The sequence below is a fragment of the Podarcis cretensis genome (assembly GCF_951804945.1).
Source record: "Podarcis cretensis genome assembly, chromosome: 10".
In the NCBI taxonomy this organism is placed as follows: Eukaryota; Metazoa; Chordata; class Lepidosauria; order Squamata; family Lacertidae; genus Podarcis; species Podarcis cretensis.
In genome coordinates, this window is record NC_137179.1 from 55,178,584 (window position 1) to 55,250,672 (window position 72,089).

At 42.1% G+C, this 72,089-nt stretch overlaps 1 long non-coding RNA gene across 1 annotated transcript; it reads left to right on the top strand.

Annotated features, from left to right (window-relative positions):
* Positions 1–27,555: 27,555 nt before the first annotated feature.
* Positions 27,556–36,948, top strand: LOC307224872. The gene is made up of 5 exons (XR_013842771.1): positions 27,556–27,650; positions 32,345–32,438; positions 34,514–34,614; positions 36,812–36,897; positions 36,945–36,948. It is a non-coding gene; the product is annotated as an uncharacterized lncRNA (long non-coding RNA).
* Positions 36,949–72,089: the final 35,141 nt, after the last annotated feature.

The window sequence follows — 72,089 nt, forward strand, 5'->3', positions numbered from 1 at the left end:
AATGTCAGGTAGTTGTTTATCGCTTTGACATCTCATGGGAGGGCGTTCCACAGGGCGGGCGCCACTACCGAGAAGGCCCTCTGCCTGGTTCCCTGTAGCTTTGCTTCTTGCAATGAGGGAACCGCCAGAAGGCCCTCGGTGCTGGACCTCATTGTCCGGGCAGAACGATGGGGGTGGAGACGCTCCTTCAGGTATACTGGACTGGGGCCGTTTAGGTTCGCGTCTCCGCTCCTCCACATGCAGCTGCTGGGTGACCTTGTGCCAGTCACACTTCTTTGAAGTCTCTCAGCCCCACTCACCTCACAGAGTGTTTGTTGTGGGGGAGGAAGGGAAAGGAGAATGTTAGCCGCTTTGAGACTCCTTAAAGGGAGTGAAAGGTGGGATATCAAATCCAAACTCTTCTTCTTCTTCTAGGGCTTTAAAGGTCAGCACCAACACTTTGAATTGTGCTCGGAAACATACTGGGAGACAATGTAGGTCTTTCAAGACTGGTGTTATATGGTCTCGGCGGCCGCCCCCAGTCACCAGTCTAGCTGCCGCATTCTGGATTAGTTGTAGTTTCCGAGTCACCTTCAAAGGTAGCCCCACGTAGAGCGCATTGCACTAGTCCAAGCGGGAGATAACCAGAGCATGCACCACTCTGGCGAGACAGTCCGCAGGCAGATAGGGTCTCAGCCTACGTACCAGATGGAGCTGGTAAACAGCTGCCCTGGACACAGATTTGACCTGTGCCTCCATGGACAGCTGTGAGTCCAAAATGACTCCCAGGCTGCGCACCTGATCCTTCAGGGGCACAGTTACCCCATTCAGGACCAGGGAATCCTCCACACCTGCCCACCTCCTGTCCCCCAAAAACAGTACTTCTGTCTTGTGTCAGGATTCAACCTCAATCTGTTAGCTGCCATCCATCCTCCAACCGCCTCCAGACACTCACACAGGACCTTCACCACCTTCACTGGTTCTGATTTAAAAGAGAGGTAGAGCTGGATATCATCTGCATACTGATGAACACCCAGCCCAAACCTCCTGATGATCTCTCCCAGCGGCTGCATGTAAATGTTGAAAAGTATGGGGGAGAGGACAGAACCCTGAGGCACCCCACAAGTGAGAGCCCAGGGGTCTGAACACTCATCCCCCACCACCACTTTCTGAACACGGCCCAGGAGGAAGGAGCGGAACCACTGTATGACAGTGCCCCCAGGTTCCAGCCCCTCAAGACAGTCCAGAAGGATGTTATGAGAGATCCAGCAGAACTAGGAAACAGCTCTCACCTTTGTCCCTAGCCTGCCGGAGATCATCAACCAGTGCGACCAAGGCAGTTTCAGTCCCATGATGAGGCCTGAATCCCGACTGGAAGGTATCCACAACCCCATAGTCGCCTTTGACTGGACTTAACCTTCCAGGAGTCTTTTATCTTTGCCTTCTTTTTTTACTCACATTTTATTTTTTTCTTATATTATATTATATATATTCTTATATTTATTTCCCACCTGACTCCCTTCCTTTCAATCCAGGAATTGGCAAGGCGTTCACATTTTATGTATTATTAAATTTATACTTTTCATCCAAGGAGCTCATTCTGCCCTTGTACATTTTATCCTCACAACAATCCTGTGTAGAAGGATAGGCTGAGAGATGGTGACTGGCCCAAGGTCACCCAGCAAATTTCATGGTCGGGGGAAAGGAAGAGTTGCCTGTCATCAGCATAAAGGTGACAGCACACTGCCGATATCTGGCTAATTTCACATGCATGTTAAATAGCATGGGACGAGATAGGCTTCTGTGGGACCTTGCAAATCAAAGACCATGGGGTAGAGCAGTAGTCTTTAAGCACTACCGTCTGAAATCCATCCTTCAGAAAGGACCAGAGCCACTGTAAAACAGAAAGGCAACCATGGTTGACCTTATCAAAAGGATACAATGGCAGGGGAAAGTGTGGTGCCCTTCAGATGCCACTGGAGTACAACTCCCATCAGCCCCAACTAGCATGGTTGGTCATCCAAAGCAGCAGAATGGGGCAAGGTGGGGGCAGGGGTAGGGTAGGGTAGGCTGTTTGCAGGCTTTTCCAATGGTGTTTCAAGTATTCACAATTTCACTGATGTGCGCAGTGCCTCAGAACGTAACCCCCACATAAATGGGGGGGGGGGTTTGCCTGCATCATGTCTATTTTCAAGCATTGGTCATCCACTAGATTAGGGATGGGGAACCTATGGCCTTCCTAATGATGTTGGACTCCAATTCCCATCAGCCTCGAACAGCATGGTCAATGGTCAAAGGTGATGAGAGTTTTGGACTAACAGCATCTGGTAGGCCATACAGGTGAAACTCGAAAAATTAGAATATCGTGGAAAAGTTCCTTTATTTCAGTAATTCAACTTGAAAGGTGAAACTAATACATGAGATAGACTCATGACATGCAAAGTGAGATATGTCAAGCCTTTCTTTGTTATAATTGTGATGATCATGGCGTACAGCTGATGAAAACTCCAAATTAGCAATCTCAGAAAATTAGAATATTCAGGGAAATCATCAAAACAAGGATTGCAAATAGAGCAAGACTGGACCTCTGCGAAGTAGAAGCAGATCTCACTTTGCATGTCATGAGTCGATGTCATATATTAGTTTCACCTTTTAAGTTGAATGACTGAAATAAATGAACTTTTCCATGATATTCTAATTTTTTTGAGTTTCACCTGTAGGTTAGGTTCTCCATCACTGCACTAAGGTGATGGAGGTAGCATTTTCCCCAAATCTAGATCGGAAGAAGCCACACTGAAAAGCTCATAGTTCAGTGTGCATGACAATAGCAAACTAGCATTTTTAGGCTGTGGCCATTCCACTCATTTACATCACCCATGTGCTTCCAGAAGACAACTATTAACCACGTGGAAACTAATTTTGAAAAGTCATCTCATCAACCAGCTCCGTCAATTCAAAAGATATCAAAAGAAAAAACCAATCCCCTCTCTATGTGATTCAGCCCTTCAAACTGTCCACAAATATATAATTTTTCAAGGGTAAGGGATATTATTGTCGTGGAAAAAAATGGTTTTATAAATAGATTACTTGAATAATGACTTTGGGGCACTGAAGTGCAAGAGGACAGAGAGGACTTCTCCCCCTTCTTCTTTTCCAAAGGTGACTTGTTTTTAACACTGAAGTTCTTTTGAAGTTATCAGCAAACTGTTTCTCAAGAGATGTTCCTTTATTTTTGTTCTGCACCTTCCCTGCAGTGAGACAGGGAGGGTCATAAAGAACAGAATTAAGCAAAGGGGCCTCTTATATAACCTCCCTGTTCTCTAAAAAAATGAGGACACTCAAGCTTTCATTTGACTCACTAGGTGTCTGCAATAGTGAAAGGACAGAGCAGAGGATGTTACCTAATGACACACACAGTTTCTTGTAGAACCAACAAAGTTATGACCAATGGGGGCTGGTAGGGCAGAAGGCTGGGAGGCCAACAGTAGGTGGCGCCAGAGAGTCAATGACATGGGGCAGGGGCCGTGGAGCGAGACACGTGGCTGCCGTTTACATGGTTGTCATGTCTAGTTTGACCCTGACTTCCACATACCTTTCTTATGGACCAGATGTAAAAGTAAAAAATAAAATAAATGTAACTGTGCCTCTTGTAAATCAAGTTTCTCTGGCTATCTGGCTACCAAACCTTACAGCTTGTATACTTGCGAGCCACACACATCTGTGCCAATATCTTGACATAATATTGTGTCAGGTGGGCAAATAAGAGGCAAGCATTCACTGATCAGAAAAGTAGCTCACCTGTTCTAATGCATATCTTTCTCCCTTTGCCTTCAGGTTATTATTGAAATGTGTCTGTGTGTGTATTAGGAATGTAAGAAGGCATCATTTTCCATTCTGCTCTGTATTCGTCGTAAGCAGTACTGTTTCCATTCCACTGCTCTTTGTTTTCTCCTGTTGCAGAATTATGTAAATTACATAATTGCATAAGTGAATATTGTCATTAGGTTATTCCACTCCATTTGCATCTTTGCAAAGGAGATGCAGTACAATTTTTTTTGGGGGGGGGGCATAATCACTTATGTATCACTTGTGGACTGAAAGCCACAACAACAGCAAACACCACTATATGCTTTTTGGTGCCTGCTTAAATTTTTTTTTTTGTTTAGGCAAGTCTATCCAAACACATAGAAGCTGCATTATTTATTTATTTTTAGTTACTATGGACTTTAACAATCTTTTGAATATTTTTAAATACTTCTTTTTAACTGTTTTATCCCTTAATGATAATGTTTTATTTTATATCATTTGTAGGGTGGTTAGAAGTTTTCTTAAAATCAGGTGGTATGCACATTTTATTAAATAAAACAAAATAAATAAATACTAATTGCTTTCACTCGATGGGCTTCTGTTCTAGACATGGGACAAATAAGCAAAGATTAGCAATTTTGCTACCATTTCTGTTTTCTTCAGAATTCGCCATCATCACACACGCACACAGATACGCACACACACACACACAGAGAGAGAGAGAGAGAGGGAGGAAACAATTCGTTGAGCAAGTTACCCCTTTCCGTTCAAATCCTCTTGTATTACTAAAAGGTTGGGGGAAAGACCTCTGGGAAGCGAGGGCAATTTTTGACATGGGTCTCAACAGATTAAACTATGCAGGGACAATACAGAATACATTGGAGCAATAACATTATCACATCATAGGCTGATTGAGAGCCATTTCCTTGCATTTCTGTCCTTTTACCATAAGCCAATAGTAGCCACAGGCATTTGACTGGAGAGCCCGGAGGACTGACAGGCCTGGCAGTCATTACACGCTGGATTGAATACTAGATTACTCCAAAGTGGCTCAGGGTCAAGGATCAGTGTGTTCCCTTTTGGCACTAAATGACTTTAATATCCTTACTGTATTAGTCAATTACTTTAAAGCTGCTGCTCTCCGAGCTCCCTCTGCCCCCACCCCCCCTGCAGTTTACTATGGACATTTGAATTGCTCCCATACTTAACCCACACATCTGCTTTCCCCTGTCAAAATAATAGTGCGATCACCGGCCTTCTTGTAGGGATAAGCAACTTCTCCATAACGTTGTTTACCTGAAGCCAGCGTGTTCAGAACCTGGGAGGCAAAAACGTGCCCTTCATTCCAGCAAAGAGCAAATAGTTTATTCTTTTTAAGAGTGACTTGGAGTCCTTTCAGATGTGGTACAAACACAGCAGCTACAGGAAATGTTTCACTATTCAGCCTCCCCAGCAGGACCAATTTCACTATAATAGGGGTAGTGAAATTATCTCTACCACTTGGTTGGATGATACAGATGACCAACCCACCCAGGTCAGGTCCCTCATCCTAAGGTGGTTGGGTTCTCAGAATGTGTTCACCGATATATTCAAAATAGGGTTATTGTTGGGGGGGGGGGTGTTGCACCAGCAGATCAGCAAGTTTGTGATATGGGTGCATATCACAAGTTTGTGATACGGCCTCGGTCCAGTATACCTGAAGAAGCGTCTCCACCTCCATCGTTCTGCCTGGACACTGAGGTCCAGCGCCGAGGGCTTTCTGGCGGTTCCCTCACTGCGAGAAGCCAAGCCAAGGCAGAGGGCCTTCTCGGTAGTGGCGCCCGCCCTGTGGAACGCCCTCCCACCAGATGTCAAAGAGAAAAATAACTACCAAACTTTTAGAAGACATCTAAAGGCAGCCCTGTTTAAGGAAGCTTTTAATGTTTAATAGGTTATTGTATTTTAGTGTTTTGTTGAAAGCCGCCCAGAGTGGCTGGGGGGACCCAGCCAGATGGGTGGGGTATAAATAAATTATTATTATTATTATTATTATTATTATTATTATTATTATTATGCACACCTAAACATTCTAGTTTAGATGAGAAGAAGTGCTAAAGAACAGGAAGTACAAGGAAACTCAAGCTTCTTGTTCTTTCTGCACACACATCACATGAGTTTTATATGCGGCTACCCTTGTATCTGGTCCAGAAGCTGCAGCGGGTGCAGAATGCAGCAGTCAAACTGCTCCTAGAACCTCTTGATAGGACACTTCTTGTGGTTCTCTACACCCCTGAAGTTCAGCTGGCCTTTACCAGCCATCATGCCTTTAGCATGTCAGGCCCTGCTCTGTGGAACTCCTTGCTTTCATAGGTTCAGCAGGAGCCATTCCTGCTTGGTTTTAGACACTGAATTGTTCAGGCAAATAAATCTCAGATTCTTGGCCAACCAGCTCTCACTGATGCATACTCTACAACTGCCCTGTTTTAAGCGGGACATCAGATTGATAGAAGCTTCTGATCCTAATCCCAGATGTCCTGTTTGGCCCATTGTGCTCTGAACGCACCAGAGTGTGGGGCCAAAAGACACCAGAGTGCAGGACCAAAAAAAGGAAGAAAACTTACCTTGCCCCCACACGACTCCACCCTTCTTCTTCCTTCTGTCATGGCACTTCCAGAAGCTGGCTTCAGGAAGTATGGCTGTGGCACCAGTGGAGGAGAAGGCCATACCTGTGGCAGCGGCTTTAGTGGGGGCTGTGCTGTCAGAAATAGGAAAACAAGACATTCTTACCAAGGTATTTTACTCAATATTCACAGAGAGAGACGTAGGATGTCCCTTCTTGGATAATGGTGTTGCTCCGAATAAAGTCCCACCCCCTTCGTCTCTCCTATTATACGTCATTCCTACATCGGCTAATCTGTGCTTTCTGCCTCTGAGCTTTCTGTTCTCTTATTCTCAAAGCTGGGAGGCAGGTCAGGAATGCTTTGCAAAGACACCGAGTCTGTCAGCTGTCTCTCCTCTGGTGCTTCTTCTTCTTCCTCCTGCTCCTCTCCCAATATTTCCCAGCTTCTCCGCTCTGCAGCCTCTGAACTGTGACCTTCTGCAAACCACTGTTCTAAATCTATATTGTCTCCATCTTCTCTGGGAAGTGCAGGAGGAGGGGGGGCGGTCTCCACCATTCCTCCTCAGTCCCGTCCCTGACAGGCAATGTGTTTTATGTTTTATCGTAATACTGTGTTTTTAGTCAATATACCACCTTGTGATATTGTTTATGAAAGTGTGGTTGATAAATTATTGAATAAAAAAGAACCACTGATTTGCCAGCCTTCTTGTGGAGAAAATCTGGCCTACATTGAGTAAGCTATGCTTGTTTTAAAATGTCCATGCTGTCAGGTGCTTGAGTTGCCTCTGTATTCTGAATGTGCATGCTTCTGCATTAAGAGCATCCAAATAGTGATTCCCTAGTTGTATGGATCCCTGTTGGGACCCTATAGAGTGCCTCAGATCATGGCCAACTCCCAACGAGATGGGGAGTGAGGAGAGAGAGAAGAAGGACATTAGTGTTTGGAGAAACTATACTCTACTAACTGTTTCTTAATTTCACAACCTTCACTGTGACTGCAGAGAATCACACTGCTCTGAATTTATTGGTGCAACCTGGCGAAGAATTTTATATCATGGCTACTGAACATTAAAAGGTCTGGCTTGGCTTGGTGTTAAACTAACATGTCTAAGATTAAATATGGCCAGAACTGATTTGAATTTTAAAGCCGCTTGAAAGTCAAGCTTTTAAGAGTCTTTAGTGGAAGTGAGGCCTCTGCACATGAAAGCACAGCTGTGCATTGGGGCTTGATGCTGATGTCATTGGGCTATTATGCATACATACACACACACACACAAATCAGCCATCCAGGGTGTTGCAGTCAGACGATCCTCAGAGTCCCTTCCAACTCTACAATTCTATGATTCTAAGAATATTCTCAACATTTTGTATGATAATAAAATGCTTCTTCTCTGCCTACGCTCTCCAAAAGGTTCGATTTTGCAATCTGATTTTTCAATGGTCTGTTTTGGTATTAGATATTACCAAAACATATAGGTCAGGGGTGTGGTGTCCTCCAGATGTTGCTGGACTCCAGATGTTGCATCAACCCCAGCCATCATGGCCAATGGTCAGGGATGATGGGGTGACAGTCCAACAACCGCATGGGCTACGCCTGCTATAGGATTTCATGATGACAGCTGTACAATGCCCACATGATCAGAATGTTCACGGTGCACACAAAATCTCTTCCACCACCATTTTTATCCAGAATCATAACCTTGATCAATATAGGAAGACTCTTGATACCAGAATTGCTGATAGATAAAAGCGCCTTCACCTTTTGACTCTTGAGCTTTCTTGCAACAGCACAGGTAGATTCAAGGAGCTGGGGGAATGAGTGATGCAAGTAGCTTGGGAACAACTTTCCTTTCCTCCCAAATTAGATTGCCCAGGGCCAGCATGTTATAAAAAGACTAAGATGATCCTGAAAGTGAAGGCAGAAACTTTTCTTTCCCCATGCTATGTCAGAATGGGCCTCTCCAGATTGGTTGCCTTTTTGCATGTATATTCTGCAACATGTCTCTGATACAATAATAGTGCATTAGAGGTGGATCTATAGTCTGCCTTCCGTACATCATTCTGCTTTATTAGATGCTCTGTTCTGGTTTTTAAGTGTCACTGAATTGCAAGAGGGGTGTTCTTGCACTATAGAGCAGCAAAAGGAAAGGGAAGTAATGAGTTAAAAGGATTTTTGAATAACCTGCTTAACATCTACAGGCAAACAGTGTAGGTGTTATCTCCTGGAAGAGTGTTACACAATAAAACACAACAAACAAGGAATTTAAAAGCTGCTCAAATGGAGGATGGTACCTTGCCTGAGGCCCCTATTGGCATAAAGCTGGCCTTGGAGATGACTGGGTCCTTAAAAAGGTAAAGGGACCCCTGACCATTAGGTCCAGTCGTGGTTGACTCTGGGGTTGCGGTGCTCATCTCGCTTTATTGACTGAGGGAGCTGGTGTACAGCTTCTGGGTCATGTGGCCAGCATGACTAAGCCGCTTCTGGCAAACCAGAGCAGCGCACGGAAACACCGTTTACCTTCCCGCCAGAGCGGTATCTATTTATCTACTTGCACTTTGACGTGCTTTCAAACTGCTAGGTTGGCAGGAGCAGGGACTGAGGAACGGGAGCTCACCCCATCACAGGGATTCGAACCGCCGACCTTCTGATCGGCAAGTCCTGGGCTCTGTGGTTTAACCCACAGCACCATTTGCATCCCAACTGGGACCTTACTGACCTTTTTTAAAAAAAACTTAAGTTGATTATGGTCCCATTGACAAAATTGTGAGCGTCTCTTGGAACGCAGGCAAGCCAACTCTATGTTAGCTGTAGGCTTTTTTGTTTTGTTTTTTGCATGATCTTAGCCAAGTCTCTCTCAAGTCACAGTTTTCCATTGGCAAAATTGGATTTGTCACAATATCATGAGGGAGGCTTGCAAATATGCCCATTGTGAGTTCTGTCGGCTTAAGCAACCTTCACTGTGTGCCTAGCTATAAGCTAGTTTGCTCATGAAAAGCACCATATGACTGATGTCCCCTTTCCACCCACCACCAAGCTCAAAATAGCATTCCACGGATCTAAGAAAAGGTGTCCCACAATGGTTGTTGCAAAATCGGTGCAATCCATGCTGCCAAATGCTCTCTGCAAAGTCTCCTCTTAGAGGATTTTTTGAGGACCAAATTTCACATCTCCAACAGAAAATAAAGTCAGGATGAAATTCAGCCTATGTAATAAAAAGTAGAAATCAACCCGAGAACTTCAAGGTTATGCTACTAGTATTGCTTCAGATATCAGACTTTAGAAGCTAGGTTTTCTTTTTCTTTTTTTAAAGACCTTCTGCTGCCATTATTAATTTGCTTCTTTATGTTCTTTTTATAGGATGAATTTTCCAGCTGAAGGTTGTGAAAGCATCTGCATTGTGTTGTTACTGTAGGACACCCGACTTGCACTATATATTTTCTTTGCTCGGTGTCTCTCTGTACAGCAGCTAAGCATAATCAACGATGCCTCCGGGAATGCACTGAATAATTGTGCTAATTTAAAATTTAGTCAGCAAAGGACCTTAAAAAACTGGATACCTCTTGGTAATGATGCATCATTAGCACTTTTCATTCATTTATATTTTGTTGTGTTTAGGGACTTGGGTATTCAGGAGAAGAAAGGTAGCCTGACAAGACTGTGATTGAATCAGGCCCCCTGATATTTGGGAGTGACAGAAGGTGATGTGCTGTAGCTGCAACTGACAACTACTTTAATCTGAACCACTTATAAATATTTACAACCCAGAAGTCATTGATGAATCTGTGCAGAACCCCGAAACGATACCAAGTTGCGCCAATGTTTATTTGGGAGCAACTCTTCCTGTCCCCAGTATTAAAGTTTGGGGTGACTTTTTTCTAGGTCTGTCTTGCATGCTCTGTGCTAAATAATTTTTTTATTTCCTTTTCCTCCCATATGAGAAATTTTGATTCCAGCAGATGACAGTGGATATTAGGATTTGTGCTTCATGTTCCACAAACACCACCAAATTGTATGAAGGTTTTGTCTATAATAAATGAACAATACAAAGCATAGGGATCACATTTATACAGGGAAACCTCAGTTGTCAAACATAATCAGTTCTGGAAGACCATTCGACTTCCAAAGCATTCAGCAACCAAGGCTCAATGGGCTGTCAGCAAATTCCATTGAGAAAATGGAGGAAAGCACCTCTGAAGACATTTGACTTCCGAGGCGCGTTCGAAAACAGAAGCATTCACTTCCAGGTTTTTGGAGTTCAGATTCTGAATCGTTCGGCTTCCGAAACCAAGAATTCCACTATACTCCTCAGAAACCAAGATTCCACTGTACTCCTAATTCTAAAGCTTGGGGGGGGGCAGGGGATGGGGAACTTGAGAAATTGTTGTACTTTTGCTGGTGTTTTTTTTTTTTTTTAAAAAAAAGGAGACTTGATTCTGTCTATGGGCAAGTCTTCATGCAGGGGTAGCAAATGTGCTGCCCTGCAGATGTTGTTGAACTCTAGCTCCCATTAAACATAACCAACATGGCAAACGTTTGAAATGGCACTACGTTGGCTACTCTTCTAACAGTGTCTCCAGCACCAGTATCTAAAATATATGGGACCAAGTGTTCTTCAGTCCATGCTAATCCCCCACAAGGCTTACAAGAATGATTAGAAGGTGAGACCGGGCTACAGCAGCAATGGGAACAGGTGGTGCTCCAGTTGTTGCTAAACTGCAGTGCCCAGCATCCCTGACCCTTGGCCATGCTGGCTGGAGATGACACATGTTGAAGTTCTGGAAGTCCACAAGTTCACTATCCCCAGTGTGTTACAGGACTGGCTTCTTGCATTAAGCACAGCAGTGTTCAATGGGATGGGAGCTACTTTCCCCAGGTGTTCTTCATGCTTTATAAAAAATCTATTTGGGACCTGGGACTTACAGAACTGGTAAAGCTAATCAGGAGTGGATCTTGCCAGTCACTTGGATGGAAGACCAAACCCATGAAAAAGTAAAATCAGGCTTCATTTTCTAAAAAAAACCTCTTTTCAGCACATGCTACACTCAAAGTGGTTTATAATCAATGACACATACATTGGCAACAATTTCACTCCCAACCACATTGACTAACACTCAAGGGCATTACAAAACCCCCAATACTTAATCAGAAACAACAAAACAATAGTCTCAAAACAATCATTTTCAATAACTGGTGCAATATCACCATATTCAATTCTTAACCATTTATTTTACCTGAGTAGAGAACAACATTCCAATGAAAGCATTAAAGCATTAAAGTTGAAGGATTATTCAACAAGCACTGAGAGAAAATAGCCCCGGAGAACTATTTTAACAGTGCAGTGTCTTCTCAGAAGTTCAGTGGGACATGCTGTCAGGTAAGTATGTATAGGAATGCAGCCTAAGAGATGTAAATTGAAAGCTGATAATTATGAAAATGGATTAAGCCTGTTGTGTCATTTTGAAAGGGGTTGGAGTGGCCAGCTCGTTGGCATTGCCATTCTCATGTTGATTGTTACAAAAGTAACTCTAAAGGTGCTTAATGAGCACCTAGACTTTGGAGGTAAGAAAAAGAAGGAAGGAGAAGAAGATTATTTTACAATAAAATAAAATAAAAACCCTGTACCATTTCAACTTGTAGGTGTATGTTGCAGGGCAAAGGTGAGGGCTTGTTACTTGCTTGAATTCTTCCTCTAGGGATGGGCAAATCTGTCAATTTTAGTTTCTTTCAGTTTTTTATTTAAGTTGCATTCCCCACATTTCCACATCAGTTGGTAATTCTTCTTCTTCTTCTTCTTCTTCTTCTTCTTCTTCTTCTTCTTCTTCTTCTTCTTCTTCTTAAAAAAGAAGTTATCATGAGAATCTACCAGTCTGAACTTTGGTGTGCATTTCTCCTTTTTTATTTTTATTTTAAAAATAATTTTTATTGATATTCTTTCTTACAACAAATATCCATCATCATTACTAAACATTCATTTTCCAATTTCCCCCCTCCCTGCTGACTTCCCTCAGCTTCCATTTCTGGTTTGTTACATCAAATGGTACAATCTGCTGTTTGTATTTAACACTACGTTGTCCCATTGTTATACTTCTTGTTCTCTTTAAATAAAGTTGTAAATGTTTATTTAAATCCTGCCAATGAGTTCAAATTTTTTTTTGTTTCTGCAAATACGTTATAAAAGGTTCCCACTCTTTTTCAAAGTCACTATTGTCCTTTTCACGCAGCTTGTCTGTTAATTTTGCTAACTCTGCATAATTCATCAACTTTTCTTGCCATTGTTCTTTGGATGGTACTTCTCCAGTCTTCCAATTTTGTGCTATTAAAATTCTTGCTGCTGTTGTAGCATACATAAACAATGTCCGTTTTTCTTTCAGCAGCTCTTGTCCTAAAATACCCAACAAAAAAGCTTCTGGTTTTTTACCAAATGTTATTTTAAACATTTTGTTCAATTCATTGTATATCATCCTCCCCTTTTTAAAAATAATCTTGCAATCCCACCACATATGGTAAAATGTACCTTCTGTATTTCTCCTAATATATACATTTTTTCTCTGCCATTTTGCCTAACATACACTTTTCTGTGAGCAATTTTCCCCAATACATGGTTGTGGGGTGCTGTTGTTGTTTTGAACACTTTACCACAACATATGCATTTTTGCACACACTACCGGGCTGGAGAAATGCATTGCAAAATTCGGAGGAGTGCGAATTTTGAAGGCTCGTTGTGTTTCAATTTGCTCATTGTTTCAGAAAGTGAGGATTAGGTGGGTGAGCCTTTAACTGCAGTCTGAATGGAATTTCTACCCTATCTAAATCTCCCTCTATGTGGAAAGACAGCATGTCAGGGAAAGGATGAGACAAAATCCCCGCGACGTGTTAACTCTCCATGTGCAGGGGGCTTTTGATATACAAAGGAAGCATTCAAACATACAATCACACCCACACACCCTGCAGTTGGAAGTGGCAAAGTCCCAGGGGTGCTGAATTAATGCACAGATCAGCACAAAGCTGCGAGCATGGGAAGCCGTCGTGCAGATGTGCATTTAAACACTAGTGCGCAGCTCCACATATTACAGAAACAAGAAATGGAAATGAAAAATGGGTTGAAAAGTTCTCTCTCCCCCCACACCCTCCAAATCCTGGAGGTACTCAGCGGCACATTTTCTATGTGCCTGCGCTGATAAAGTGCATAATAACCTGTTAGCTTTGTGTGCCTAATTTTCCTGTTTCCCTCGATTTCTTCACTGTTTCTTTAATGTAACAATGAGAATTTAAATGACCACTGGGGCCGGATACTCCTTTCTTTCCTGACCTGGTGGGTAATGAGATAGACAACACCCCAAGCCATTATCCCTTCGTGCGCTGAGTGGGAGTGCAGTTAACTTTGATAGCATAGAACTAAGTACATTTTTAATTGCAAGGGAAAAAAATGAGAATAACCTATTCCGTTTAACATTTTTACGGAGTAATTACACATAAAATTAGCTAACTATCAAAGTTCTCCGTTGCTCTCCACCCCCACGCCGCATGCACATCACGTTAGCTCAATATGTAGATGTTTCCGTTTTAATGGGATTCTAAACAAGCCGAGTCAAGAAACCCCACACTCTTGTCATTTTGTTGGTGTCAATCAGTGTATATGTTTTGTCTATCAGTTTTGTAGTGCTAATTTATGAAATCGGCCCCGTAAGATTCTCCTTTGTTTGTGCATATTAGAGAAGCTACGTCAGATGATAATATCTTATCTGTTTCCCCCCTCTTTCATTTGCATTTCATTTTTGTCACAGCACCGTCTCTGCCACCGTCTTCCTGCCATGTGCATCACATCCCAGTATGTAAACAATTTTACTGACTTAGATCGGAGTGATAGCCTCGTAATTTTTTAATCATAAGCCGCATATACAAATAAGAGAGCTAAAGCATGCAAGGAATCATATTTGGGTCTTGTGACTAATGGTAACCCGGTGCTATTGAATTACTGAACTGTGTCTGAGAGCTAATGAGAAAAAAAATCCCACGGGAATCTTTAACCAATGCACTTGGAGAGCACCTTAGGGACTCATTCTGTGTCTGTCACCTTTCCCGTCTCATTGACACAAGACTCCTTTGCCACCATTACACTGTGCAACCATTTCACTTTGCACCTCACGATTAGAATATTAAAAGGAGAGAATACTACACGACTTGCTTCAGATAGCCGAGTTGTTTTTGACACTTAAAATAGAAATTGTCACCAAGCTATCACAAGGACCTGGGTGTCTTCACCTTCTGTGGAACCTTCTAAACCTGATGCCTTATTTTGCAACTAATGAGCTACTTTGTGGGGGGCTTTATCCCCCCCCCCCTTTAATGGCAAAACTTTGTTAGCAGGGAGGCATCGGGGAACATGCTTTTGTTTTCTATGGAGATTTGATTACTGCATTTGCAAGACAGAATTGTCTTCTATAGGACTGCTGTCGTCCAAAGTGCAGGGAGCTATTCAATGACCAGTTATACACCCAAGGGACAGTTGAATTAAAAGTGGCCCAGCTGTTTATTGAAGCATGTTCTGGGGAGGAGTGTCCTCCCTAAAGGGATTACTTATACAGTCTCACAAAGCTGGTTTTGAGTAGATTTCCATGGAAAATCTGTTGTGACAAGCTGTGCTGGGGCCAAGAGAGTGTCAGGGACTGTGCTGAGGAGGGCTACAATGAGGAGCCATGGTGGGTGCTGCCTCCTTCCCCTGACCCTGAATCTCACCAGGAGCAGGAGGGCAGTATAGATTTAGAACAGTGGTTTGCAGAGGGGCATAGCTCAGAAGGGAAAAGCTGGGAAATACAGTGGTACCTCGGGTTACATACGCTTCAGGTTACATATGCTTCAGGTTACAGACTCCGCTAACCCAGAAATAGTACCTCGGATTAAGAACTTTGCTTCAGGATAAGAACAGAAATCGTGCTCTGGCGGTGCGGCGGCAGCAGGAGGCCCCATTAGCTAAAGTGGTGCTTCAGGTTAAGAACAGTTTCAGGTTAAGAACGGACCTCCGGAACGAAGTAAGTACTTAACCCGAGGTACCACTGTACTGGATGAAGAGCAGCTAGGAGAAGAAACACATTGGACGAGAGAGGGTTAACAGATTCACAGTCATTGGACAGCATCCCCCTTCCCCCCTCCCATGTTCTAGGAGAGCTGAAAAAGTTGCTGAATAGAAAGCAAAGCTGAGTGGAGGTGATGTGGATTGAGAGAGGGACGGGTGTAGCCTTAATTGGAAGGGAGACGTTCATTATCCCTTGCTGTGATTATTAAAGAATTCCAACTGGTTCACTTTGTTCTGCTTATCTACTGCCGGGGGGGGGGGGGGAGGGGGGAGAGGAAGCCAATTCCTTGAAGCCTAACAGCCAGGCAGGTTATTGATGGAGCCCCCTTGCTCCAGCAAGTGAATGAGGGGATAATGGGGCTTTCCACTTTTCCTATTGTTTGTGACAAAAAGACCACTTACCCATTTTCCAGGTGACGGCATTTGGTGTGGCTGCCGGAGAGCTGGCTTGGTTAGCCGGACCTGCCTGCACAGTCAGCTGACATCACAGTCAGCCTCACTCAGTTGCAGGGGCTGATGGGATTGCCTGCCAAAAATTTAAATATTAAAAGGACAGTCATGGCCCTATAGGGCTGGTGGGTACTTCAGCAATGGACCTGATGGAGCCGGTCTTCAGTCAGGTCCACTTCTGGGGCATACAAGCTGACTGGGCTGTGAATAGCCACCACAGCCAGGAACTGGACGTCTCACCCACCCTGTATGTTGTGGTGATTCCCAGAGGTAAGCAGGCAGTGCATGTGTGTGGCCTTGCTGTTGAATTACTCAGCTGCTGTATTCAGGGCCAGGAAGGGATTTGCCCTGCAGACAAATTGAGCCTTTCTGGGGTTTTTGCCTTCCTCATAGCAACTGTCACAACTTGGGGGGGAATAATAATAATAATGATGATGATGATAATAATAATAATTTATTATTTGTACCCCGCCCATCTGGCTGGATTTCCCCAGCCACTCTGGGCGGCTTCCACAAAGACCAAAAATACACTAAGATGTCAGGGGGCCACTAGGGTGCGCATTGGAAGATGGCTGACAATACCATCTCACCGACCCACACGGGGTAATTAAGAGGCTGTTATGGGAGTAGGCAGCCTCCCTTGTTGCCCCAAGGAAATGGGGAACACTGCCCTTGCCTGCTGTGCCCATACATCACCCCCTAATTCGAAAGAAGGGGGTGAGGGCCCTAGGCAGAATTCCCCATGTGGACCTCGGCTCTCCTGGACGCTGTCTCTGATCACGCACTAGTTGCAGCAATTTGGAATAATTAATTACAAAAGAAGCAAATGCACATATTTCAAGTGAAGAAGGGGAGTGAAGTCTGCTAATTTAAGTGACCTCTGTGAAAGAAGACGACGGGTTGGAGAAACAGGAATATTTTACGATGAAGATACACCAAAGGCTGGGTATGTTGACAACGGGACTGAATGGGGGACGGACGGACCTTTTTTACTTTCCTTCTATGTGATTTACAAGAACCCCTCCTCATTAGAATCGTAGATTGAACTGACCCAAGCAGGATGATTAAGGTCTGTGTGGAGATAAACTTTAACCAAAAGTATGCTTTATGGAGATCGAGAAGCAATAAGAGCTTTGGGGAATGGCGCAGCAATTAATTCGGAGTCGCCATCTTGCCAAAGGATTTATAGCCGGGAGGAAGAATGGACTTGTTTTCAGACTGCATTCCTAGTGAATCTCCTCAGAGGTTTTGAGAAAGGAGGCAGATTGGTGAAGATTAATGACGCTAAGACTGTTTTGATGTATGGAAGTGATGTTATATGGAAAACGTCTGGATATGGCTACTGGATAAAAAAAATAATATCCACGCAGGATTAGAAACTGTTCTAACCAGCTTGCGGAGATTATCAGAGGTCACAAAGAGAAAGGAAAAATATATGAAAATAACAACAAGAGATGTGGAAAAACAATAAGAAAGGACTGGATAGTACTGTGAACATCATAAGGTTAGATTTGTGGACATTAAAACAGCAGTAAGAAGCAAGAAGTTGATTGGATCCCCTTTGGAACTTGAAATATGGGTACCCCCAACAAAAATTTAAAATTCGGCTGTGTAATTTGGAATTTATGTAATTTGATGTGATTGGTCGGTTAATAAAAAATTATTCTTAAAAAAAAAATACACTAAGATGTCACATATTAAAAACTTCCCTGAACAGAGCTGCCTTCAGATGTCTTCTGAATGTCAGGTAGTTGTTTATCTCTTTGACATCTGATGGGAGGGCGTTCCACAGGGCGGGCGCCACTACCGAGAAGGCCCTCTGCCTGGTTCCCTGTAGCTTTGCTTCTTGCAATGAGGGAACTTCCCAAAAGCCCTTGGCGCTGGACCTCGGCGCTGCTCAGAAACGTACTCAGAAATATCATGATGAACTCATGAAGTTCATCTTTTCTCATTACTTTGGAACCCTGTTTCTTCACAGAGAGCATTAGAAGCTACTGCACAAGCATGACCCTCCTCCCTTGTGATTATTAATCCCCATGGTGGTTCCCCCTGCCCACTGTATAGAAGGCTCCAGATTAGGGTAGCCAACATAGTGCCCTCTAGATGTTGCTGGACCAACTTCCATCAACTTCAGCCTGCATGGCCAATGGTCAGGGATGATTAATTATGGAAAGTGCTATATATATTTCAAAGCAATAAGTGAAATAAATAGGGTCATAAATAGGGTCCAGTGTGGCCTGATAATATAGTCCATTTGTATTTGCATCTAGGTGTCTCTTCACAGGTTTTGGCTGCGTGCCACGGATTGGGTTTTGCCATGACTAAATAGTCATCCACGAACTCTTTGGAAGTATCCAGTCCATACCACACGGGTGGAATTCCATGCAGAGGCCACAGATGACCTTGCTCATGCAAAGTTAGTTATGGTCATACAGCATTGTGTCATGGGTCCTGTCCATGGAAAACACACCATCACCTTCTCAAAAACAGTGATGTGCAACTGATGGTGTCAGGGGGCTGGTCTGGATCGGAAGATTGGGGAATGCAATCGCAGGAAGATCGGATCCTAGCAGAAGAGGAGGGGAAATATTCACACCTCCCTCCTTTGCTTCCTACGCTTCCAGAAGCAGGGAGACAGGCAGACACAGAATCTGCACAGTTGAGAGAGGACCTAGCTAGCTTTGAGATAGTAGCTAAGCAACCAGAAGGGAGGAAGCAACTGGGTGATACATCAGTTGAGAGTGTGTGTGTGGGGGGGAACCCCCTCCCTCCCCCCGAACTAGGAGGTCTGAGCATGTCAGAGAACAAAGGAGACGCGGGGGGGGGGGGAACTCCCCATTGGCACACTTCTTGCTGCGGAAGTGGGGAGGAGTCATAATAGGCAACTGATATCCTTGCGGAGAGTTGCTGTAATAAAAAGAATATAAAGCTACCAAATGCTCATTAATTCTTATCAGTGAGCCACCGGAAGGGAGAGGGGAACTCCTGTACATGACAGATGGAGTGGGTGGTCCACTGCAATTTCATTCCAGAAAAAGCAGCTATAGCACTATAGATGGTATATCTGGGATGATCCAAAATGTGATCTATCACAAAATACTTGGGATATGTAACTGGACTGCTAGAATTTTGGCAGAATTCACAGTAAGTTAGATGCTAGAGGACCTCGTTTCAGTGAAATTTCCCAGAGTTCTTCATCAGAAGGAATGGGGGGAGGAGAGAAGAGTCAGTACTGAATAAGGTTAGTGACTTAAATCACTTCAGGAGGCTTGTGTTCCAATAACAAGCCCTTAACACATCAAACATTTGTTGACAGTAGCTTAACCAGCAGGGGATCACAGATTACTGTCAATAAGAAGCCAAAGTCTCTATTCCAATCATTGATTTTGGCATCCAGCACCGCAATGCATTTTAGTTCCCAGGAACATCTTTCAAAGGAGCTACACAAGTTCCATTTGAAAGAGAGCCTGGGAAGTCAGAGTTCATATTGAGAGAAGTATTATTCACCCCACAAATGACAGAGATGAATCCCAAGGACAACATGAAAACATTGGTTCGAAGAAGACACAGTTGCCAATATTATGATTTTATTCTGTTGTTTCTTTGAGTTTGTGTTTAAACTAATGGCCTTCACCAATTTTCTTGTCTTCAGCATTGGCTACAGTCCAATTTCAAGTTACGTGTGCTTAAACTTGTTCGTTCTGGTGCCTGATTGTAGTCACAGAGTTTGCTCCGATTCAGAGTACTGTTTATTTGTATTTTATTTCTATCATGGGAATTGTAAAAATGTAAGATGGCCAGTTCCTAATAGTGTAAATCCACAGAGCTTTGAAAGCAGTGAGCAGTCATGTGTCTTTCTGAACTTTCCCAAGGCTCAATGAAAAGGAGGGTGATTTCTTGCTCTCAACCTCAGAAAGCAGTACAACCCCTCACTGTTTTCAAAGCTCTGTGGCTCAGTGTTCCTAGGGGAGTACTAAGTGCTGCTCTATAGACACAAGATCCTGGTCTCCTAATGACACTCAGGAGTCATTGTATTTCAGCCTGATCAATTCATGCTCACTCCAACATGAACACACATTGGCTACATTCCACTGGTACTTTATTCTGTTTTCCTGACATTTTCATACCTCTTAATTTTCAGATTTTATGTGATCTTTCTATTGGAAATCTAGTGCAATCTAGCAGAAGGTTACCACTAATTTCCAGGTTAATTGTTTCCAGAAAAAAGATTTGCTTAACTCAAAAAATCACAAGAATTTTCAGTTTTAAGTTCCCCACCACTCATGTGGCAAAAATTGGGGCGATATCCCAGCATGCAGTCCTTCCCTGCTGTTTAAAAGTTAGTGCAAGGAATGTTAGAAATCAGGGCAGGAAGAGCTAACATTACAACCTAGCACAATAAATCCCATGTTGGAATACAGCCATTGCTTAGAATAGCCCATTGGATGATATGTTCTCAAATCTGTCCCTACAGATGGAGGAACCTTGAAGGGGTTTATTCACATGTGGGGTTTATTGCATTAGTTTTACTTATTATAATGGTAAAGGTAAAGGACCCCTGACAGTTAAGTCCAGTCGCAGATGACTCTGAGGTTGCGGCGCTCATCTTGCTTTACAGGCTGAGGGAGCCGAAATTTGTCTGCAGACAGTTTTTCCGGGTCATGTGGCCAGCATGACTAAGCCGCTTCTGGGGCAATGGAACACCGAAACCAGAGCAGCACATGGAAACACCATTTACCTTCCTGCTGGAGTGATACCTATTTATCTACTTGCACTGGCGTGTTTTCGAAGTGCTAGGTTATCAGGAGCTGGGACCAAGCAACGGGAGCTCACCCTGTGATGATAGCCAGGGCTATTTTTCTATAAAAAGAGGTGCCAGAACTCACTAGGAACCTTGTTCTCTTATAATGTCATTGGCGCCCACCTCAGAGGTGCCAGAAGTCAGTTCTGGCAAATTCCAGCTGAAAAAAAGCACCTCTGCTTCTTTTTCAATTTCTTATGTAACTTTCACACAGCATTATCTGCTCCCCCCCCCCACTATACCGCCATGCCATGCTAAATATCATTTGCACCACAGTCACAGGGCTTTTGAGTTCCTGTTTGTCTCTTTTCTTCAGTTTTTCCCTTAGTTTGTTTTCCTCTTCTTACAATTTCCAGCTGCCTCTTCTTTCCTCTTTCCTTGTTCTCTTCCCCTCAGCTACCCCTCTCCAAATGCTTTCCTGCTCTCATTGTGTTTTCCCACTGCCTGGATCTCTCTCCCTCTCAGCTACTTCCCACATTTCGTTGCTTGCTTCCCCACTCTTAAAGAAAAATCTCATTTGCCTTACCTTTTCCCTCTCACCTCACCAGTGGCAGAAAGTGGTGTTGGCTCTCTTGCTAGTACAATGATTCACCTTCGCTGGTTTCTCCTCAACTGCCCAGGTCCACCATGCCTTCTTGTCAAGCACATGTGCTGCTGCTGCTGCTTCGGTGATCACTTGTAGCCAAGTAAGATTGTCTTCCATAAACATGGTCTTAACAGTGAGTCCGTAAGTGACTGTGGAGGCCAATTCTGGATCCACACGTCCTTCCACAGTGGAGACATAGGTTTCCAGACAGAAGTTGATCATGGTGAGGGTTTGCCAACCCTCACCGTGACATGTGCTGCACACACACTTCAGCACCCTTGGCTGGCCTGGAATGATGGTCAGCAAACCCTCAGCTGTGACCTCTGGTGGCAACAGCCATATAACAGCCCACAAGGTGAAGGAAAAACTTGCCCCATATTGGGGTGCGGCGGTAGGAAAACTGCAGGACCAAACCAGAGAAGAAATACTGTACCTGTTGAAGGGCACTCCGACCACAGACTGCTTCAGAGTTACATCACTTATCACACAAAACTTCTGTGATTTCCTAGGTTTCTAGACTTCAAAAAAGATTTTCTCTGGAAGTAATTAACATGGAAATGAGCACCAACCTTGCATTATATTCCCCTAGATTTCCGGAAGTGTCTTTGACATCAAGCTGAAATGTAATGCAGAAATTATCTGTTATGGAAATGTCAGGAGACTGGAATAAAGCACCATTTTGAATGCAGCCACCACCAGTACTTTCCACCCTGTCTACGAGGCATATGTACCTCATTTCCAACACTACATGACTGTGGGTGGAAAAGCTCTTCACACATGCCCCTTTGTATGTGCAGAGATGTCCCTTCTATTGAATGGAGCCAGCCTGAAACAAGAAGCTTTTAAGAATGCAGAACAAGAGAGTCATGGATGGTCTCTGTCTAGGTTTTTCCACACACAGAGCTTATTGGAAAACAACTGCTTTGGGTATTATAAAAAATCAAGTTTCTCAAGCAATCAAACATTTACAGATTTCCAACAGGAAAATACTGTTATTTGCTCTTGTGCCTGAGTTACTGATGTCCAGACTTCACTGGCATGGACAACTTTCAAAAGATCTAAATGATTTTAATGGTGTCACTTGGAGCCACAGCCAAAATAAACCAAGAGTATATGTTTATAGTCTGTGTTTTAGACATGTCTGGGGCAGAGGAGCTTTGGAAGCAAATTACTTCTCACTCCTGCATAAGGGTAGTCCTTCAATGTCACTTTTTTTAAAAAAACAGGTCACTGGCAGGTCAAGAAAGGACAGCAGCCAGGAGAGCTGGGGTAAGTTTTGCACACTGTTCATCTTGGATCTTGAAACAGTCACAAGATGAAAATAGAATATTAGATGCACCATTGAGCTTTATAGCTACAGATGTATCAACACATATGACCATCTTCATATGTGAATATCTGTTATATATACCGACAAAAAATGCAGTATATCTATCGGCATACACCCATATGCAATTATTACACAGAGCATCCATTGAATTAAAACTCTCTGCCATGTGTACAGGGCCGCAGATGGTATGTGTGCTGATTGTATGCAAAAAGCCCTAATACATGGCACTGATAATTAAATTACGACAGCCATGAAAAAAAATAGGACACCATCTAGTCAAAGTTAAGCAATTTTGACACCCATTGATTTCAATGGGAGAGAGCTAAGCTCTTAACACACCCACTGATGTCTATAAGTGCTCATGTCTGAGTGGTTTGCAACTAATAATTATTGCTAAATAATTAAAGCTCTGCGGATGTCTGCATCCTTTTCTCTGAGTATATTAAAAAGGACTTCAAGACGAAAGGGAGAGGTGCCTCTTTAAAACATTTAACATGTGTGATGCATAACATGTATGATAGATGTGGGCTTTACGGAACTGCAGCAAACATATTGCAACAGTGTGCGATCCTTTGAGTGGCCAGCGTAATAAATGTTAGAATCTGTAGTTTTAAAATAAGTGTTCAGGGCTGCCGGTAATATATTGTGCCTATATAATTCCTTGTTGATGTTGCTATACTGACCTCTTCAGGATATGAAAATTTGGAGCCTTGTTTATTGTTCCCATGCATCTCTCACTCAGGGTACAATGCACAATGTCTAACACTTTCTGTCTGAAAGTTTTCCAGGCACTTTGGTTTCTTTTTGTAATTTCTGGTGCTAGTAGCCCATATAAAATAGCTTGGGGATAATGATTTCAAAGCTAATCAGAAGAAAGAGAAAGTTCTGAGCACACTGAACTCCTCCAATAAAACCTCTTAAAATCAGGTGGGGAAAGAGAAAATTCCCTCTGTAGTTTAAATGTGAGTACTTTCCCATCTTTTGGATTTTCCCCTTTATCTTTTTGGAAATCTCACCTAATTATTAATTTGTGCACTAAGATACATAGCAGTTTCAGATGAAAAATGTTATTCTCATAAATGAGTGGACCACAGCTAACCTCCTTTAAAATAATCTGTATATTTAATCCCAGTTATTACTGTACTGCAGCCTGCGACCAGCTGTAGTTAAATTAAAAGTTCATTTGTTCAGTGTCGATTTTATGAGTCTAACCTTTCTCAACTAGGACAGACAAGCTCCTCAAAGGATAATGATACACCCAATGATATAAACTAAACTTGCTCCTTTTCTGCAGTTTTATATGAGGAATTAAATTAATTTCATAAATACAGGACAGCACCTCTCAAGGTTTAGTCTAGGTCGTTTTTCTGCTAAATACAAACGGCTCTCCAGAGCTCGGACAATTTCCTATATTTGTCTGTGACCAACTACAGTTTCTCAATTAGAGTCTGACGCGTCTTTTATACATATATATCATTTTGTAACTTACAGTCCTCCTTGGCCGGCATTCAAAGCTATGCCCTGTGCCTTGTTTATGTTAGAAACAACGGCTCTCTGAACTGCAGCTCTGTTTGTAACTATTTATGGTTTAACAAATGACAAAATACAGAAGACCGAAAAATTTTGGCATGGAAAAAAGGTCTCAGTCTGGTTTATGTTTTCATCTCCTCTCCTCCACGTTTATTGATTGTGTTAACAACGGCAGCGTATTCTGTTTTTACACTTTATTGCGTGACACGAGGCAGGTAACTTAGATTTGAAGACAGGAAATGCTTTAAGAGAAAAGTGATTCCATTCACAACACTTTGTACCAATTATTGTGTTTTTCAGGCATGTCCAGGGCTATTTAGACACATGTCCCTCAGGGATCCTACTAGTTTACCCCTTAGCTAAGGTGCAAAGGATTGCAACCTTACAGCCGAGACTCAAAATTCTGCTACAGGTCAACTGACTGGTACACAATGACCAGCAGACCAAATATTATTTCATTTCTCACTCATTAAGGTTGCTGCCAGAATTATCCAAGATAAGATAGGTAGAACTTTCCTTATACCTCACAGTAGTCCCTAAAAACCTTCCACAACAGTGGACTAGAATGTTATCCTCTTCACTTGACCATCCCTTCTCTAACTCACAGCTAGGGATGTAAGAAGGAATCATTTTCTGTTCTGCTCTGGATTCCTCATATGCAGCACTGCGTAGTTCATCTACTTGTCTCACTGTCTGTGGTGGCCAGCTCTATTTTTCTAGAAAAAGAGGTGCCAGAACTCACCATGAACCCCTGCCTTGCTCTCTTGCAATGGCAATGGTGCCTACCTCAGAGGTGTCAGAACTCAGTTCCGTTGAGTTCTGGATGAAAAAAAGCCCTGGTTGTGGCAAAATTCTGTAATTTATGTAATTTACAGAGAGATGTTTGAGCGACATACGTTATTAGGTCTGGCTTCCATACTAAAGCTAACAATAGGTCATTTTCCTGTGTTCCCATTCCCTCATCCCATTATCTTATTTTTACTGACATTTACTGGACCATTTTCACATAGTGAATCTTTATTTTGAATCTTTATTTCTAAGGATCTAAACAACTATGCTTCTGACATGAAAGTAGGAGGTTAGCTGAAAAATAAAGAGTTTTCCCAGACATGTTAAATAATGGGACTTGCCACACAAAGGTGCATTCTTGCAAAGTACACTATGCAATTGTATAATAATAATAATAATAATAATAATAATAATAATAATAATAATAATTTATTTATACCTTGCCCATCTGGCTGGGTTTCCCCAGCCACTCTGGGCGGCTTCCAACAAATGATTAAAAATACATTAAAACATCAGTCATTAAAAACTTCCCTAAACAGGGCTGCCTTCAGATGTCTTCTAAATGTCAGCTAGTTATGCTAAAGTTATCTCATGAAAAACAAAGGTAAAAAGAAGTGTGATTTAGATAAGAAATTTCTCAGATTTCTGAAGAGAGCTGACTTGAGGTTCCAAACTGCAGACATTATGGAATTAGAATGTTCTTCTGTTCCCAAAATATTCCCATTTTTAAAGGTTCTGCTGTAGTTGATTTCAGGCTTTATCTATAAAAAAGGAATGTTCTAAGAATAAGCTCTCCGACTTTGGAGCCCTGTTGCTTCCTATTCTAATTCCAGGTTAAGTAGAGGCTGGTTGCTGAGCAGATAGGAAAAGGCAGAGATAGGAAAAGACACAAACATACAAAAGCACAATTCTGTATTCACAGTCCGTATTAACTGAAAACAACTCCTGAGCCCTAAGCCCTGGTTGGCCTTCATTCAGGATAAACCATTCACATAGAGCTTCCCAACTCCATCATTTGCAAAGTGGGTTTAGATATAAAAGTATTTCCGAAGTTTTTTTTATCTTTTCTGCCATGACTCCAGATAGTAGGCATGGGAGTCTAATGTGCATTGTTCAAAGTAAACATAAACAGGAGTGGCAGCCAGTGGCATAGCGTGGGGGGTGCAGGGGGGGCCGGCCGCACCGGGCGCAACATCTGGGGGTTAGGGTTAGGGGTAGGGTTAGGGGGCGCAAATCCACGGGTTAGGGGGCGCAAATTACTTGCCTTGCCCCGGGTGCTGACAACCCACACTACACCACTGGTGGCAGCAAGATAATGCTTTCTGGAAGGGACGTGCGGGGGAAGATTTCTGGAAGTAATGGGACATGGGTTACTTCCACGTTCGTATCCAAAGATTGCAAGAGCTTGTTTAATAATAATAATAATAATAATAAATTTTATTTATATCCCGCCCTCCCCAGCCGAAGCCAGGCCCAGGGCGGCTAACAACAATCAAACAATCAAACAATCATATAATCGCACATTCTAAAAATATTTCATTATAAAAATCAATTAAAATCAAATTAATGGCAACTGATTAAGCAAGATTCTGTGCAGGTTGCCAGAGGAGGGAGTCAGGCTGCGCCCTGACCAAAGGCCTGGTGGAACAACTCTGTCTTGCAGGCCCTGCGGAAGGATGTCAGGTCCCGCAGGGCCCTAGTCTCTTGTGACAGAGCGTTCCACCAGATTGGAGCCGCAGCCGAGAAGGCCCTGGCTCTAGTTGAGGCCCGTATTCTAGTTAGAATGCTTTCCTCTGTCCACAAAACTTCCCTGTAACTTACAGTATAAAATCTGTGTTATAATATTTTAGGACACCTCTGGACATTGTTTTTTATTGTCCATTTATGGTGACTAGTGCTCATGGTGGTGTTGGGGCAGTTATCGGCAATCCTGCTTTCAAAACTGCGCCTGCAAAAGTTTCAAGGATTGATATGCCGCTCTACTTCCGGTTGATACATATCCCATAGTTTCCTGCAGCAATCCTGTAACTTTCTATCACAGACATTCCAGGGTTTGGTTTTGCCCCACTTTTCTTGCACTACGTTGCAAGACAGACCCTCCAGTCAGCATTAACACAATATCATTGGGGAAGTGTTACGAAACAACTTATAGAGCAGAATGGTGTGTGGACAGCCCAATATATATCCACCAGTAACAAACATTACTCTGTCAATGACATGTTGCAAAATGAACATTTTTTATTACAAAAATTACATCTAGTCTGGTGGGAACCCAGTAGATATTTAAGTCTCACTGTTGTTGCTCAGAATGAATCTAAGGAGCAGCGTGGACCTCACCCAAGTGGTGACTGTAACAGAAAAAAAGGGAGGGACATGTACTAGCTGCCTGCCACTGCCAGGAAGGAAAGAATGATGTACTTAGTGTGTGCAGTTGATGTGTAGCCACACTTCTCTTGTTCTGGAAACCACTGGAGGTTATGATAATCTGCTGACAATGTTCCTGGTTTCATTCCAATGGTCATATATGGTCAAGAACTAAGTCTCTGCATTCTTCACCGCAGTGCATTATGATGTCAAGATGATTTCCTGAATCTTCCCAAATGTGTAGGTTTGGATCTAGACTTGGTAAGTTGGGCTTAGTTCCAGGTGAAAGCAGATGTAAGCTGCCCAAAGAATTTTGTTGTACGGGGCAGCAGGCAAATGCTGTAAGTAAATAAATACACGAGACTTATGTCGTGACTAACTTGCCAATGGGGACCAAGTTTAATGAACATTCTGGATCCAATCCATTGAAAAGTCAGAGTTGAGGTGTGACGACTAAGGGACGGTCTTTGCATGTCCTCTCAAGTCACTGTTCATTCTTGATGCAGGCATGGAATGATGAAGAGAAACCAGTTGACTGACTGTGGATCGTACCTGCTGAAATACAATGTTTGAAAACGAGATATTTTAAAAAATAATTTAAGTGGATTCAGACTTATGAAGACCTTCTAATTCACAAATCATCAATAAAGCAGCATGTTAAACTTACGCTGTGATATCTTTCACTCTGGGTAAGAGCCAGCAACATGCCAGGGGATGCAATGGGACTCCCCTGCAGCCCTTGTGCCCCCAATCTGCTTCAGAGGGTCCCGCAACTCTGCAGAGGTGATAATAATAATAATAATAATAATAATAATAATAATAATAATAATAATTTATTTATTTATACCCCGCCAATCTGGCTGGGTTTCCCCAGCCACTCTGGGCGGCTCCCAAAAGAATATTAAAAATGTGATAAAAGATCAAACATTAAAAACTTCCCTAAACAGGGCTGCCTTCAGATGTCTTCTAAAAGTCAGATAGTTGTTTATTTCCTTGACATCTGATGGGAGGGCGTTCCACAGGGCAGGCGCCACTACCGAGAAGGCCCTCTGCCTGGCTCCCTGTAATTCACTTCTTGCAGTGAGGGAACTGCCAGAAGGCCCTAGGAAATTTGAGCAGGGGGCTGCAGGCAAGGAGAGGAAGCCCTATTTGCACAAGTAGGGTGCCAAAAATATTGGTTATCACCCCACGTCTTTATTTAACAGGTGGCAGCTTCCTTATCACCCCTGATTTCAGGGCATAATGAAAGAAAGAGAGCCGAGATAAAGTGAAAGACAAGGCAGCTAATGGCAGTATCATGTAAATAAACTGTCCATTTCAGAAGGGAGCAAAACCACACAAGGTTGCTGTTACTTTTGTGCATCTTTATGGGGGTCGTGCCCAATTTATTCCGCATGTCAGCACTTGTGTGTGTGATATAGATATACACACATACACACAACACCATCCTAGTTTTGGTCACTCATTAAATACCGTGCTCCTCTTGCTTTATCAGTGATATATTAAACTGTCTGCTTTTCACTTCAGCAATGTATTGTCTCTTCACAATTGATATAAATGTTACTGATGGACCTTGACTTTCCAGCTCCTGAGATGGATGTCATATAAATGAGAATGCTTGGGAAATTTGGTGCTGACACAGAATGGTATGATTAGGTGCATAATGTGGGCATCACAATTTGCAATGCATCCTACAGAGAAATAGCAGAGTTCCATGATTTAACAAGGATTGTGGAAATATGCAGCCCTCAACACCATTTATGAATTAATCAGGTGCACAAGCACCTCTTATGAGGACTTCATGCTGAGTAAGGAAGTCGCCTAGGGACATAATACTAAAAGACCCCTACAAAACTCATTAATAGAAACTACATCTCCTTATTTTTAATTTAAATATATAATAGAAAAAGAAACAAGTTATCACTGGTTATCGCTGGATTGGAATTAGAAAATCATATAATGCAAAAATTACAAAAGTTTTAAGGGGGGGAACCTTGAATAAATACATATTTTAAGGGTACACCACACCAATTCCACCATGGAAATGTCAAAAAGTTATATTTGTTCAATGATGAAAATATCGTTGCTGTGCTGGGCACTTATTTTGATTATAAAAGCCTTCAATTTATTGCCATCGTAGGTGCAGGCATTTTGTAGTAGGCACAATTCACCTAGGTGAAATTTAAATAACCATTAAATACAATAAATGGCTGTGCCCAAGTATTACTGTCTTTGGAAACTGGAGGTGAGAGAGGGGAAGAGGTAAAATGTTTAGTATAACCTTTTGGTGCTAGCCTCAAAGCAGCGAAAGTTGTGTGAAGTCACTATATTTTTACGTAGCTATTAAGGAAGTACGTTTAAATGCTACCAGGCAGTTCAGATAATATAAAATTTCCAATACTGCCTTCGACTCGAGTCAAGGGTACACTTTAAGAGTTATTAGCACCCAGCAAAGTGTGTTAAGTCTGACATTCATGATGTCTCAGTTATTAAATAGATACCAGTACACGTACTGATTTTCTTATAAAACTTAATAATGATAATGACCTTTCCGTTTAGAATCAGGCTTTCAGCGCGGAAAACACTGACAGATTTATAGAATTTAATGCTAGACACAAACTGCAGATCATTGTCAGGTTTTCCCATATAGAGAATTTGAAATGTATTTTTCACTCTTGGTCTTGAACATTTCATGTGTCATAATGACCATCAAATGTATATATTTCTATGCATAGCTAGCATAATCGACGTTACACTCAATTTATCATTTGATTTATTGCCCCTCTGCACCACTGCATTATTCCACTGAGATTATCCGCACACTATAATGCCTCTTAATAGAAAAGATGAGGTGATTCTGTCAGAGAATCGACTGCCATTACTAAACAATTAGAGATGTTTTGGTTTATGTCCTGTGCTCCTCAGATAAATTTGCTGTAATACATACCATAGCAATGGGGGACATAGGAGATGTCCCTGTAACACTCATTTCCCCTCCACCACAAGAACCTGGTGTGGAGAATTTTTCTCTCAAGGCCTAAATTGAGAGATTGTTGTGACTCAGCACATGAGCTAATATACTGGCACATAAGTATGTGCCATCAGATTCTAGCTATCTAATAAGCCAGGATGGTGCTCTATTTTTTTTTATTTGTTTAAACAATTTATATACCACTTAACTACAATGGTCTTTGAACAGTGTATAAGACATAAAATAGAGAAATGATAAAAATTGGATAAAATGGGGAAAAAACAAAACACCAAACAGATTTCAATTAAAATGCCTGCTGGAATAACAACAACAACAACAACAAAAAAAAGGTCTTCAGTAGGCGCCAAAAGTTCAAGGGGTTTGTCTAACCTCAGCCATGAGGCGTTCTATAGAATTTGACTCACAATACTGAATGCATGGGTCTTAGTGGATATGAGCCACGTATCTGACTTATGGTGGACCACTAAGTGTGACTCCCCCAAAAATCTCAGTGACTGAGCAGGGATATAAGGATTATATAATTCTATAGACCAATTTATCATATAAACGAAACATATTATGAGAAATTAAAGTCCAGCAGGTTGTCCTTGTTGTTAAAGGCCTTGTAAAATAAAACAAGAACATTGGACTAGGCATGATATCATATGGGTAGCTGGTGTGAGCTTTTGAGAACTGGAGTTATGTGCTAGGCAGTGATGGATTAATGCCCATTGACATCAGTTCCGCAAAGGATACCAGGCAGAAATGATCTGGACCAGTTAGACTCCACTGCTTATTCAATTGGCACAAAAGAAATATGGTGCAAACCTATGCACTGCTTTCTTAGTAATATACACCTGTGTAGTGATAAATTCTGCTGTGTGGAAGCTCATTGTGACAACACTCACAGTCACGTCCAACCTGGAAGAGTCCATAGTCATACCTCTAAGAAGAGTCTAAAATGTACAGAGCTGTGATTATTTATATATATTTCTCACCCAAGGAGCAACAATGCATAATGCCAATCTTATGAGGTCAGCAGAAATTAATAAAATATTATTTTAACAACAACAACAATCACCACCACCAACATCGTACACCACCAATCTGACTGGGTTGCCACAGCCACTCTGGGTGGCTTCCAACATACCGTATTTTTCGCTCTATAAGACGCACCAGACCACAAGACGCACCTAGTTTTTGGAGGAGGAAAACAAGAAAAAAAAATATTCTGAATCTCAGAAGCCAGAACAGCAAGAGGGATTGCTGCACAGTGAAAACAGCAATCCCTCTTGCTGTTCTGGCTTCTGTGATAGCTGCGCAGCCTGCATTCGCTCCATAAGACGCACACACATTTCCCCTTACTTTTTAGGAGGGAAAAAGTGAGTTTTATAGAGCAAAAAATACGGTATACAAAAAGTTAATAAAACATTGGACATTCAAAACTTCCCTATAGAGTGTCTTCTAAAGGTTGCTTACCTCCTTGACATCTGATGGGAGGGCATTCCACATGCTAATCTGCACAAACAACAGTCAACCCCCAAAGCCCTTTAATCATCTCATTCACTTCCCAGAGCAAGAAGGGCCCATCAATCACCTTGATGCTCCAACAGATCAAAGTGGGGTAAAGGGGAAGGGGGGCAGCAGCATCAGTGGGAGATGCCAGTGAGTGGGGTCCTGAGTCATACACATTTACTGCCCCTGACCCTCCACTTCCTGGGGCCTTCACTGAAGTTTGCCTACTGGGTGAATCAGCTCTGGCAACACTATGCCAATCCTCAAAAGCACATTTAGCAACATGCTTAAATTCACAGATAGAGTGATATACTGAAACGAGTCCATGCATAACCTTTGCCATGTTCTCTGGCAAATGTACAGGCTTGGACTACAATGTCTCTCTGGAGGAGAACTGAGATGAGTGGGCTTATTGGTTCGCCTTCACAGTGACCGTCAAACTATATTTGTGGTAACAAAAGATTACTGTTTTTCTTTAGGAAAAAGAAACCCCGGTTAAGAAATAAGAAGTGTGCTATGAAATGTATTGCTTAAATTTTACTTTCCCAGAGCAAAGTCTTCGTGTTACTAATGAGCCAGTATGCAGGAGATCATGAAATAACACTGTGCTGCTATTGGCTGCTGATGCCCCCAAAGGCTCGAAGTGAGTATGTTTCTCTGTTATGGTTTGGCCCAGGAAATGTTATGTGTCCACAAGTCTCCTTTCAAAATGGCCACATCAGCTCAAAACCTTTCAAAAAACTCCTTGATGGGCTATGTTTACATAATTACATAAAACAATGTAGTGCTGAAGATCTGGAGGCACAACCTTTTATACTAACATCATGACTGTAAGAAGCAAAGAACAGTAAATACTTGGGTTTCAACGAACTGGAGAATGTAAAAATAGTGAACATATTATGTTTGAGAGGAGCCAGTTTTTCTTGGGCTTTGCAGAGAACTTATGAGTTCTCTTGTTACAGACACTCGGAACTGCTAACTACCAAGAGGCAATGTGGTTTTCACTGTGTTGCATACTATCGAAAAATGAACCCTCTCCTTTAACTATTCTTACTTTTATATTCCTGTGGCTGAAAGTCAAACATAAGAAATACCAGATCAGGATTAACTGTGCCTTGAAATTAATGAGTGAACCTATTTACAGTGTGGATATTCAGGCAGAAGATGTACCTTAGCCTAGCTGGTAAATATCCAGCACCCTAGACAGCGGAAACTATAGGAGGTCGAAATGCAGCTGGGCTGGCTTAACACATTCAGAAGTACATGGAGTTATGAATGTTGCCATCCAGATAATATTCCCTTCCCATAAGACCATTGAGCCTGGAGACTAAAATTATCTAATTGCACCTTTGACCCGGATTCAGCAAGAGCAATCTGCACACTGAAGTAGACCTCCGATAATAGATCTCAGGGATGGGTCATTCTATATGCAAACAGTTGCCTCAGGTTGTTCTCCGTTCCACATGCAGCCCCCAAAAGAATTGCTGAGGGAGAGCCCTACCTATGGGCCTCCCCTCTGCCTGTGTCTGTCAAACAATTGGATGGGCACTATCAAAGATGGCAGCATCAATATCTCTTTAGCTGTGAGCAACTTGTGTGTAACAGTATATCACAGGTCGACAAATTTCTTTATATGTATTTTTAGGCTATCTAAATGGCGTATACACACACACACACACACACAGAGAGAGAGAGAGAGAGAGAGAGAGAGAGAGAGAGAGAACTTTCCCCCCGCTGGAACTCGCCAGAACTCAGTTCCAGCACCTCTCAGTTGGGCGCCATTGCCATTATAAGGGAGGCATTCATGGTGAGTTCCGGCACCTCTTTTTCTAGAAAAATACTACACGTGTGTGTGTGTGTGTGTGTGTGTGTGTGTGTGTCTAATTGCATAAAATAGGAAAGAAAAGACAAACATATCACAATATGTGTGTTAAAATAACGAAACAAATAATGACACACAAACAAGTAATGGCATTTGTTTAGGACAACATCATGTCCCCACTGGAGATTATCCTTGGGAAAGCTCTAGAGCTCAGTGGCAGAGCATGCAGCAGGCTGCAGGTTCAACTCCCATCATCTCCAGGTAGGGCTGAGAGAGACCCCTTTCTGAAATCCTGGAGAGCAACCACCAATCAGCATAGCCAGAACTGAACTAGATGGACCAATGGTCTGGCTCAGTACAGTGGTACCTCAGGTTACATATGCTTCAGGTTACATATGCTTCAGGTTACAGACTCCGCTAACCCAGAAATAGTGCTTCAGGTTAAGAACTTTGCTTTAGGATGAGAACAGAAATCGTGCTCCGGCGGTGCGGCGGCAGCAGGAAACCCCATTAGCTAAAGTGGTGCTTCAGGTTAAGAACAGTTTCAGGTTAAGAATGGACCTCCGGAATGAATTAAGTACTTAACCCGAGGTACCACTGTATGAGGTAATTTCCTGTGACAATCTGTCAATCCAGGATGCATCAGATGTGCTAACCTTGAAATTCAAGTGCCCTGTTTATCTTTGCAGCAACGCTTACTGGTGTTCACATGTATCATGTGACAACTCACTACAAATTTCATGGATGGGGAAGGTGTGTAACACCAAGGAGAATGAATAATCAAAGCACCAACTTATAATTATATTTGTTAAAATAAATTAAAGTGACAGAAAACAGTTTAGTAGTTTAAGAGTTAGAGGAATAACTGAACACCTGTAAATTTCTTCAAATTAAAGGGAACTATTGTACTTTCAAGTCATCCCCTCGTGCTCAGTCATTGAAGAACACAGAGTTGCGCATAGATCAGAGGACCACAGTTCTAGCTCAGCACAACAAGGTGAGCGAAACGCTACCTGCCTGCCTTTTGTTAGTTCATGTCACAACCTTAAGATTACTTTCTGATGATGAACTGCTGCCGGGGCATTGAAGCTGCTGTTTGAAAGAGCTTTAAGATTGTGAAAGCCCAGAGCCCAATTGCCTTATCCAGCATTAACAAACTATTTTGAAGGGTGGGTGGAAAGGCACGAACCTGTTCACATGAGATCTCATAGCTGATCAAATCCAAATGTATTGGGCAGCTAATTTAATTTCCAGAGGGCATGACAGAATGCCCCATTGACAAGAGAGCCTCTCGCCTCCTACTGACTCTGTCTTTCATGGATGTTTCATTTATCAGCATCCTCAAGCAGCTAAAAATGAGAAGAAACTGAAAGACAAAATTGAAGAGAGTTGCCCTACTATGTGACTGGTTTCTTGAAGTCATTCTCCAAAGCCACCACCTGGCTGCTTCCAAGTCTGCCTACCCATTGCCCTTGACAATGTGCTCTTGATGCTTTCAGCTGCATCGATACCCTGAAAGCCAAACTAGATGCGATGTTAATTGTGAGAATGCAAGACATTTTTTTTCTGTTATGAAAACAAAAAGCACTGGCAAAGCCTGATCGGAGTCAATGGGAGGTTCCCTTGAAATATAAACAGTAGCTTTGAAGAGGTGATTTTTATCAAGGCTATGAAAGGGAGACAGAGTTAAATTTCTCTCCCCTTCCCTAGCCAATAGTCCCAAGACTGCTCAGGCTTACCCACAAAGGCCATTTACACAGATAGTTCGGGAGCTGGATAATTCCATACCCTCCACATTTCTCCAGTGAAAATAGGGACATCCTAAGGAAAAGCGTGACATTCCATGATCAAAACAGAAACTGGAATGGCTTCTCTAAATCAGGGACGTCCCTGGAAAATAGGAACATTTGGAGGGTATGAAATGGGCCACAAAGAGAGCTCAGAGCAGGCCTTGCAAGAACCATCCCCTTCTAGGGCAATATTTTCCTGACAAAAGTTGCTCCAGCTGGTCATCCCCATTTTTAAAAAAATTCTCTTCTCTTAAATTCAAGCAATCAAATGTAATGTTTCGATCACAAAATTCATTATTTCCCCCTTCTATTTAGGTTCAAATAAACTGAACTCTGGGATATTTGTTTATATCCCATGTAATGGAGCATTTTAGTTCATGGCCTAGGATGCAATGAACTGCTATTAAATATGTAAGAGAGGGGAGGGAAACACTGCTAAATATTGAAACTTTTAATTGAAACTGATAGCTGATATTTTTACAGTCTCACAATCCCACTGTCATAAATGCAGTTTCAGTGCGGGATCCATTCCCTGATTTAATTGGCATTATCTGCTAATGCCAAGGCAGAGCAGCATATTTTAAAATGTTGAGATGGATCGACAAGGAGACAGATATATACAGAGGTGGACAAGATGAAAAGAGAAAACAGGATACTGATTGCACAGACTAAAGTCTGATTTCCAGTTATTTCCCAGAGCCAGGCTGTGCATAATCTGAAACAGTTGCCCTTAAAATTACAGGAGACAACTGCTAAATAAATAAAGGGCCATAAAATAACATAAAATAGAGCATCACTGTTGGATGGAATAAAATATCAATTTGCCATGTGTTATTAATGCCGACATTTGAATAGATTCCATATGATAATTCCTTCAGTTTAGTTTAACAAGAGCAAAGATTAGAGGCTTTTCTAAAATCATCATGAAGTTCATGCTGTTTTTTTAGGAGCCAAAATATAGCGCTGAGTTGTGAGCCAATTTAGCTCTGTACTTGAGAACAAAGAGTAATTTTTTTCCGCTCAGCGCTTCTCAGTGGATATGTAGATGAGCTGTGAGATGCTGCCTGCCTGAAATATTCAGAAGTGGATTCCCAAACAGAATAAAAACTGTAATGTAGAACATATCATAGCTTCCCACCCCCCTTTGACTAATTTCTAGCTCTGGGCTTTATTCTTTACAACATTGCTTCTATGACTGCTGGCTTGTGGAACCTTTCTGGGCCCGGTTGGCTTCTCAGCTGCATAAGGCATACTCCAGTCTCTTAACCATAAGAAGAAAGAATTGCCTGCAGCTCAGCCTAGTCTGAGTGGCACATATGGCAATTGATTAACTACATGCGCTATCAGAGAATTTCAGCTACATTTGCCTGTTCGTTAATTATCTTTTCTCTTAACTTCCGATAGTCAAATGCTCAAATGGAGTTCCGGATCTACTTCGGTGTCGAAACTGGTGTTGGAATGCATGCCCTTTTTAAGCTAAAGGGAATACAGTGGTGCCCCGCAAGACGAACGCCTCGCAAGACGGAAAACCCGCTAGATGAAAGGGTTTTCCGTTTTGGAGGTGCTTCGCAAAACGAATTTCCCTATGGGCTTGCTTCGCAAGACGAAAATGTCTTGTGAGTTCCTGCGGGTTTCCCCCCCTCCCCCCCCTTTTCCTAAGGCACTAAGCCGCTTATTAGCTGATCTGCTGATAAGCCGCTTAACAGCTGATCGCTAAAAGCCGCTAAACCGCTAATAGCGCTAATCCGCTAAGCTGTCAATGGGCTTGCTTCGCAAGACAAAAAAAAAAACGCTATACGAAGAGCCTCACGGAACGGATTAATTTCGTCTTGCGAGGCACCACTGTACACAAAGGGTTGGAAGGCCACCCTACTAGCATCCTCATGTCAAGGTACTTTTCTTGGGTTCCCCCCCCCAAGTATAGATTGTGGCAACCTATTACATGGGCAGAAGAGTGTAGACTTTATGCAGTAATGTGGCTAATCCATGCACAACTGTTAATTGTCAAATCATTTATTCAGGTACTCAGAGAAGTCTAGGACACTCAGTAAGGACTTGTTCCTCCTCTCCTTCCTTTAATGTAACTTAATGTACAATCATTGTGTTTTAATAATCTGTTGGAAGCCGCACAGAGTGGCTGGGGAAACCCAGCCAGATGGGCGGGGTATAAATAATAAATTGCTATTATTATTATTATTATTAGTAGTAGTAGTAGTAAGGTAAAGGTGAAGGGACTCCTGACCTTTAGGTCCAGTTGTGACCGACTCTGGGGTTGTGGCGCTCATCTAGCTTTATTGGCTGAGGGAGCCGGCGTACAGCTTCTGGCCAGCATGTGGCCAGCATGACTAAACTGCTTCTGGCGAACCAGAGCACCACACGGAAACATTGTTTACCTTCCTGCTGGAGCGGTACCTATTTATCTACTTGCACTTTGATGTGCTTTCAAACTGCTAGGTTGGCAGGAGCAGGGACCGAGCAATGGGAGCTCACCCCGTTGCGGGGATTCGAACCACTGTCCTTCTGTTTTTTGTTTTTTTATATAAATATTTTTATTAATTTTCATTTGCCACATACATAACAAAAACATAGATCTCGACATAAACATTAAAAAAAGTGAATTAGAAAAAAAAGGTACACTTACACATAAAACACGAAAAAAAGAATTAATAAAGGGCAGAAAAGAGAAACAAAAGGAAAAACATTGAACATTTACATTACAGTATACATTTCAGATACACATACTGACTTCCTTCCCTTCTGGTTTCGGGTTTCTTAGATTAAAGGCTTCACTTTCTGCAGCTGGTATTGGTTACTAGTTTATACATCGTAAGTTTTATAACATACCTACTATAGTTGGTAAGTTTCTATAGTTTCCATCAATATAGACCATAAATTTATTCCAATCTCCAATAAACTTTGTATTTTTTTGATTTCTGACCCTTTGCGTCATTCTTGCCAATTCAACAAATTCAAATAATTTTGACTGCCAATCCCTCACTGTTGGTAATTTTGTGCTTTTCCAGTTTTGTGCGATTAATATTCTGGCCGCTGCTGTCGAATATTGGAATAGAATTCTATCTTCTTTCTTAATTTCTTCTCCAATGATTCCTAATAGAAAAGCCTCTGGCTTTTTAAGGAATGTGTACTTAAATATTTTTTTTAATTCATTATAAATCAGATTCCAAAATTTCTTCACTTCCTCACATGTCCACCACATATGTAGGAAGCTACCTTCTTCTATTTTGCATTTCCAGCAGGCCTTATTTCCTGTCTTATACATCTTATTTAATTTTACTCTTGGGAGTACATTCATTTTTATTGCCTCCATCCTACCTATCCACGACAGTTTAATTCTGTTCCAAATATCAAAATCTTTTTTTATCTCCTTCCACGTTGTCGAGTAATTATCTTGAATTAAATTTATGTTTTTTGATGTGAGCCATATTCCCAGATACTTTATTTTCTTAGCCACCTTGATTCCATGTTGTCTTTCTAATTTTTCTCTTTCATCTTTTCCCAGATTCTTAGTCAACATTTTTGTCTTTGATTTGTTCAATTTAAAACCGGATAGCTTGCCGTATTCTTCTAATATCTCCAGCGCTTTACTAATACTCTTTTGTGGCTCTTCCAGAGATAGCATCAGGTCATCTGCATACGCTTTTAGCTTGTATTCCTTTATTCCTGCTTTAATCCCTTGGATCTCTGGAGTTGTTCTTATTTTATTCGCTATCACTTCTAATACCATGATAAATAAATAAATTTATTTATCACGAACCACTGTCCTTCTGATTGGCAAGTCCTAGGCTCTGTGGTTTAACCCACAGCGCCAACCATGTCCCTTTATTATTATTAGTAGTAGTAGTCTACAAAGGGTTCAAGGCCATCTCTATCCCAAAACTGTGACAGAAACCAGACTGATATGGATCCAGTTGATCAGTTTCATCCAAAAGTGCCTGGCTATCACTCAGAAATGGCAAATTAGAGACTGGCCTTTAGTTGCCAGTTTCAGCAGAGTCCAATGATGGTCTTTTAAGCAACGGATTGACCACTGTCTCTTTCAAGGCAGCTCGAAGGCACCTCTCTATCAATGAGGCCCTAGCCACCATATTGGCTTGGCTATAAAAAAGTAGGCTCATATCAGCTATGAAGTGCAATGGTCAAGCAGCCTAGTCATGGCACTCACCTTGTCGTTTAGGAGGTCAACTGAAGAAACTACCTGCAAAGTGCTTTGCAAAGAAGTCACAGTGATCCGCAGATGGCTCCATATGTTTTGTAAATTATGACTGCGAAAGTCCCTTAATCCATCAGCAATATGCAGAGGAAATGTTGGTGGAGAGGCAGAATTTCTTGCGGGCTTTCAAATAGGGTCTAAGTCATGCTTGGTGAGATTTGGTCAGATTTCTCACAGATTTTCCACCTAGTCATCATTCTAACAGCTTCATTTCCAGCAATTTCCCTGAAAACGCAGGACTATGCTCAACCCAGGACTAAATTCTGCATTCTTTATGACTTTTGGGTACCAGCCTACCATTAAACAATAATTGTCATAGGTCAGGTGGCAAGCTGAGGCAGCCTCCAAAACCCTCATGGCTGAGGATTATCAGGAAAGGAATAATCACTACTTGCTTTACTCTTCTTAATGGTCCATCTATACCCAAATGCCATATCTATCAAGTTGCCACCAACGTACCATCTTATTGGGAGGTCCACTCCATACAATATAGGAACTGGGCCTTAAGGGTGGTAAGCCCTTCTCTTTGGCACTCCCTCCTGGTACATATCAGACAGGCCCTGCCTCTTTTGTCCAAGACCTTGCTTTTTCAACAAGCCTTTTAAGCGGAGACCTTTATCCCAGTCTATATTGGGCCACCAACTTTGAGATATTTGATGGGAAGCAATTAAACCACAGAGCCTAGGACTTGCTGATCAGAAGGTCGGCAGTTTGAATCCCTGCGATGGGGTGAGCTCCCGTTGCTCAGTCCCAGCTCCTGCCAACCTAGCAGTTTGAAAGCATGTCAAAGTGCAAGTAGATAAATAGGTACCGCTCTGGCGGGAAGGTATACGGCGTTTCTGTGCGCTGCTCTGGTTCGCCAGAAGCGGCTTAGTCATGCTGGCCACATGACCTGGAAGCTGTACGCCGGCTCCCTCGGCCAATAAAGCAAGATGAGCGCCGCAACCCCAGAGTTGGTCACGACTGGACCTAATGGTCAGGGGTCCCTTTACCTTTACCAATTCATAAATGGAAATAACTAAATAACTCCTGTACACTCTACCAAACCAGTTGCTTGCTTTGACACACCACTGCCCTGACCCAGCCTTCTGTTGCTCCACCAGGTACATAAATGGCCAACTCACCTGACTAAACACACCAAAGGTTTCTAAGCCTCTCTTCCCCCATCCACATCCTTACTATTTCACCAAAGGATGGACGGAAGACCACCCTAGTCTCGCTTTGGGAAGAAGAGGTAACAAAGCCCACTTGTTAAGCCCCTGCTTCTGTGACTGAGATGGGCTAGTCTGCTTGAGGAGGCTAGATAATAGCCCCCCCTCCTCACCAGCAGAACAGAATTCCTGACCTTCAGCCTTGCATCAACCCCTCTGGTAGATATTCCTCTGCACTGTCCTTTGGTCATGCCAAATAGAGCAGAGCAAGGTAGTGTTTTTGGTCAGAGGGGATGCAGAAAGGCAGAAGGTTAGCCTGCCAAAGAGGCTGTCAGCAGAGGTTCATCACTGATGGAGTCTGTGGTGCCAAAAGGTTGGAGATGTATACACCCACTCTTCTGAGAAGCCAAGGAACCAGGCCTCCTTTTCACCCAAGTCTCAAGCGCATGGCCTTACCCAGGGCCCAAAATCTCCTAGGGGATTATTGCGAGGGCACTGACACCGCAGATGCTCTGGCAGTGCCGTAATTTAGGATTAGGATGCTTCTTTCCACCTCGACTAGATTGGTTCCTTCTGTCCCAAAACGGAATAAGCTCATCTTAAATACCAAGCTCTTTCCTGACAGCTCACAAGCTGTGGGAGGGGGAAAGAAAGCAGCCTGCGTCGTTTTACCGATTGTTCATTTAGCTTCAAAAGGTGGATTTTCTAAACAGCATTTTCTACATTGTTTTTCCCCCCCTCCTGTTAATTCATTTTAATTCCATACTGCATTTTCCTGGTTTTAGGGCTGGGAGGTATACTGTACATGCACTGCATTTTGCAGGGTTTTAAAAGGCTGCTTTAATGAATTCTTAATTACATTATTCAAAAGATCCATTATTCAGTATTCATCTCACTTCTAAATGAAAGTCTTTACCTGACATATGAATGAAATGAGTCTAAATGCTTTGCATGCCACCTAGGGATTCATAATAGACTCCTTGCTGAATGGCAGCAGCAGGTCCCCCCCCTTTTTTCTGCTTTAAATTTACAGGGATTGTTTGTGGAGATGAACAGATATGAGCTACTCTGCCAGACCCTAAACTCTCTCCAGGCACATTCTAAACCTCTTAGTGCCTGGGAGATGAAGGTAACGCCCTAGTTATTGCAGTGGCAGGGCTGGAAGCCGAGAAGCTGATAAATGGGAGCAGATACCAAGATACCAATCTAACAGCACAATCTTATACATGTCTACTCAGAAGCAAAGATGAAGGAGAAATTAGAATTCGAATCGCACATAAAGACAGGCCTTCCCAAGTTGCACTTGCTGAACAAATACATAAACTGAAACACAGACATTGTTCAAAATCCGAATTTTGCAATGCGTTTCTCCAGCCAATCAGTGTTTGCAAAAATGTGTAGTCTAGGGTAAAGTGTGCATTAAAATTCTCAGATCAGTGAACTTTATACACAAAAATTCATTACATTGGGGGAAATTGCTTTGCAAAAATGTTTACATTAGACAAAATGGCATACAAAAATGTGAATATTTGGAGAAATTCGCCCTAAAATGATGATGAAATTTCAAGAGGGCCAAACAAATAAACTGATATGGAAATATGAATTAGAAATATGAGAAACCAAAATTGACAGATTAACACAATCCCTACTTAGAAGTAAATCCAACTGGGTTTGGTGGGGCTTAATCACAGGTAAGTGAGGAGAAGATAACAAAATGAATTTTGTGGCACCTTAAACAGATTAATATCAAACAGATTTATTGTTATACAAATCTGTGCTGTAGAATGTAGACGTTTGTGCCAAAAGAACATTACAATTCTAACCGTGCTTACTCTGAAGCAAGTATCACTGTGGCCTATCCCCAGGCAAATGTATAGAGAACTGAAGTCTATGTATCTACATACCTGACAGTAAATCCCACTGAACATGATGGGGCTAATTTTTGAGCAAATATGCATTGAATTGCACTGCCAACCTACTATTGGTCTTGCAAGGTACCACAGCTCTTCTTTGTGTTTGCAGCAGCAGACTTAGAATAGCCACCCCTTTAGAATTTGCATCCAGATGATTGTTTTACTGTGCAATAATAAAAGACACAGTTGTTGTAAATAGCCACATGTTCAAAGCATCTGTTGCAGGGAAATGACATTTCCCCAATACTGAGCCTGATAGAGAATAAAATCAACAATGATTTTAATTATGGAAAGAAACAGATGGAAAAATGCAGTATAGTCACAAGTGGAGCAAGTGTAATGTTTTAGATCAGCCTGACAATGTTGACTTTTCCATTCTGTCCACCATGATATTTAGTATGAAGCAGAAGAAAATGTAAATATTAATATATGGGGTCATCTATATTTTTAAAAAGGAGAGTACAGGAAGATTTCATGAGCGTTAAAAGTGAAATCATCTTCTTGCTTGTAAGGTGTATGACAGGGGTGGTCCAATGGGGGCGCAAACTGATAAAAATTGGGCAGGAGGTGTTGAGGCCACTTTGTGCCCATGTCTTAAGTGCAGCAAGGCTGAAGTCTCAATCTCCCAATGGATGAATTGCTAGCTATAGATGCCACCCACCTTAATAGACCTATTTAAGAACTGTAATCCACACAAGAGACTCAGTGTGTCATGGCTCCAATTATTATTTTCTTCAATTATTATTTCCTTTCTTTATTCCAGTTATTACTGTGATGAATTTCCCAAAGTCAAAGTACAGGTTTTATTATATGCTGATTCCTTTCCAAATATTTGCATTTAGTAAATGGACACTTTAAACAAGCGACAATTTGGGAGTCTGACATAAAATGTTGGACCCAATCATAACAGGTGGAGAGAGATTTTTATTTCATTTAAGAAGTGGCTTCTTCCGTGCCCCCTTTGTTAAAGTGAGGAATAGGTGTTGCCTATGTGATCCATACTACAATGATAGAGACTTAAAATGGTTTAATCGTCCTCCCTGAGGAACCTTGGAAATGGAACTTCTGTGCCTGAGGCCAAGTCAGATCAGATCCTGGCTTATTAACCTGGTTTGTTAACTGTCATTAAGCCAGAATTTTCTGCTTCAGATGTTTATGGATGAATATTGGCTTAATGTAAGCCAAGATTTCCACACCAAGACCAGTGTGCAACCAGAAAAGGGGAGGGGTTTATGAATCTCTGGGGAAATGACTGAGCATGGTGAGAATCTTGCCTTTGTGTGTCTAGATTCAGTAGAAGAAAAATGGTCCGTTTTCCAGTTCTTTCCTTTAAACACCATTGTATTTGGTTTGGGGTTCCTATTAGGTAGGATAGACATCATTGTCAGTGCCAACTATATAGAAACCAAGGAAAATAATGACTTATTTCTGTAAGTCAATTGTATCTAAGCCTTCTCTGTAGAATACAAATATAACAACATATAATAACACATTCCTTAACTTCCTTGGTACACCAGTAAGACTAAATGAGGACATCAGGAAGTTTAAAAGACCCATTTGATGTGATAACAGTGTCTTTATACTAATGTGGTGTCTAATTTCCTGTCTTTCCCTCTTAGAAAAAAAATTATTAAAATGTATAATCACTTCCTCTATATAACTGTCATTTGAGCTAAAAAAAAAAACCTTCATTTTTTTTAATGGTGCTGTCTTTTGTCATTACAACTGCAGGAATTTCAAACTAGTATTTGAAAAGATACAGCCATAGGTAGAATTTATCAACACAAAACTATACCTTACTCAAATCTCTGAGTGCTGTTTTCAATGGATTTTATCACTCAGGGGAAAGAAGTGTGATTATATAGATAAAGGATCCAAATGAATGCTCAATAAATAAATAAATGGTCTAATAATAGCCAAGAAATTCTGAACAATACTGCTCAAGGAGTAACAACTAAAGGATGATTCACAGGACTGAAAATTGTCCTTAACTGTGCAGGGAATTGAATGCCCATTTTAGCTGGCTGTGCTGTAAAGTGGGTGTCAGATTGCTGCATAATGCGGACAGAAGACTGTGGTGCTATCAGGGTCAAACTTTCTTTTTATATAATAATTTTTATTAGTTTTCAATTACAATCATAGCCACATTATAACAATGCCAAATTAGAATACAATTAATAATACCAATAATTGATATGACAAATTATATAATTTAGGTGGCCTCCCGCGTGATAGAATTGATAGTTTGACGATTTACAGGGTCAAACTTTCAGGCAGAAGCCCATGACCCTCCCACCCCCCCCCCCAATGTAGAAAGGCTGACTTACCACATTTTGAAGTAAGCAAAGCAATGTGCATTACAAACAAGAGAGGATCCATCCCTGTAAGATCATGGAGTTCATAGTCTGAAATTACCTAACAGCACTGCTGTCAGGATATTTTTTCAGCATGTATTTAGGAATGGTTAGGGTTAGGGTTGTTGTGTTGGGATGGTGGGGCTGATGGAGGTCAAGATGGGCAGTAGTGCATCTCCCCACCCTACTCCCCACTGGCCATATGAAGGTATGGAGCCATAGGTCAGCTGGCATGTGCTGCTATTTTAAAGCTTTAAACTTGGAGTTAACGATGGGTATAAAACTACACGCTCCAAATCACCTAACCTTCTTAGCTGCTTAAAAGAGTATATAATCTGCTCAAATATTATACAACCTTTGAAGTGAAACAGTGAAAATCATCCGTGCTACCAGTCTTCACTCTGCCTCAAGGTTTATTTGCCAGGACATTTGGGTCATAGATCTGTTGCTGTTGTTGTTGTTTTTCTTCCTGAATACTGAGCAGTGGATTATGCACCTGAGCTTTGCTCTAGCCAGGACTTCTGGAGCTTATAAATCTTGAATTCACTTTCAATTATTCTAGGGAGAGAACACACCTACAGTTGTCAACCTCATGGCACCTGGCTATTCAGAAGGCAATGCACCAATTTTCTTCTTTGTTTCTTCTTAAAATTTCATTCCAGACATTATACACATACATGTGCACACATATTTAGTGATTAACTGCATCCTGCCAAGATCCAAAACAAGCTTACCTAAGTTTCTACTATCTGTCTGTTTGTCTGTCTGTCTACCCATCCATGTCTTTTCATTCATGTAAAAGAGCAGGAATTGTTGGTACTCAAGAATTTCACTGGTACAGCACAGTAAGAGATAGAAACTCTTGTCCCTCCAGATGTTAAACTCCAGCTTCCATCTGCCCCAGCTAGCATGGCCAATGGTCAAGGGTGATGGGAGTTGTCATCCAGCAATATCTGGAAGGCCATGTGTCCCCCATCCTTATTGTCCAGAACGAGCTCAGGTTGAGGCCTCTACTCTGCCATGAAGTAAATCTAAGCTACCTCACTGGGTCATTGATATGACTAACTCTTGGCCCCTGCTCTGGGTTCTGAGCAACAAGGGAAACAAGAATGCTTGCTGCCAAGTCTTTCACTCCACTATGCTAGTGACAAATGACTAGTCAATGGCCTGGTTTACACTTGATAACTGCGGCGGCAAGGATGGCTTTCCATTGCCTATTGCCATAGAGAGACGTTTCTTATCACCTCACCTCAAACCCAACAGTTTTCAATGGAGTCTAGTTACACATAAGCTCTGAGTCTCGGAGGCTGTCATAAATCCTAAACACACTTATGGGAGAGTAAGTGCCAGCGAAATAAATAGGGGTTACTTCTGAGTAGCTGTAAAAATGTTGAGCAAGGAAGTGATGAATAGGCATGAGTGAAGCCGCCCAATGGAAGAGCAAGGAAATATGTTACACAGGGTGGGAAAGCATGTTACACAGTCAATTTTCAATTTGCAAGCAAATCGAGGCAACTCATGATTCCACACAGCGCCCTCGACAAGCCCCTCACAATATGCTTCTGATTAGCAGTTGCTCAGTTTTATCCTGCTGGTGCCCTGCACCGTGGAGATGTTTGTCTCCCAAATTGTAGATTCCTTTTGAAAATCCTCAGCTGTCTTACTTTTGCACCACACAATCCAATACACAAATAGCATTGTGCACATATGGAAGTCTTCATGGCGACGCATACATATTCCCAGTCAAAACTATTTTACAAACCCTAATGCTTTGCAGATGAAAACACAGAAAAGACGACAGTTTTTAAACGGTAATGTTTTTTGACATTGTTCAATCTTGTTTTAGTAATTGACATAAACATGTTTAAAAAGGACTGTTAATAGAACGAGCATGCTTGATTTTTTTAAAGAAATGTTTTCAGTGCCGTACAGCTGTAGAATTAGTAATCTTTACATTTTTATGTTTGTGATTATTTGGCTGCTCCTGTAAATAAAGAACCAGCCTTTAAAATATTCTCATTAATCATAAAAATGCCATTGTCTCAACTGGCTGCAATAAATTCACACTGATCTCTGCCTTGCCTTGTTGCTGTTATGTGTCTTCTTTTTCATATGATTAGTATTATTAGTGGCGGTAAAATATGGTTTACCCCACAGGTAATTGAGGAAAATTTTCATATTGTAGCTCATCAACTTTGAGCTTGTGTATTCTGCCTCCAGACCTATGTTACATAACAATCTGTGCCTGAAATGTACCTATAAAATTGGTAGCAGTCCAAAGTATCTGGAGTTGCAGGGCAGAAAGTTCATATTTGTGGCCAGCAAATAGCTGGAATAATCTTGAGCAGCTTTCCTCAAGACGTTTTGGACTACAAGTTTCATTATCTTGGAAGACAATGTGCCTGTTTGAGACTTCTGCTTTGTTTTTGTTTTTTTAAAAATCAGACTTTAACAGTGCCCTTCATGATAACCTCTGGAAGTATCGGCCTACAATTTGGCAGGCTAAAACTGCTCTGGAGGTACAGCTAGGCCAGCAAATTTCATCAATTTCCTGATTATAGTTTACTTTGAGCTGTTGTGCAACAAACCCACTCCCCCCCAAAAAAAGTGAACTTTTTGCAACAAGGGAAATGACAGGGGGATGCAGTGGGAAGTGTGGGATAACACTTGCTTTGAGGCAATGTCATCTAACCTGCCCACAAAGAAACCAGAATGAATGCTCATCAAATAGCCAACATTGTCTAATCTCTCAGCAAACAAATCAGGATGACTGCCCAATAAACAGGTTGTCTGGAAGTGCTCACTATCCCTTCTTGCCAACAAGGGAGAGCCATGTGTGGGGCATTGCGAGCCTCAGGACACAATGGACTACAAACACATTTTTGAGTGTGTGAACATGGAATTTAAAATCTCATCGCCCCATAGCACCCATTCTATCATCCAGTTCGTTTATCTCGTCTAATCCTAGAAATTATTCACTCTGCCCTTCTTTTCAATTAGACTCCTTTAAAGGAAAAAGAACCTCAACGGAATAGCAGGGAAGTTAAATTTGAAATCAACTGAATGCCCTCAATTGTAGGGGCATAAGGCGCTTTTCAGCTCAGCTTCAACTTTGTCCCTAATGAGGGTCCTGTGGAAAAGCTCATTCAAAGATCAGAATAGGCCAGACTGTTGTGCATTTCAGCTCCTTCCAGGGAGTTCAGTCGAACAATTTCCCCTTGTCAAATGGTAGCAACAAAATTCAGGTGATCTAAAACTGATCATTTTAATTCTGCCATTTAAGTGTAATTGTAATTTTATTTTATTTGTTTTTATCTTTTCTAAAGCACTCCGAGAGGTCCAAAGAAAGGTGTTTTACAATTGCAAGTGCTGGAAGTGATTGACAAATTATTTTACAACTGGCACTTATTATTCCTTTTATTAAGAATAAAGTGGCTTTTAGAGCAAAAACAATAGGGTGAAAAGGGGATCTTTTATGCACTCATTACAAATAGAAAATTGGAAAGGAAAAGTTGTAATAAAAGCTAAGGGTATAATCCACCAGAAAGTTCTCCCCTGAAAGCTCCATTGAAATGAATGGGAACTTTGTACGAGTATTCATTTCAGTGGGGTGTGCATAGGAGGAATTCGTGGCAAATTGTGCTCCAGATGGTTTTATCAGTGCCTGCACTTCTCAAGTTGTATGTTAAGAAGCTGTCAAGTAATCCAATGGACGGACAAGCAGTGGTCCTTTGGTGGGATCAGAGAAAGATTGCCATAAGGAGTAAATGGTAGATTAAATAACAACCCACCTCATCATAGAAAGCTGTAGGCCCTGATCCAGCCAAGGGCAAGCATAACTAGTAAGTAGGAATGGGGGGGAAATTCAATTCACATTTATAGGTAAACCTACCTAATTAACATGTCTCTGAATTTTGCAGTGCAGTTTTCTAGCCACGCAACATGTACAAAAATGCATATCCTAGGGTAAGGTGCATAAAATGCATATATGCCTGAAAACAATGCATTTTATTGCAGAAAATTGCTTTGCCAGAAGGGATACGTTAGGCAAAATTGCATATCAAAATGTGTATATTGGGAGATGTTTGCATAAAAATGCTAAGTAATTTTAATGAGGACTTGCTAAAAAATTGGAAACTGCTGTGGATATATGGAGAACTGAACTTCAGACTGGACAAAACAGCAACCGAAAGAAACAGAAATTGACAAATTCTCCCATCTCTACTAGTGAGTCATAACTCTCATATAACCCTACTGGAACAAATCAGTAAATATGAATGTCACTCCCTGCTGTTTTCAGTGGGACTTAGCGGTGGCAAACATTAGCTGGATTGAGGCCACTATACAGGGAAGCTGCTTTTAAAAGTTGTTTTCACTTGGGATTGTTGTTAAAGAAAATGCATTACATAAAAGGCTCCTCTTCGACACCTGCCATGTTTCTTTCAAATCACAGTGCACAGGGATGTACATTCCTTTTAGGTGCATGTACGTAACACATCTTGGCCCTACTCTACTTATATGAACATACTGCATTGCATTCCTTCCTGACAATTAAGAAGTCAGATTCTGGCAGCACCAGTCACTTGGGGTCATTGCTGGGTTGCTGTTTTAAAGGGAGGCAGGAGATGGAGTTGGATCCAGTCCTAGGCCAGGAATCACCTCTGCATACGGCTGCCAATCCAACAAGATTTATATTCAATAAGGGAGCTACATTTGGAAACATAAAATCCAATTTAGTGATAAATTAAGGTCTTCAGGGGCAAATATATGAGCTAATCTTCTTAATTGTCAGGTAGGTGTGTGGAGCAGATGTTGAAAAATCTTCCATCTTTTTTGCAGATGTTGAAAGCAGATGCTGTACAAGCTAACGCAATGCCTAGGTTTCAAATGAAGCTCCCTTCTTGAATATAAATCTCATTGGATTGGCAAAGGTATGGAGACACAGTTCCTGAATGAATCCACCTTCTAGGGCTGAATCCAATCCCATCTGTCATCAGAACCCAGGGGAATGGTGCTACCAAATGAGTTTCTTTATATGTTTTCCATTTTGGTTACTATGCGAAACGAGAGTGCAATTTTAGACAGGCCTTTGAAGAAGCTGACTTGCAAATATGTGTTTTAGTTGGTTTAAACTGCTTGTTTTATAGATGTTTTACCTGCTTTGTTTTTCTATTTGACTTATTTAGTATGCTACTGCTTTTTAAAAAAATGTATTTACATTATTGCCGTTATCTGCATTGAGCATCATTTGGTGAAAGGCACAATATGAATTTATCTAACAAATTTCCTTGGAGGCCTTTTGCATATGTCTTCAGCAGCATTAGCTGTCCCTACCAGTTTGGTGTCATCTGCAAATCTGATGAGCATCCCCTCAATTTCTTCATCCAAGTCATTTATAAAGATGTTGAACAACAACAGGCCCTGTACAGAACCCTGTGGCATCCCACTTGTCACTTTTCCCCAAGATTATGAGGAACCATTAGTGAGCACTCTTTGGGTTCAGTCAATCTGCCAGCTACAAATTCAGCTAACAGTTACCTCATCCAGCCCACATTTTATCAGCTTCTGCACAAGAATATAATGGCGAACTTTGTCAAAACCCTCACTGAAATCAAGATACACTACATCCACAGCATTCCCATGTTCCACCAAGCTTGTAACTCTGTGGAAAAAAGAAATGAGATTTGTCTGGTGTGACTTGTTATTGATAAACCCATGTTGGGTCTTTGGAACCACAACATCCTTTTCTAAGTGCTCACAGATCAACCATTTAATTATCTGTTCTAGGAGCTTTCCTGACCAGTCAGTAGTTACACGGGTCTTTCTTTTTACCCCCTTTTGAAGATAGGGACAACATTTGGCCACCTCTAGTCTGCAGGAACCTCACCTCTTCCGCAATAGTTCTTAAGGATTATAGACAGCAGCTCTGAGATTACATGCACAAGCCCCTTCAGTACCCTTGGGTACTAAATAATCATTGGAGAAGAGAAAGATGGGAATAAGCAAGATATAAGGGGAGAGAACGAAAAGTATATTATGACAGAAAGATACACAGCAGGAGCCAGGATCGTAGAATATACACTGACTATACCTTTGGTGACGGAGCACATCAAAGGATAAAGATAGTGAAAAGACAATGGGATTCACAATGAGGAGGAACATGCTGGCACTCGAAGACTCAACTGAATACGTTACAGGAATAATTTGTCTCACCAAAGACAGTGATTTGTCTGCCAGGAGTAATGTTAAAGGCAACACTGAGAGGGAACAGACTATATATATATATATATATATATATATATGCCATAAGATTGCTTCATTTGGAGTGCTAGGTATAAATGACATTAAAGTGGGAGAGGGGGAGCATGTTTGCAAGATAAAACCAAGACATCTTACTTGAAGGGGTGTGGGGGAAATCATATGTTAAAGGGTGCTTTCATGTTTGCACTGCTACTTAAGAGATGACTTTCTGATGATGATTAGGGAGTAAATTAATGGTTTTCTAAATGTAGATAGGATGGATATGTGCAACCTGCGGATAAGCAAGAGTGATTTGAAACTAGGGGAGGAGACAGGTTGTCTCTTAAAAGAATGCAGCAGAGCAGACAACTGCTGAATGGGAAGATGAAGGTGGTAATTATTTAAGCACTTCCTTGATATCAAAGCAGAGTTAACTTAACCCTCCCACCAGTGATCTTGCTGCTTGCTAGAAAGAGTTTTGAGTCATAGTTGCCTACTGGATGAGGAAACCGACAATGTGCTTTGCAAGACGTAGGCAACGGAGAACATACAGTAGTGGCTCAGTAGCTCTTTTCCTGGAAGCTGTGAGTTTGAGCCTCTCTCAAACTAAGGAGAAATTCACACCATGTCCATTTGAGTTGGAAAACTCAAAGGCTGTTCTGTGTGATTTTTGTCAGTTCCGCTCACTCATATGGTGTGCAAGATACTAAAACTAGCACGTATCAATGTACCACTTCACATATGGCACAATGTTTCACCCTGACACATGATTCAGATCTGCTTAAGAGGAGAGGAATTGGATGGAAAATAGAATTGGTCATTCTCTAATAGTTGGGAATGAAGAGAATATAATCTCACTTGGTCATTGAGACTTGATGTTGACTCTTCTTTTCTTATCTCTGCAGATGCAATCTCCTGGGTGATGTGGACACCATTAGACAGTTGAATGCACATGTGTACTTCATCCATTTCACTCCCTTCCACGTGGCTCCAGACACTGGCAACCCATGCTTTGCCACTGGTCTTGCGGAAACAGGGATTCATTTTGTATTTCACATTTCACTATTATTTTTACACCTTTCCCTGTAGGCCAATCTAGGTGTGACATGAAAGCCAGGTGTATTTATTCTTGTATCCTAAACCTTCATATGTAAAACAGGTGGAGACTGTCTCCTTTTCTAAAATGAAATGGATGGGGTGAATCCTCTCCTACCTTACCTCATTGTGCTTCATTGCTTCAGCCAATTTTCTCCTGGACCACCCATCACTCATGCTAGAATGTGCCAGACTGGATAAAAAGACTTGAGGCAATGGAGTGCAGTTTGGTAAGGTGGAGAAGGAGAGGTTTCTCTCACCTCAACCACAGTCTTTCGTGTGTGTGTGTGTGTGTGTGTGTGTGTGTGTGTGTGTAAATGCATCCACACAGTATCATACCACTTTCTATATCAGTGGGGCAGTTTCATAAATAAAATACAAGATGGCATTACTGTAAGGTGTGGTGAGACTTCTCTTCTCACGCAGCAGATTTTGGAGTACAATTAACAAATAATAATTTGACAGTTCTTTAGCTTATTATATTTTTTACCGACACAGGGGTATCATTGGGACTTTCTGCCTCAGGCACCAAAATATATTGGGCTGTATTTTCCAATGTAACTATCATACTTCCTGCTCACGAGCATGTGAAGTAATGGTGCTGTTTTTATGAGAATATAGAGCTGAATCTACAGCAGGGTTGGTGAATCTCTGGTGCTTTGGATGATGTTGGACTGACTCCACTGGCTGGGGCTGATAGGAACTGGAGTCCTTGACCTGCAGCAAGGCAAGGTACGAGTTACTGCCTTAAAGCAGATTAAGGAAGTGCTGGTGTATATGTCAATGAACAGAAAAGTGTTTTGGGGTTCAATCGGAGTAACAAGGAAGTGTTCAGAACACTACTGGAACTGACCAGCGTTTATGTTACATATGGCTGTACTACATCATGGAAAAGTATGAAATGATACACAAGTACAAGAAGGGGAAATTGATGGGAAGATGATGCCACTGTTATCAAAGGTTAATGGATTTGACTGTAAAAGTTGCTCCATTATTCTTTCATGTGTTGTTCCGGGGTAAATATGACCACTGCACATTTATGGTTTAATTACCAATCAGTGACCTGAAGCAAACGGCTGCCCACTTCCAAAAAGCATAATGTTCATTCTGCCCTGAACACTATAGAATTGAATATATTGGACGATCGTAGAGGGAACTCTGAAAATAGCCAGCATTTCCTCTGTATTTTTGAAATTAAGGGCCAATTGATCTCATGTCTTCATTTCAGAATTGCCATGAACCATGAGAAGGCCAAAGGTGGCCTGTTAGGCCTTAATATGCCATGCTTAACTTGCCATTTAAGCAGCCAACCCTCTTCCTTCCACCCACAATCTGGCCTTTTCTCTAAGCTATCACATCACGTGACCAGAATGTATCTGGCCTTAATTTTATCTATTTATACACATGAATTTTATTTTTAATGCATTGGCTATTTCAGTTCCATTTTTAACTAAAACTGAAAATTAATAATACTAGGGAAACTTCTGTACAAATCAAGGAAATTGAGTTATTTCTATTTGAGGTATTTTTTAATTATTATTAAAAAAGAGATTCTTACCTTGAGTAATTTTTTTTACTGTACTGGCCACCATATCCTTGAAAAGGTTTAATTGCTCTTCAGGGGAGAACTGTAGAGCAATTATACAAATGATACCATAGCTCAACGATTTAAGTTATGAGGAAAGACTGGGGAAGTTGATTGTATTCTCAGTGGAATGGAAGAGACTTCGTGTAACCCAACTGAAGTTTTAAAAATTATGAAGGGGATTGATAAAATTGATCCAAGCAAGCTCCTTACACTTGCAAGACCAGAGAGTTGAAAAGATATGATCTAAAAAATGGAAAGGTGGGAACAAGGGGGTGAGGGGAATGAAGGCAAAACTATTTTACACAAAAAGGGGTTAGGAGCATATGGAATAAATTACTATAAAGGGCCCCTGAAGCAAGGCGCATCACTGAATGCAAGAGGGAATCGAGGGAATTGCTAAACAAAGGGAGCATAGAGAATGAGATGGTGGGAGGTAGGCAAATGGAAATAAAGGAGGCAGGGAGTATGAATACATGAAGCCTTTCATATGCTCTGCTTTCTGCTGTGGCTCCCTGGTTGTTGATGCCCTCTGTATTTTAAGACCAGGCCTTACAATCACAAACATTGGAATCACCTCTGTGGTGCTTGCTCATCTGGTTAATCTGCTTCGAGTGGCTTCTTAGATTCACAATCCAGACATTAGATGTGATGTGCAGCAGGAGATAAGGCAGCTGCAATTCCTCTTGCCTATCCCTCCTCCCCTCCCACTGCCTGTCCATCGCTTGCATCATTTCCTCACCTGCTGTTCCAAGTATCCAGGTATGTTGCACAGGAGGTGTGGAAGAGTTGAGAGGTAGCAACCGGGAAGCAGCCTCTGAGCTATAAACTGAGTCATTAGTGATGTGTGGAGGTAGGATTGGCCAAAGATAGGAGATCATAAAAACCACTCACTCCAGAGGGAGGGAGGCAGGAGTTCCACTGGGGACACCTAGAGGAAGGCCTCTGAGCATGTCTGTAACACCTATGCAAGTTCATGCAGGTAGGGATGGTACTTGAGGCACCAGGGTCCCAAACTATTAGGAGTTTTAAAGATTAAGGCAAATGCTTTCTAACTGCACTAAGAATTGGACCAGGAGCCAGTGTGGGCATTCCATAACTGGCAATATATCATTCACACACATAGTTTCAGCAATCTGGTTGCTGCGTTTTTAACTAACTACAGCTTCAGAGGCAGCCCATGTGCAATACACTGCAGTAGTCCAAACAGGATGTAACTAGCACAAGCTGACCACATGTCCTAATTTACAAAGGACATCCCTCTCTTTGAAGGGCTGCCTGGTCCAAGTCTGGTTTAAAGCTAAAGAACCAAATGATGATGGGGTCTTGCTTGCCCATCACCGTTAACACCCAGAGAGCAAGCTGAGCAGGAACAGAGATCAGCTGGTCAAAGCCTTCCAATACAGATGTAAGGTAAAGGTAGAATCATAGAATCATAGAATCATAGAGTTGGAAGAGACCACAAGGGCCATCGAGTCCAACCCCCTGCCAAGCAGGAAACACTATCAGAGCACTCCTGACATATGGTTGTCAAGCCTCTGCTTAAAGACCTCCAAAGAAGGAGACTCCACCACACTCCTTGGTAAAGGTACCCCTGCCCGTACGGGCCAGTTGTGTTCGACTCTGGGGTTGTGTGCCCATCTCACTTAAGAGGTCAGGGGCCAGCGCTGTCCAAAGACACTTCCGGGTCACGTGGCCAGCATGACAAGCTGCATCTGGCGAGCCAGCGTAGCACACGGAAACGCCGTTTACCTTCCCGCTAGTAAGCGGTCCCTATTTATCTACTTGCACCCGGGGGTGCTTTCAAACTGCTAGGTTGGCAGGCGCTGGGACCGAGCAACAGGAGCGCACCCCGCCGCGGGGATTCGAACCGCCGACCTCACGATGGGCAAGTCTTAGGCGCTGAGGTTTTACCCACAGCACCACCCACGTCCCTAATACAGATGTATTTCTACTTAAATTTTAGCAATTATTTCTAAAGTTGTACCTATACATATAAATTTAGCGTATGCATATTTTCAGGACACCTGGCTGCTCCTCTGACCTCTTTTTGGGTGATGTATTTCCTTTTTTTATGATGATGATGAAGATGATGCATCTGTGGTCACCCTGTACCAAAGTTTGGATGTGTATGGCCTCTCTACCTCTTTTTATCAAGGAGGGTCTGCAGATGCTGCACCAATCTAATTTCATGGAAGGTGCTTTCTACCACAGATGTTACATAATGTTAATTTGCCTCTACTACCACCAGCTTATTCAGCAGGGCTTTGCCAAATATAGGGTGTCCCTTGGGAACACCCAGGCACTTTGGCACAAAACAGGCCAACAGAAAATTGATACAAGTCTAGTGCTAGTTTCCCTTTTACATAGATTTTCAGTAATTGTATTTGGACTATATTAAAGTGTTGACCTTAATTTTTCTTCAAAATGCCATGCACTGTGCTTGCACCAGTTAATTTTCTGCAGTTGCTGGTGAATCCTCATTTACTTTCAAACTTATTGGTATTAGTTCGGTTCCAACCAACCTCAATAAACAATAAACAACACACAGCTAACTCTAAATATAGAGCAGCAGCACAGTTAAAAATACCATTCCCTTTTTATTATTAGTGCCAATTGTTCTTCAAAATTATGGTGAGGCAGCATACACAAGTATTTTGTGTATGCAGAGATTAATTTCCAATATGCAGGTTCTCTAGGGATATTTATATTCTTCCAATCAGCGCAGAACTGTCCATCAAAAGTAACAATGTAAATATGTACATTTTAACTTGCTGCTGGAAAGTTTGAGATCTGGAGGAGTATTTTTTTCCCCTTTAAAAAAAGATATGTAGTAAGATGAACCATATCCTTCAGCACAAATGACCTGTATTTCTAGCTTGGCAGTTCATTATAATTTGAAGAAGAGGGTTTGTTGGCCCCAGTGGCTAAGCAACATTAATAGTGAAGGCTTAAAAATTCATGGGTCTGTTGAAATCATACTCCCTTGTGGGTGCAAAATGAAGTTATTTCATTGGTGGCAAGGGTGCCAATAGGGCAAGTCCATAGGAACATGAGCAATGGCTCATGAGGCTTCTATTGGGAACAGGACTCAGAGAAAAGACAAGATGGCGTCCTCTTCCCCACCCCACCTCACAATTCCGCAAAAAAGAGCTGACTAGATGGGCTGCTAAATCCATCAAATCACATCCAAGGGCAGCAGGCTGGCTTCTTTGGGGAGAGGGCAGAGGCTACATGGTGCACATAACTCTGTCCTACAACACTGCTATTCTTCCACCCACAATTATTCATGGCCTGAGGGAACCGCATCATTTTGCCCAGTGGTAGGGCTGGTCTTCTGAGTGGGAAGCAAACATCAGTTGGGCTCAAGGGCCAACCAGAAGGCTTGTCTCATAGTAAATGGGATCAGGCTCCCCCTGAGTTAACATGTGAGGGTGACACCTCCCTGTGGCTATCTGCTTCTATTATATGGCCTGAGGGTTTGCAATAAACCACTCCAAGGGTTACAGTTTGCAATGGAATCAGGTAGACTGAGGTCTGTGGGAGCCGAGATATCCAAAAATAGCCAAACACCCTTATTTTTTTATTTGACTAATTTCATTTACGCATCGCTTCCCACAAAATATCCTATGAACTATATCCTATATATACATATCCCATCTGAAGCCTGAAAATACAATTACAGGCTGGGATAAAAAAAAAAAAAAACTACTTAAAAGGCTTCCCACTTTTTTTGCCGGGGGGTAGGTGGGTGGGTTAAAATGACTCACCAGGAAGATATTCAGATGGAGCCAAAATAGAAATAAATGGACATTTAAGATATAAGGGCAATATAGGGACAGGGACATAGGAAGCTGCCTTATGCTTCAGCTGTCGGGGACGGGCAGGTGCCCAAAGAGGGGGGAGGGAATGTGTGGGCAGTAGAGGCAGTTGAGGAGGAAGATTCATGAGGAGCCAAGGACTTGTGGGGAGATGTGCCCCCCATGAGGAAGGTACCGGCGGTGGAAGAGGGGACCCAGAAGGAGAAGATTGGGCATCCAGAAACGGGATAAGGAGACTGGAGAAGAGGCATGGCTTTGGAAATCCCTATGTGTCTGCCCCCCCACCCCCATTGTCTCTGAGCTCAAGGAGGGGCTTGAAGGCCAGGAGGAGCTAGAGTTGCCATTGAGGAGGAGCCATTGAGTGCTTGAGCACACTGCATCAGGCAAGGGAGTTTAAGAAGGCAGGAGAGGGTGGGGCCAGGCTGTTGCTTCAACTGTCTGACAGGGAACACAAGCCTGCAGCTAGTTAGCGCGGAGTCCTGTTATTTTCACTTGCATGTTAGGAGCTGATGTAGCTGAGTGCTTTGCTAATAAAGAACTAAAAATCCAGCCACTCATCCTCATTGGTCTGGGCATATTCGGGACATCAGCTTAGTTTACACAGACTGGTAGTGGCTCTCAGCCAGGAGGGACCTACGCTACCAGGCGATGCCTGGAACTGAACCCAGGACCTTCTGCAAGCCAAGAAAATGCGCTACCTCTGAGCTAAGGCCCTTCCAAAAGACAGAGCCATTTAGCACTTCCTCTTTGCTCCTCCTGCCTAGTTTTCCTTTTTCTGAAAACGGCCAAGTTAAACAAAGTGAAAAACAAAACAAAAAAGTCGATGTCATGAGAAACAGAAATGGTTAAAATCTGGGGAGTGGAGAGGTGATGCCATTGCATCGTATTATACATATATTCTTCTCCTTTGTTCTAAGTCCAGTCACTTGCCGCCTAGAAAACAGAGCAATAAGATAAATGCTCCAAAAGGAGCATACTTCTTTAAAAAAAATTAAAAAGAGAAATACACACACACACACACACACAAATTACTTCCATCATTTCTGAACTCTGCCAAGCATTTTTAATAGATATGTGCCCTCAGCTCATCTTTTGCATGCTAACAATTTAATCTGAATACCAATATAGACACAAAATAAACGATTGTTTCCTGCCAGAGGTATCTGCCGAAGAAATCTTGGAGTAAAACATTGTCTTTGCAGCTCATTGTGTCTCTAATTAGAGTGGAAGGAGGCAGAATCTTGGTGATGTCTGTCTGTGTTTAGCATGCCCTGGAGCTGGGAGCTCTCCTCTGGGTATCAAAGTGCCCTAATTAAATGAGGGGTCCACAATACAGCACTAAACATCAGAGTGAGAGAAAGAGTCCAGTGTCCTCAGTGCCTTTGAGAATCCATGGCCCACGCTAATTACCCATTGTTGAATCGACTTCCCCATTCTGTGAGAAACGAATGGCTCTTCTTGCCCTCCCTCCCTCCCTCCCTCCCTCCCCTCCTCCTCTGCCCACCCTCCCTTCGCCCCCTTATATGTTACCATCTTTGCTTGGGCCGCCTAATTAATCTTATGGAAATCTCCCGAAGCCAGATTTCAGCAAGGTTGCCCCGATGTTTATAATTTGATTTGTGATGATAAAAGTGAAGGCACCCGGTGATGGAACAGTGTCATTTTCAACACTCTTGAGAATTGAAGAGGCTATCAATCTTTCCCACGTGCATGGCAAACTGATATCCTAGAAAATTAACTTCAATTAATAACAGAAATCCCCAGACGCTCAGGGAAGTCAAGATGCTTTGAAAGAGAACCTTCAAAGATGTCTCCGGATTGTCTTTTATATGCAGCCTCTGCTTTTTAGATATGAGAGATTCTCAATGAGGGAATATGCAGAGAATGTTTTGCCCCCTCTCTAATTTCAGTGCAACGAGTTAACATTTTATATTTCATTCTGGAAGAAGTTAACCAAATGTCTCCAGGTTATATCAGTCCTTATTTTGTCTCTCCTTGGTTTTATTTCGTGAGCATTTCACCAAGTAAAGGAGTGATGAAATAAAGCGATTAAAAACTCAACAACACCCCCCTTTTACCGTAATACTGCTGGTTTGTGTTGGTTTTTTTAATTTAATTATTTGTCAGCATTATCCCTGTTTATGTTGACAAAACATATGAGCTACAGAGGAATATTCCCTCAGAAAAGCCTGATTACTTAAAATGCTGCAATAAGTGGAATGATACAGGGACTATACTCTTATAAAAAGCAAACCTGATTTCTGAGGAACAAACTGCACTCTAAAAAAATTTATTATGTCTGCACTTTTGAGTGCCATCTGCACATTCGAGTTTGAGAGAAGCTAATGGTTAGACAATACTTGAGCAGAAATTCCTGCGGAAAATGGAAGCAGATGTAACATTTCACCACAGTACAATAAACAAAATTTCCTGTGCACAGAAATCTTGTGTATGCCACTGTCCAGTCCAGATTTGAAATGGTGTTATATGACATAACAAAATAATGTGACAAAATTATGCAGGGACTGTTAATTAACTTGGTGTACGTTGCAAAGATAAAATCATATCCAGCATTATAGTTAATTCCTTGCTCATCGAGGCACTTTGATAGAGATGCATATGTAAAGATACAGTCTTAAAAGCAGGGAACGGGTTAAGTTTACAGCTTTTTTACATTCTTGCTAGAATCATCGTGGGAATGAATTCGTGTTTTGCCATTTCTCATTCTCATTACAACCTTTGTTACGAGAATGAGGTATTAGGATTTTAATGCCTCATATAGCCTGTGAATTATGTTAGTATGCCTTACTACTTTGACCTTCTAAGTATTCTATAATTTGATTGGCTGGCAATTCCGGTCCAACTCTTGGTTGACAGCCGTTGTAACCTTTCATGCAAAGGGGGACTGCCAATCCAATCAAACACACAGAATATTTGAGAGGTCAAAATCCATTGTGTACTGTCACTATAGAGACTTCTAATCTGTCGGACATAGAGACTTCTAATCTGTCGGATGCCTAAATGTTTTGATATGTAGAAAACAAACAAATCACTCTAAGAAATGGAGATCAAGATAACAAAAAGAAGTCAAACAAATGCAAAGCCAGCTTTATTTCCAGCATTTCTTTTCCTTTTCTTTTTTTGTCATAGTCCTTTGACAGATACACTTTAGAGAGAAACTGATAAGAAAAATAAACTCTTGTATTATAATGCTGTCAGGATTCTCTCAAATCTCTAATTAAAACTAAAAGGGAAGAAAATGAAACCCTAAGAGGAAAATATGAAGAAAATGAAAAAAAGATAATGAAGGAAGCTTTCTGCAGTTTATAGGAATGCATGCGTGTTGCATTGTCCAAAGGAGTGCAGTGCAATTCTCTGAATGTTTACTCAGAAGTAAATTCCATTGAGTTACATGGGCTTTATTTGAAATAGCTTTGTAGGGGATTGCAGTTGTAGCTAGACATACAGGCCATGCTAGACACCTAGAACTATAGCCATCTCTTAGGGTAGCAGTTGCTGCTTGTGCTGGAAGCAAGGAAATAGTTATGTACCACATTTTCCCAACGTAGAACCCAACATGATTTCCAGGTGATTTCTTTTCTTCCCCCCATAATTTTTTAATCGATTTTCATAAGTTTAACAAATTCGATTTAATTTCAATACAGTATTTCCTTAGCGTTTTGACATCCTATCATTACTTCCATGATGTTTCTGTTCAAATCCTTTATCTACTGTCTTGAATACAATACTCCCCCCCGCCCCGTAAAACATATATCCTACATTGCATTCCTTTATCATTCTCATTCCTTTGCTTGTATTTCAAATCCTGCCTACAATTTCATTTGACTGTAGTATTTTCTCAGACAGTCCGAAAATGGTTTCCACTCTTCCACAAGCATTTCATCTGTTTGGTCTCTTTATTTTTGCAGTCAATTTCACCATGTCCACATAGTCCAATAGTTTTAGAGTCCACTCTAAAACTTCTTCTTCTTCTAAAACTTCTTCTAAAACTTCTTCTAAAACTTCTTCTTTCCATTTCTATTTCTACCCCAGACACTGACTTCTTAGCAATAGCAGACAAGTGGTTTCAAACAGCTTCAGAGCATATCGTAGTCACTGTTGTGTTGCTTTTGACTCCACAGAGGAGTTGGCAACCTCACCAATTCGTTTACAAGGCAATATATAATTCTAGCTTAGGCCTGTAGCAGGGATTCCTCTAGTCCAAGACTGGGGGAACTGTGGTCTTCCAGAAGCTGTTGAGCTCCCTCACTCGTCAAGTCCAGTCAGCATAGCCAATGGTCAGGGACAGTGGGAGTTATACTCCAGCCAGTAATTTGTGGAGGGAGGGCTAGAGTCTTCAAGGAGACACCTGACGCAGATTTAGTGTGAACAGTTCACCTGCACACGGTGCCAAGCTGAGAGGGCACCACAACAATGACTTAGAATAGAATGCAAGAGACAGGATGCACCAACTTTTGGCAATGCACAGGGTGCCACTGAAATTTGAAAGCCCAAAGTCTGCTACTGGAGACACCACAGGGTTCGTTTGCTGTCCCTGAACATAACACGGCTGTCGCAGGCAGAAATGTTCATGTGAGGTTCAGCATTTTTATACTGCTTGCAGAACCCTGCCTGCATTAATCTTTAGCACTCCTCTATGAAGTGTGTGGAGGCAGCCAGAAACTGAAGGGAAGAAGAGGAAGAAGGTCCCTTTACCTCCAGGTAGTTTTGTTTTAATAGTGACGAACTGAACAACCTGAGAAAAGAGCCCAGGGATGTATAATGGAAGATTGGAGAGGCATGCGCTTGGGTCCTGGAGTATGTTTAAGATTGAGATGGGATTTGCAATGTATCTTGGACTGCTTTTTGAGGGATTTACAAGGAAAAGCCCATACAGAAATGTGTCAATCAAAAATGTATTTTATCGCAAATATGTACTTAAATGTGTATTGCTATCTCAGTGTATGCAGTATTTATCTTAAAACAGGCATTTTTTAAACGCATGGAATGTATTTTGACTTTATAACTGTATTGCAGGGTTTGAAGATGTGCAGAACCCAAAGTATGCACCTCAGTCTGGGAAGTGTGAAATTGGTTAAGTTGGGCTTAAAATTGAGGGCCAGACAAAATTCTCCTCCCTCTCTTAGTTCTAGTTTCCCAAATTATCCACACTGCAAGTATCTTTTTTCATTTAAGAAAGATAATTTCTTAATGGCTCCAATGGAAGAGCATGCATGCTATTCAGTTCAGTGAAACTTGGTCCTAGATAATTGTCAATTGCCAAAATAAAAATACATTGTAAATTCCATTCCATATTTCAAATAAAAAAATCCAATTCAAATCTTTATCCATCCAGCCCAATTGCAATATAAATTAAAGTGACAATTGTAATAAAGAATTAGAAGGAATGTATGAAATTTCTCACATTAGTCCCCTCCAAAGACTTGTAGCTAGTTTTTACATATCACCTAACTTATCAGTAATTGTCCATTACAGGAACAGAAGTCTCCCTCTCCACCCAGGTGAAAACTGCAATTACCATTTTAAAACAGGATTGGTTTCTCCTTCTTTTTTCTTTCTTTTTTTGCCAACAGCCGGTCACTCACCAGTAAGACCTGTGGATGTGATTAGCTTTTCACCTTAGATATTGTTTGAAACGTTTGCTGTTAAATAAAGAGGGAACACCACCATGTAATAAATTTTATCTGTTCAATAAGATAATCATCCTATTTCATGTCTTTCTCATTAGAGTGCCTTTCTATCCTTCAGAAATGACCTGCAAGCAAATGAGCAGTCGCGTTACCTGTATATAGACTTTGTGCTTTGCAGTGTTAATCAAACATTCCATTTGCCCATCTTTCTGCTCATGTGCATGATAATGCAAAGCAGTCCGACCAAAGATAGAAAAGTACATTGGGCAGTCAAGTCTGGGTCTTCGAAAGACTGCTTCAAGATGGAGGCTCTCGGTTTTGTTTGAAAACAGGCAGACACATTGCTTCATAAGGGACTGTGACGATCCCTGTGTGGGTCACTGCTGATGTTGCAAGATCACTGGTTGCACACTCAAAAACACTGCAGTGTAAACTAGCAGATACCTGACTCTTTTGTGCTGTCCCCATTGTTTTCAGTTCTGATTTAGTATTATGCTATGAGAAACACTAGAACCAATGACTTTTCATGCCATGCTGAGTGTGCAGTAAGATCTTCAAATAAAGCCCTTTCACCAAGTAGTATTTGGGGTTTTTTTGTTTTTAAATAATTTTTATTGAATGAGTTTACGTTACAAAAAAACAATACAACCATACTACCACTAAATATAATTAAGAAATAAAAATTACATACATCAATATTTAGTTTGTTATTTGTTATTTACCGTCTTATTTCCTCCCAAACATTCCATACAAAAACACACATATGTGCAGACACCCACACACCCACACCCACACACAAAATGATAATAATGAAAGTAAATATTTCTCCCCTTTTATCTTTCTTCAACTTTGACTTCCTTTGCATATATTTTATCTTACAATCAAATGTACACAAAACAATAAACCTTTCTATATAATTTTTCAAATACATTCTGAAAACATAATAAATCTTTACTTGTTGTCCACCTCTTTGCCAAGTGGTATTTGTTGGTAAAGTGTTGTTTAGATACAGTGGACAATGCCTCTTCCTGTCAGGCTTCAGCGAAATCCGATCCTGCCCAAGGTGGGCAGCCAAGAATTAGATAAACAAGAAGAGTTCTTACCAAGTCTTTTATTCAATATTCACAGAGAGAGGTGTCTAAATGCAGCCTCTTTGGTAATTGTGTTGCTCCGAGTAAAGCCCCATCCCCTCCGTCTCTCCTGTTATACATCATCCCTTCGTTGGCTGATCTGTGCTTTTGGCCTCTTTCAGTTCTCCTACTTTCATTGCCTGCTGAGTTCTGGGATGGGGGGGGGGGGTCTGGGATGCTTTCTAAAGACAATGAGTCTGTCAGCTGTTTCTCCCCTGGTGGTGCTTCTTCTTCTTCCTGCTCCTCTCCCAATATCTCCCAGCTTCTCCCCTCTGCAGCCTCTGAACTGTGACCTTCTGCAAACCACTGTTCTAAATCTAAACTGTCTCCCTCTTCTCTGGGAAGTGCAGGAGGAGGAGGGATGGTCTCCACCATACCTCCTTAGTCCAGTCCCTGACATTTCCATAGAATCAGAGAATTGTAGAGTTGGAAGGGACCTTGAGGTTAATCTAGTCCAACCCCCTGCAATGCCGGAATGCTGCCCACAGCTGTCCCTGGGTGGGCTTGAACCACCAATCTTGTGGTCAACAGCCAGACACAGACCCATTGCTCCACAAAATGTATAATAAGAAGAGCCCTGATATATCAGGCCAAGAACCCATCCAGTCCAGCATTCTGTTCCCACAATAGCCAACCAGATCTAATCTAATCCTGTCCTGGAGGGCCCTCCTTCTCCTGACCACCCCCTTGGTCACTCAAGTCTCCTGTCTCTATCATCTCCTAGCTCGTTCCTTCTGCTGACTGCTCCTCAATGTCCCACCACCAGGTTCCAGGCTCTAAGGTGTCATCTTTGGATTTGTCCCTGGGGGGCTCTTGGGAGACAGGCCTCCACCAGTCTTCTTCATCCAGCCAGTTTGAGCTCTCCCTGGGTTGTTCTTGAGCTGGTGGCTCCCACCACTTCCCATCCAGCCTGGCCCTGATAACAACATTTACAATATAAGGAGAAATAATACGGACTTACAGCACCCTTCTCCAACTTGGTGCCCTCCAAATTTTTCTGGACTACAGCTCCATTATCCCTGATCACTGGTCATATTGGCTGGGGGTGGTGGGAGCTGGAGTCCAGCACTATTTAGAGGGGTACCAGGCTAGGGAAACCTGTCTTTTACAGGTTTAGCATAAGGTTGAAAGCTAGATAATGCACCTGAATTTTTTTGACCACTTGAAAGTGCTATGCAAATGCTAAAAATAAGTGTCAGTCTGTTGAAATCTCTGCTGTACTTTCCTTTGAGGGTCAAGCTGCAATTCTACATTAGTGGCAAAAGGACAGATACTAAAAATCTTGACAGGTGTTCTGATCACATTTCAAAAGAAGTCACACAAAGATGCTCAGAACCGCTTCCAATTTAGTATGATGACAACTTCAGCAGGATTTGACCATAAATTAATCCAGCTATCTGAAACAGGGACTATTCTTTTTGCAGAAAGCCTTGTCACAAGTAAAATTAAGTCCACTATTCTCTCAGAGCCTCTGGTTTTACAGCCAGGGCAAAAGCAGCAGGTGAATCAGAACAGGAGACAAGGGAAATAACTCTTCTTTCTTCTGTATCAGATTACACTTGCTTAGAACTCTAACTCCTTCTTCATTAACCATTTACATTTATTTTTCACAGATTTCTCACACCATTGCATAAAAGAACAAGACTATTCCAAATCCTTAGGTGAAGGAAGGTAGTGAAAAACGCAAAGGGGCAAATCTTTTGTTGCAAGAAGCATTTACATTGTTATTCACTAGCTCAATTGGTGAAAAGTTGCACTATTGCCAGATTTAAGTTTCACCTTTATCTCTCATCATATTTATTTATTGATAGATATAGATAGATAGATAGATAGATAGATAGATAGATAGATGATAGATAGACAGATGAGAGGCAGATATGAGAGAGAGAGAGAGAGAGAGAGAGAGGTGAAGAGCCCTTACTCAAAAATAGATTTCAGGCAATTTACATTGACAAAAGCATCATAGTATAAAACACACAGATGATATAACAGAATAAAGAGGGATAAAACCATTCAACCAGGCAAAAATCTCACAGTCTAAAATCTAAAACTTCCATTTCATCCTCTGTCTGTCTGTCTGGCACACACAAACAAACACACCCCAACAGTGGTCTAAAAACCCACCCTGCAGTTGAATTGCTCATTCATGATAATATATGGTATTTGACCCACAATCACCCAATGAGTTCCATGGTGGAGTGGGGATTTGAACCCAGATCTCCCCAGTGCTAATCCAACACTCTAAGTACTACATCATGAGAAGAGCCTGCTGGATGAGGTCGGTGGCTCATCTAGTTCAGCATCTTGTTCTCACAGTGACAACCAAATACCTATGAGAAACCTGAGGAACCTCATAGCACTGTCCACTCTGCAGGTTCTGATCAACTGGTATTCAAAAGCATGCCACCTCCGAGATCAGAGTAACACTTTCTTGTTATTGTTTTCATTTTGGAAGGCTGCCTATGTTATCTTTAAGCCCCTGCTGTGCAGTATTGCTGTTTTGTTTCCCACCATTCTGGACAGAGGGGATATAGGACTGGTGTATTTGGGGCCCAATATTTATCTCTCCTGGGAGACTTGCGAGATTGAGCTAAACTGAAGTAGCCCTGACTGGTCATTTCACGAGAGTTCAAACGCTTTAATCTTGCCTGCAATTTTAGATGCATCACCAAAATCACACATCAGAACTAAATGCTGACTCTAAAACTATCATGCTCCCTGCTCATATAACCAGATAAATGCCCGGGTGGCAGAGGTCATGCACCATGTAAATTCATAGGATCCATGACTCACAAAGCAGCTGTGACAGGAGTTTAACGCATAGTGATGAATACGAATAAAAGCAGTGTAAATGAACTGTCACTGCTTAATTTACATTTTACCTACTTCATCCTTTCTAACCATTTCTTTGATTTTTCAGAAGGGAAAGGGGGGGGGAGAGACATGTGGTAGCAGGCATTGTCAAACTGGGGGGATGAAGTTTTGCTTCCAGAGGCTTTCTGGTAATGGGCTAGAACTCAGAACCACTCCAAAATTGCAACCAAACCTCAAAGCTTGCCCTATACTCAAGGCTTCCCCCTGCCCCCAGCTGGAACTCACCAGAGCTCAGTTCCAGCACCTCTCAGGTAGGCACCATTGCCATTCCAGGAGAACAAAGGAGAAGTTCTGGCACCTCTTTTTCTGGAAAAATAGCACTGCCTATATCTGCAACACAAAAGAAAAGGTTGAAGGCATAAGTAGACCACCAGTATATTGATATGCACACAGAAGAATCTTTTGCCCTTGGTTAAAAGTACAGAATATGTGAAGGAACTGACCGTATGCCGTTCACACCGACAGACTTGGATTTTATTTATCTATTTGTTCAGCGGTAGCCAACATGATGCACTTCAGATGCTTTTGGACTCCAACATCCCATGAACATTGTCTGTGCTGGCTGAGTCTGATGGGAGATGCAGTTCAATAATGTCCAGCAAGCATCTACAGTGGTACCTTGGTTTACGAAACTTAATCTGTTCTGGAAGTCCTTTCTTAAACCAAAGCATTATTAAACCAAGGCGTGCTTTCCCACAGCAGCAGCGGACTCACTTTACAAATGGAACGCACTCAACAGGAAGCGAAACATGTTCTTATTCCAAGGCAAAGTTCACAAACCAAAACACCTACTTCCAGGTTTGCAGCGTTCTTAATCCAAGTTTTTCATAAACTAAGCTGTTCTTAAACCAACGTATCACTGTACTTTGCTTCAGTTTTTCTTCCAAAGGGATTGAGGGAACTCCATAACTCCTTCCTCTTTATCATTATAACTAGGCTAGGTCAAGAAATGGCTATCTAAAACTAACTAAAAGGCCATCAAGTTTATTGGGGAGGGGAAGAGGCGGTATGAATAGCTGCAGCTGAGTTACAGTCTCGACTTTTGCACTGTTGACATGATCCTACAGTCAATAAATCTGTGCAATAAATTCATGTAGTGGGGAGAAGGATTGCATCTGAAGAAGTGTGCATGCACACGAAAGCTTATACCCAGAACAAACTTAGTTGGTCTTTAAGGTGCTACTGGACAATATTTTAATTTTTTAATTTATTTCAAATGCGTCAGACCAACATGGCTATCTACCTGAATCTAGAGTCCTTTCCCAAGTTATCTCCTATGTGTATGTGTGATGCACGTCTGCAATGTGCTTAAAGGCATCTGCGTGGTTTGAGACCCTGTAAAAAGCACAGCCTCTTTGTACGTGTGCAAGTCTATGCAGGTGCAGTTTTTTATGCAGAGGGCTATGTGCTGGACATGATGCTTTCCTCCACTACACACTCCCCCATAAAGAAAGGTAGAGATAAAGGACCCCTGAGTGGTTAAGTCCAGTCAAAGGTGACTTTGGGGTTGTGGTGCTCATCTCGCTTTCAGGCCAGGGAAGCCAGCGTTTGTCCACAGACAGCTTTCTGGGTCATGCAGCCAGCATGACTAAACTGCTTCAGGTGCAACAGAACACCATGATGGAAGCCAAAGTGCATGGAAATGCCATTTGCCTTTCCACCACAGTGGTACCTATTTATCTACTTGCACTGGTGTGGGAGCTGGAACAGAGCCACAGGAGCTCACTTTGTCATGGGGACTGGAACTGCTGACCTTCTGATCAGCAAGCCCAAGAGGCTCAGTGGTTTAGACCATAGTGCCACCCGCATCCAACACACTCCCCCATCCCATGATCCCAGACCCCTTTCTGTGTGCACAGGGGCCTGTTATGGTCCCTCTTCTTGTGTGCTCAAACTGTGGATCACAGCAAGGCTGAAGGCACATACCCCTTGCTTGCCTTCCCTCACGGAACGCTGAACATGTCACCACATGCTAGCTGGCTTTCTCTTTTCTCATCTTGCTGTTGCAGCTGCACCAGAAGGGAAGGAGAAGCCCAAAAGAAGCGGTAGAGGGAGCAGAAAAGATGAAGAATGTTATGACACAATGCCCAACAGCCTTAACCACCTGCTGGCCCAAGTGGAAGGAAGATTCAGCCAGCATGGAGTGCCACAGGCCCGCTCACCCTCGAAGTGCGGCAGCATTGCAGGCCTGGCAGCTGCTCCCAAAAAAACCCACAGGGGAGACTTGAGGTGGTTCCCTATCTGTGTGGGTGGGCGCAATGCCCTCACTGCCTATCAGGTGTTGAATCCAAGCCTGTCTACAAATTTTCCAATTGCGAACAGGCTTGGATCACAGCTTGGGGGTGGTACTGACAGAGCTTCTCTCAGTTCTGCTCCCAGGCCATTTAAACAACCCGCACCTGGGGGCCTCACCTGGATTTTCCCTCATCACCTCCTCTTCACTGTCCCCTTCACCATGTCCTTGGCTGCTGCTGCTGCTCGACTGCTCCTCCTGCAAGATATGCCACCAATATCAGGATTTCATGATGCTGAATAACCGTTTACTATGATTGTATCTTTACTGGTGCACATGAGTAATTCCCTGGTGGGCCCTTGGAAAACAGAGTTTGAAGCACCCTACACTAGAGCATGGTAGTGGACCTTGAGGGTCTATCGGGTAAGCCATGGGGGTAGATTTTTTGAGCAAACCTACACTAGAACATGCAGATAGGGCCTGGAGTTTCTCAAGTAGACCCTGGAAGTAGGAAGTTTAAAGCCCCTTGCACAGGAGGGTATGTTGAAAGAATGGTGTGGGATGTTAGGAATATGTCCTTTTATTGTTGCAAGAAGCATAACAATCTTGCTTTCTGATCTTTCCCCACACTAATTACAGAAATGCGCTCTCTTTTTTTCACATACACACACGGCTTCGCCACATACATTTGGCAAAAAAGCAAACCAACAAACCACCCTGGTTTTACAGCTGCAGAGCAGGCAAGACAGAGATCACACATAACAATGTTTCAGACTCCCGTGAATCTTCATCAGCTCCTGAAGTCAATGGAATATACAAGCTTATCATATACTTTCAGAGAGGCTGCCTAAAATGGTTCAGAATCAGATACCACGGATAGGTCAGTGACCTCTTTTAGAACACCACTTTCATTGAGCCTTGCATTTGAAACATCTTGACATTTTCTCTTGCTGACCTGATTTCAGCTTCTCTGTGAATCATATTGAATGGGCTCATTCAACAAATCTAAAATGGTAAAACACCCTACCTGCTATCAAAACTAGCTGAAATCAACCTGATGGCGCTTTCCCCCCACCTCTCCCTCTCTGTTTCTCTCTGTTTCTCTCTCTCTCTCTCTCTCTCTCTCTCTGTGTGTGTGTGTGTGTATTCCTCCTATTAATAAATCCATGCTACTATGTGCACTTGGACGCAGGTGGCGCTGTGGGTTAAAGCCTCAGCGCCTAGGGCTTGCCGATCGAAAGGTCGGCGGTTCGAATCCCTGCGGCGGGGTGTGCTCCCGCTGCTCGGTCCGAGCGCCTGCCAACTTAGCAGTTCGAAAGCACCTCCGGGTGCAAGTAGATAAATAGGGACCGCTTACCAGCGGGAAGGTAAACGGCGTTTCCGTGTGCTGCGCTGGCTCGCCAGATGCAGCTTTGTCACGCTGGCCACGTGACCCGGAAGTGTCTCCGGACAGCGCTGGCCCCTGGCCTCTTAAGTGAGATGGGCGCACAACCCCAGAGTCTGTCAAGACTGGCCCGTACGGGCAGGGGTACCTTTACCTTTACCTTTACTATGTGCACTACCAAAGCCTGATTGTATATACTGGTTGCACTGTTACAGACTGATGTTTTTGGTGTGGCCCAAGTGCAGCAGCAGAGCCAATCCAGTGCTTCTCGGCAGTAGCACCCACCCTGTGGAATGCTCTCCCGTCAGATATCAAGGAAATAAACAACTATCTGACTTTTAGAAGACATCTGAAGTTCATCAGCCATGCTGGATCAGGTAAAAGGCCCATCTAGTCTGAGACTAAGGACGAGAAAGCCGACAGGCAGTGCCAACCCCTGGATTGTTTGCAAGTAGGAAAGGAAACAGGTGGGGGGCTGAATGAGGGCAGACTGGGCTTTGTGGGGCAGCTTCCCATTCACCCCAATGCAGCAGCCTCCACTGTGTGAGAGAAAGATTGATGATGATGATTTTGACCCCGCCCATCTGGCTGGGTTGCCCCAGCCACTCTGGGTGGCTTCCACACATATAAAGGTAAAGGGACCCCTGACCATTAGGTCTAGTTGTGACCAACTCTGGGGTTGCGGCGCTCATCTCGCTTTATTGGCTGAGGGAGCCAGCATACAGCTTCCAGGTCATGTGGCCATCTACTTGCACTTTGAAGCGCTTTCAAACTGCTCTAGGTTGGCAGGAGCAGGAACCGAGCAACGGGAGCTCACCCCGTCACAGGGACCGTCGAGCTTCAGATCGGCAAGTCCTAGGCTCTGTGGTTTAACCCTTCCACACATATAGAAACATAATAAAATATCAAACATTAAAAACGTCCCAATATGGGCTACCTTCAGGTGTCTTCCAAAAGTTGTGTAGTTCTTTATCTCTTTGACAACTGACGGGAGGGCGTTCCACTGGGCCAGTGTAACTA